This window comes from Amphibalanus amphitrite, unplaced genomic scaffold (assembly GCF_019059575.1).
Source record: "Amphibalanus amphitrite isolate SeventyFive unplaced genomic scaffold, NRLGWU_Aamphi_draft 001559F_arrow, whole genome shotgun sequence".
NCBI lineage: Eukaryota > Metazoa > Arthropoda > Thecostraca > Balanomorpha > Balanidae > Amphibalanus > Amphibalanus amphitrite.
Window position 1 is genome coordinate 76,938 of NW_024883052.1, and position 62,310 is coordinate 139,247.

General features: G+C 46.1%; 4 protein-coding genes across 4 annotated transcripts in view; all 4 read left to right on the forward strand.

Annotated features, from left to right (window-relative positions):
* LOC122373835 (thioredoxin reductase 1, cytoplasmic-like) overlaps positions 1 to 1,159 on the forward strand; it is an 8,960-nt gene extending 7,801 nt beyond the window's left edge. The window contains exon 2 of the mRNA XM_043352211.1: positions 1 to 1,159. This exon is cut by the window's left edge and continues 1,191 nt beyond it. Coding sequence (XP_043208146.1) covers positions 1 to 313 — 313 coding nt within the window. The 3' untranslated portion in view covers positions 314 to 1,159.
* Positions 1,160 to 10,810: 9,651 nt separating this feature from the next.
* LOC122373836 (toll-like receptor 2 type-2) lies at positions 10,811 to 46,616 on the forward strand. The gene is made up of 7 exons (XM_043352212.1): positions 10,811 to 11,355; positions 38,679 to 39,423; positions 39,835 to 41,629; positions 43,069 to 43,239; positions 44,196 to 44,266; positions 44,505 to 44,725; positions 45,505 to 46,616. Exons 2-7 carry the CDS (start codon positions 38,680 to 38,682, stop codon positions 45,791 to 45,793), a joined length of 3,291 nt encoding a protein of 1,096 aa, XP_043208147.1. The 5' UTR covers positions 10,811 to 11,355; position 38,679; the 3' UTR covers positions 45,794 to 46,616.
* A 2,693-nt stretch (positions 46,617 to 49,309) lies between these two features.
* On the forward strand, positions 49,310 to 51,198 carry LOC122373833 (pupal cuticle protein-like). The gene is made up of 2 exons (XM_043352209.1): positions 49,310 to 49,659; positions 50,573 to 51,198. The coding sequence occupies exons 1-2, from the start codon at positions 49,651 to 49,653 to the stop codon at positions 50,891 to 50,893; spliced, it is 330 nt and encodes a 109-aa protein (XP_043208144.1). The 5' UTR covers positions 49,310 to 49,650; the 3' UTR covers positions 50,894 to 51,198.
* Positions 51,199 to 58,192: 6,994 nt separating this feature from the next.
* LOC122373832 (cuticle protein CP14.6-like) lies at positions 58,193 to 60,021 on the forward strand. The gene is made up of 2 exons (XM_043352207.1): positions 58,193 to 58,832; positions 59,520 to 60,021. The coding sequence occupies exons 1-2, from the start codon at positions 58,824 to 58,826 to the stop codon at positions 59,868 to 59,870; spliced, it is 360 nt and encodes a 119-aa protein (XP_043208142.1). The 5' UTR covers positions 58,193 to 58,823; the 3' UTR covers positions 59,871 to 60,021.
* Positions 60,022 to 62,310: the final 2,289 nt, after the last annotated feature.

Here is a 62,310-nt window from a genome sequence, read left to right on the forward strand (position 1 = left end):
CGGAGAGGACGACATCGAGGTGTACCACCAGTACTTCACGGCACTGGAGCACACGGTGGCGCAGCGGGACGAGAACGGCTCCTACGCCAAACTGGTCTGCTGCATCAGCCAGGAGTACAAGGTGGTCGGGTTCCACATCGTGGCGCCCAACGCCGGGGAGATCACCCAGGGCTACGCCGTGGCCATGAAGCTGGGCGCTCGCAAGTGGGACTTTGACGCCACCATCGGCATCCACCCGACCGTGTCAGAGAACTTCACAACGATGAACGTCACCAAGAAGTCTGGCGCCGAGAGCAAGTCCTCCGGCTGCTGAGGTTAAGCTGGCTACTGGGCCGGCGGCCGGTGCGCCTGTGCGCCGCTGCCGGCCCAGTAGCTGATTGGGCGGTGACGGAGCGTCTGCCGTGTGTCCAGCCGTGCGCGGCGGGACGCCGTATGACGGCGCGGCCCCAGCCCTGTCTCAGGAGGGCCGCGCCCGAGGAGAGCAGCGCCCTCACCGCCCCCCCCCCTACCGACACCGCCCGGCGCGCGTGTCCCCCGCTCCCCGCGCTCAGGGCCGCCGGCTACCGGCGGAGCGTGGCTCTGCGGCGCGCCCGCCTGTTACACAGAGCCCGACTTCTGGCCGGAGCCGTCCACTGTTACGATTGGTCGTTGGATTCCGCTCGTGTTGTCCGGGTCTGATTGCAGTGAGCTCGTCGCACCGAGTGTCTCAGTTGTGATTGTGATTGGCGGCGCGGGTCTGTGCGCCCGGCGCCGTTCAGGCGGGCCGCTGCCGGCGGGTACCGGGGCCGGCCCTCCGCTGTGCCGAGGACAGGCGCCCGGCCCGACTCCGGCCCGCGGTCTGCCCCCGAGTAATTCTGTAGGTTGATTTATCAGATCGCCGCCGGTACCTCCCAGTGACACATAATAATGTGAGCGCGTTTGCGTGTGTCCATCGATTCACTATGCCGAAAGTTGAGATGCGCTGTGTAGTTCACCGTCATCTGGGAATTTGAACAGAATGCCGCCTTTTCGAGAACCGGTGTGACTTGTCTGGCCTAGCTGGCCCGGTTCTGTTCACGAACTGTAGCCTCTGCTCTCAGTCTGTCCTCTGAGCATTGACGCTCTGTTATATTGGTACTGTCAATAAAATTGCATAGGATATTTAAAAAAAAAAAAAAAAGTTCGATCGAGGGATAGCCGCTAAGATTGAGTGTCACCGAACCACTTGGCCTGGGGTGGGGATGGGGATGTCCGGGAAGGGCTTCAGCTGTACATTCTTGGAGGAGGCTGTACTCTAAGCCTTCGCTCTTTGTTTCGGTGGATTGAGAAATGATGATCATCGTGTTACTATCACATAAACATGTCCAATGATATCCAAAGATTTTTGCCAATCGCCGTTAAAGACCAACTTTAAATTTTGACATCAAGGTATACAAATGCAAAATCTTAAGAAGTCAGAAGAAAGGTAAGTTATTGGTGCATGAGATAACAAACGGTCAACACCAGTCAATATCAGACATCGGTATAATTATCAGCTATTTAGCATAAAACAAAACAAAAAGGTTCAATTAATACCCTTCATACAGAGCCTTAATTTTCGTCAATGATGCTATATGCCTTCCGATTCAGCAGCTTCTTCAGCCGCTAAGATATTGATCCGGATCTCACTAGACCCCAGGAGCTTCTCTTTTCTTTGACTCCTCCCTAAGTTTACTTAAAATCGTTTGCTGAAGGTGCATTTGGTTGCTAGGGACGCTTGGTTGCTAGGGATGGCGTCATCAGTAGCAAAATGACGATGCCATTTGAAGATTTGGTGGGGGCTGCCTTGAACCACATGGCTTAGCTTTGAAAAGTGTGGCACAGTGCACGTGCCGTTTAAATGCCTGGATGTTTCGATTTAATCATACAATGTAGCAGGTATGGAAAAAATAAAAACATGCAGGTACGTCATGGTGTTGTTTGCTGTTTTTACTTTCGGAGAACACCGGACGATAACGGTATCATAACGAGGCAGCATCGCGGACGGTTGTTGACAGTAGCTGTTTGGAGCGCTGCAGATGTTATACCCTTTGACCTTCAGATGCGGTCTGTGGAAACGACATACACACACACTGCACGGCTCTGCAGCCCGGGAGGCCAGGGGGCGTTTCCTGGCATGTCATGTGGTGCAGAATTTGAAACCGTGGCCTCGTTTCATAAAGCGAGTCCGTAACTTACGTCGGTTTTTGGTCTTGAATTGCAAGTGCATGTGAAGCGATGACGATAGTTTGAATCGTTGAATATGTTCATCTTCTAACAAGAACAGAAGGGAAAGGGGGATATAACTTTATCGCTTCACATGCACTTGCAATACAAGACCAAAGATCGGCGTAAGTTACGGACTCGCTTTATGAAACGAGGCCCGTATCGATATGTTTAGAATGAAGGGCTATACATGGGACTCCCCACGAGAGTGAACCCGATACTGTTCATGAGGCGCTGATGCTGTGAGTATGCTGATAGCCTTACAGCCTATGTAGCTTTTTATATAACATATTTCCCATACTTCCTGGTCCTGAATCTCCTTGAAATCTTGGGCTTTTGAATGGGCAGAATTCACATTCCAGCTATGCGCAACTTGTAACGTTGATAGTGATCTGTGCAGACCATTCGGAATTTCGGAGACCTTTGGGTGGCGGCCCAGCACAGCCGAGCCCGGCCCCTCCCGCTTCGCTCGTGAACCGCAGTTGGCCTGAAACGCGACGACTGCATACGACTGCAGAATGACGCTCTACGGTGCACACAACAGTGTAGTCCAGCGGAAGGTAGCGAGAGCTTTAATCAGGCGCGCGGTACATGTCAATCGGGTACCAGCCTTCTTGGGACACCAATAACAAACCGATGCACACTTCATTTTGAACTAAATCTTCGGAACACCTCGCTGATTAGGTATTTCAATGCTAATGTTTATGAAATTGTGCTTTTTTCTTAACCCTCGCCGGGACCGGATCACGAATAACATGTTAGTTTTGATCACAGATGATGTCTTCATGCATTTAGTCCAGGTCGGGTCAGGTCAGGTCAGGTCAACCAGTAGGGGTCCTGCCGGGTATTCCTAGTAGGTGTCAACCGCCTCTAACAGCTTCGTAACATGTTACGAAGGAACCAAAACTACTTCGTAAATGTTCATATGGTTGCTAAATTCAAATTCAGCTCCAAAAACTGGCCTAGAAACATGTAAAACTCGAAAAAATGAACCGAGGTCATCAAAGGTCAATGACCTGACCCAGGGGTGTCGTTTTCCGAAAATGATTGGTAGTGCCCAAAGGCGGCGGCTGGCCATATATGACGGGGCTTACAAGGTAGGGTACCCCCAAATCTGCCTTTCTCATCGGATTTCGGCCACTTATTTTTCGCCCTGGTCATTGACAAGACTAACCGAAATCTAAAAAAAAACACAAAAAAAAAACTTTGGAAATCTGGGTCCACACCGGACGCCATGCACAAAACTGTCGGAGGAATGCACGCCATTCTGAAAGAGGCCCACATCGACTTAAAAGGACGGCTGTGCTGAAAGGGGACAGGAACAGCTTTGAGGGCCCAAGCCGTCTAAAAAAGACGGCTGCGGGGCCAGGAACAGTTTTGAAGACCCACGCCAATTGAAGGGTTCGACAACTAACGAGGACTGGAAACACAACGATAGTTAGAAAGACCTGCTTGCCAAAATAAAAGGATGACAGTACGAGGGGCGTTCAGAAAGCTACGGGCCCGACCATGAAGGAGCAGAGAGATACAGCATCGACTCATTAGACCAAAAAGTTCATTTATTCAAATTAACACCGTTAAGACAAACACATTTCGCGCAGCGCTTCGCGAGAGCCCTCAAGGCCTCCATAACCAAGTGGGTTTTGGACCCATCCTGCACGTCCAAGACGGCTGATTTCGTCTCCCTGCTGTTAGCGAGGTTGCCGCTGCTAATTTTCTTATGTTGGGGAAGAGGTGGCAACCACTAACCAGAGTGTGCAAGGTTCGGAGAGAAAAAAGTGGATGCGACAACAACTCGAAGCTCATCGCTTCACTGTTCGTCATCCCGCCCATGTACGCAGGTGCGTGGTCGCGGATCAGGTGCACACTTTACGTCAGCTTCCCTATAGCCTCTCCTCGATGTTTATCGAATGGACGCACATCATCAATTGTGTGCCCCTGTTTTGGAAAGTTGACGAGCGGAGGGGGGTCGCATCGACCCCTCCCCCTGCCAGGCCGTGTTATGAAAAATGCCCAGGGCGAGGGTTAACGCTTGGTGCCTTTTCTCATGCACTAACTACTATGAAACGAATCACTGCTCTCTTCTGGGCGTCACCCATCCTATCCGAAATGGCGAACTATGCTACGAATAGAAGCCCGAATCAATCACAGAAGAGACTTAATTAATGGCCACTTACTTAATTTGCGTAAGTGGACATCCCAATAACACATCATTTAACACACCGCCTTGCAGGCCAAAATTCCAACTCCTTCATTGTTCGGCCCGAAACTTTTTGAATGCCCCTCGTAGTTACGAGCTTCAGTTTTCGGGGTCTGATGCGGTAATGACCTGGCGTTGAACCCTGGGGAATCAGGCTGCATCACCCACTCAAATCAATATACCTATGGCCTATTCTGGAGCACCGCGGCACCTTCCGAAGTCGGTGTAGGGCCTCCAGCGGCTGGTGTGGAGACGGATCGGGGTCTATTAGGGGCGGTCGCGTGGTATGCGGGACTCAGAGGCAGTTATGGACCTCTATAACCAATTGCGTTTTCGAGCCTTTTAAAATCCATTAAAGGAAATAGTTCACTTTCACGAAATTATTTTTTTGCAATGGATTTGTGATTTTTTATGTTCAAAATGATCAGCAAAGAAAATAAAACCTTTTTACAACAAAAGATTATTTTCTATATTTTTGATATAGGAAGAACTGCTCAGTTTCTGTAAGGCACACGCGATCCAGTATGAAAAGAGCATGGGTCCCGAAAATTCATCAAAACTAGAGAAATTATCGCGGCCACCGGCATTTGGGCGATCTGCTCGTGCTATGTTACTGGAGCGCCTCACTGGAGCGAATTTCTCTAGAGTTCTCGTAGATAATTTCTCTAGTTTCTGAAGAATTTTAGGGACCCATGCTCGTTTCATACTGGATGCGAATATATGCAAGGCACACATCCTCAACGCAAGACACATTTTTCGGGACGAGAAATAGAATATCTTTGCCTAGGGTGATCGTTGGGCTGTAAAAGCTCCTGATTTATGCTCGTCTCAGCCCAAGCTACGGAACTGCTATTCCAGTTCAAAACCCATGTTAAAATGTGAACTATTTCCTTTAAGGACCGGAGTCCTAGACACGTGAAACCTCATTGTCAGCTACATGCACCTACTGTGGCTAGAACCTTATTTATGTACTTGCATATGTGCTTATTTAATATTTGCTTATCTGTTTATTTTGATTTTTTATCAACTGATAAGTGACAAAAGATTGGTAGGGCTCAGCGAACATTGGTAGGGCCCAAATAAACATTGGTAAGGCTCGGGCCCTACCAGGCCTATACAAAACGACGCCCCTGACTATTGTGAAACTTGGTAGGTAGGTAGGTAGGTAGGTACCACATAACTTGAAATTACTTGACGTAATGACATGATGTGGAAAGTGAAAATGATACCTAGGTATTGATGGAAATTTATGGACTTAGGTACGCTACAAGAAGATTGAATTGGTCAACCAATTCAAATTCAATCTACTTGTGGAGTAAGTCTATAGATTTTCATCAATAGTTACCACTTACCATTGAAGTTACTTGCTATCATGTTGATTTTATACATAAGAACCTCATTCATTTTATTTGTATGACATGTTTGAATGCAATTTTCTCAATAAGTGAAGAAAAATGTTGGTAGTGCTCAACAACACATTGGTAGTGCTCAGCTGAACATTGGTAGTGCTCGGGCACTCCCAGGCCTATACAAAACGACGCCCCTGACCTGACCTGACCTTCAGGTGACCTTGACACCCACCCTAATGCATGGGGGCAAGATAATATCACATGTTTGAACGCTTGAAACCACGAAAAGTCCGCAAACGCGCGGCTAATGCGAGCCGACATACACCGAATCGCGATTTCGGCCAAACATTGTCTGGAAAAGTAGGTCATAGGTCAAAGGTCATTTGGGTCAGGGTCATGAAAGTTTTAGAGTAGGTGTAAAATTGATTAACGCGAGAGTACTGAAAGTTTCGTCGCGATCGGCCGCTTTTACGCGAGTTATTCGCGAAAAACCATGGGGGGGGGGTCCGTTCGACCCCCCAATATGGGCGAGGGTTAAACAGCACATAATTGGATGCTCTAAATTTATTCAAAGTTTCTCCAAACAGTCAAATGGGCAGTACATATTTGATAGTACCTAGGTATTCTGCGGGTTTGGTCGGTATTTGGTTTGGTAAGATGTTTCGCAATAAATTGTAATTGTCATCAATAGCACTCATATTTGGGTAGTCCAGGCGACCTTGGCCTTCCTACTGGTATACTGGAGCCACATGGACGTCTTTTGGAAGGTCTCATGGATGGATTGCAAACAAATATCGCGATGGAATGACAGCAAGATGCCAGCGTGCAGGGCCTATACAAGATTTGATACGCCAGACAGCGACATCTACAGAATGGTTGTAGCGTCCTCTATGTCTGATTATTTATGCTGTTTTGTTGTCCATATTATACCACTTCGGCGAGTGTTAGATGTCTCTTCGTGTTGTGCATTGTTCCACGCAGACGTGCATAGGTCAGCGTGTTTGATCTGTATTCTGTGATCTCATCGAATCTCATTACTATTGGCAGGTCGGAATATATGATCGCTGTACCCTGGACTCTGGAGTCTGAATTACTCGTATCTCTGAAATGATCTGGATATGAACCACATGTAGATCGATATTATAAGGTCCATAGGTATGTGACATTGGCCCAGCAGACATGGCCAAAGTCGTTGCGCGACAATTGTCAATGAATAGGCTACTTATGGCTGCATATTATCTATAAAATTGTCACCACCTAACATTATTGTCGCTGCTGGTTAATTTGAAATGTCAACAAAGCAGCTTTACTGCTCTGTCACCGGTGAAAAATTTAGCTGAGCTGTCCACACTCCCGCCTCCTTTACCTATTCGATCTGACTCCAAATAAATCACATTTGACTTTAAATGTGTCAAGCATAGTTCCAAGAACCCATCATCCTTTCAAATTGCTTTTACCATATCCTTATATTTCAACATACCCTTGCTTTGAACATTCTAAAAATTCATCACGCCTTGTCGCTGAGGAAAACATGTCATCTTCGCTCGTCACACCACTCAGAGGGGACATCCGACAAAATAGACGGATAAAATCAGATAGGCCGGCTGACACTGTAAAATGCGCTGAAGATGATGGTCTAGGACATTGGCCGTGAGTTAGACTAATCTCCGTGAGGAGGCAAACTCGCTCAAAATCACGGCATAGTTGACCTAGTTACGGAGCGAGCGAAGCGAGCGTAGTCTTTCCTTAGATTAACGGAAATTTCTGAGTATGAGCGGCCGGCCGGCCGGCCGTGGTCACGCTTTTGCGAGGCTTATATCTCAGCAACCACTTGACCGATTTACACGCGGTAATTTTTGCAGGGTAGCTTCATTCCTTCTACCAAGTATTGGACTATTCCCGATGCATATGGGTGACCCCTTATGCACGTGCCACGTGCAAAACGAAGAGGTGTCAGTTTTGTAATTGTTGCAATATCTCGGTAACTACTTGGCCGATTGCGCTGAAAGTTGGCATGAAGGTAGGCACCCACTAGGCACTGCATATCCATGTGCCAGAGTTGGGGTGCTGCTGCACGTGCGCACGTGCAGGGGTCGTTTCCAGATCTCGAGAACGGCTGGACCGATGGCGCTCAAATTTGGTACACGGTTAGGGACCAGTTAGTAGGGTGCCGTGCACAAGTCAGTTGGGACCCATTTTGCATGTGCGCACGTGCAGGGTGCCGCTCCCAGATCTCGAGAACGGCTGGGCCGATTGTGCTCAAATTTGGCACATCGCTAGAAACCGGTCAGTAGGGTGCCGTGCACAAGTCAGTTGGAGGTACCCCCTCGAAATTTCGCACGTGCAAGACTCACCCCCTCGCTCGCTCCGTTAGTCGCCCCAAAAGGCGCTATACTGGTAATCTTGAGTTGACCTGCGGATTTACGATATATTGCGCTTGACGTTGCGGTATATGATATGACATTATGGTGGTGTTGGAAAGATGCTTTCGGTGAAGCGGGCTCCACGCATGTGCCTCATGTGTTATGTAGGCACACAATCACGATGCTATGGCGTTGCAAGCAGTTGTGTTCAATTCGTTGGAGCTAGCATGAGAAGCGCCTTTTCACCGAAAATAGCTGAGAAACAAATTATTGCATTACCTGCAAAGCGTTGCTTGCCTAACTTCTTAGCCTTTTCGCCTAGCAGTGTGAGAGAGAGGGAGGAGAGAGAGAGAGGGGAGAGAGAGAGAAAGAGAAAGAGAGGGATGGAGAGAGAGAGAGAGAGAGAGAGAGAGAGAGAGAGAGAGAGAGAGAGAGAGAGAGAGAGAGAGAGAGAGAGAGAGAGAGAGAGAGAGAGAGAGAGAGAGAGAGAGAGAGAGAGAGAGAGAGAGAGAGAGAGAGAGAGAGAGAGAGAGAGAGAGAGAGAGAGAGAGAGAGAGAGAGAGAGAGAGAGAGAGAGAGAGAGAGAGAGAGAGAGAGAGAGACTGATAAAGATTAGTCATCTGAATTAGTTTTCTTGTTCGCCTTCTTTCCCAGATAGACAACAATGACCGACGTAATCTCCATGGGGCGAGTCGGCAAACTCAATAAAGGAGTCGCCCTCTCTTCCGCACACAGCGTGACGCAAACACAGAGCATTCATCACTAAATGGCTGTTGTTCTCTGCCTGTCGTTCCTTCTATCTGACCGTAAGATGGAGAGAGAGAAGAAATGTCAGAATTTAGCTGAAAAGCGACCATCAAAAGCGGATAGATTACGTGCAAGTCTTGACTTACTCGCGCTCAGCTATTTTGTCAACTTTTCCACTAAGAGATTTTAGAGAGAATAAATAACATTACGCCAGAAAACGACGGTCGTCGACACTCGATAACGATCACTTTTTGTGACCGAATTGTGGACAGACATGAATTGATAAGACAGACAGAAAACTACATCGGAAAAGATAAATAGGGTGGCGTGTGGACTCACTTCTTTCCTCGAAGTGATCCAATCGGACGACTGCCACAGAGTGAACTAAGCAGTTCTAAAAGTATTTATTATCCTATAACATATGTTACAACCGAAGAAGGTGAAATGTGTAGAAAAGATAAGGAATGCAATAATAAATCATCAATGTCAGTTAGCACTACACCAGAACATAAAGTGTGGTCAATTGAATAGTAGAAATGCAATGCAACATCACTAACACTTGAAATTAAAGAAGAATACAAGGCAAACGAAACAAGCGTGTGCTAGATAATACCGGTATTAATTCGCGGGTGAATAACATCTACCCAGCTCCACATAATTTATGCAGCAGACGGCTCCTGGCCGAGCCGCTGCAACAGGCACTCCCACTCGAGGATGAGTCCGACTTTTATACTGTCTGGTTGTTGATAGTGACACTTGACATACTGATAGACGACCTTGAGTTGACATGGCTGATTGCTGTAACATCTGTACAGGTTTTCTATGAGTAGCCAAACAGCAAATGGGCGCGAATAAAAGTTTCTGAGTGAAAAACGATAGCGATTATGATTGTTGCAGATATTAACGCACAAGACAGAACTCGCAACGTTGCAAGTAATCAAGTTTTTCACCGAATTGAAACCGTTTGACCAGTCGTATCCAAATGCATGAAAACAATTTCGAGTAGTAATTTACAGGGGAAGTTTCGGGAAGATGAAACTTGAAGATATAATCTTTATTATCCATCGAACAATACTGCGATGTGCTGACATGTTATAATCGCAACCAGATATCACATAACAATAAATTTTCTAAAACTTTTTCAGTACCTATTTTACAAGAAAGAACAAAAGGCAGACGTAATTAAAAAACTGGCATGTGCACAAGCATCACGTGTGTATTTGCTGTGACCTTGGAGAGCTATCGGATGACGCATTTGGCGGTAATCTGGCGAACCTCTCGACTGACTGTAGCGATGGGACAGGTAGTGAAGCACCGCAGACCACTGACCGTCTGAGAACTGACATGAGCGATCATCCCACGCACCTGACCTGTCGCAAGTCGTCTGGCTCTCTAATACAGTGGAGTCATCTTTCATTGCAACAATTTCTGGTTGAATTTAGGAAGTCGGTAAGGACCATGATGGCTAGGGAAGAATCGAAGAAGACCGGCTGTCATTGGAGCCTGCAAAATTGAAATCACCCTAACACAACCTCTGACCCGAAGTGCATACCCACGTTGAGAGTTTACAACTCTCCGATCAAAGTCCGAAAGTCATGGGCCTGCCCTGTCCGGACTTTGGACATTGTTCGACATTTTATTGCCACCATAACCCTCGACCATCCGCGATAACATTCACAGACAACCAAACAGAAATTCAGACGATCCCTTTTCTTCCTTCTACAACCTACCAACCTAGCAAAACGGAGCCGGGTGACTACTCCTCATCCGTCTGTAGTCCGTTGCGCCATCGTCGACTCTGATTCGGTCACCCATCGAGCTGGTGGCCTCTGACGCACCTGAGGCCACGCTCGCGCTTTATCGGTCCACTGCGATAGCTCTCCATGAGAGATCGATGCCGTCCGTGTCCGGAGTATGATAAGAGCGTCAGTGTCGCTGCGGGTGTCGCCGTGACCTGTTATAGCGTGAGCGCTCCCTTCAGAGACCGACGTCCAGGGCTGTGACGTAGCCTGTGACGTCACTGACACGGGTGACCCGGCCGGGGTCAAATGGAGGCGGAGCCTGAGCCGAGAGCCGCGCGTGGCACGTGATTGGTGATTGGAGAGTTTTTGGTGACGCGAGAGACTGCCACGTGGCTACGGTACGTGCATGCACGTGCGCCACGTGCACGAAGGGTGATTCCAAGACCGACAAGAGAGGTGTTGATTTATGGTCGCCTCTTTTTTGTAGACTGTGCTAGTGAAAAAGAACAGTGAAAAAAGCTGGAGGGGTGAACGCAGGCAGTTGCAGCAGCGTGCAAAGTGATCTTAGCAGATTTGGTGCAAAACCTGTACAACGGTGGTCATTTGTTCAGCGCAGAACTTCTTATCACTCGGGCTCAAGGTGTGCTCAAGACATTTTAACGAGGAAGATCGAACATCGGTGGTGTCTGGCAAAAGGAACGTCGCTTAACATCTTCGTAGCCTTATGACAGGTAAACGCACGGCTAACTGATGTTCTCATTCATTCATTCACTCATTTATTCATTCATTGTTAATCAGTTATTGGGTCATGTCATTTAGGTGTCATCAAACACACTGCAGAAGAATAGAACAAACATACTCTCAACAAGGACACTGTTAAATGGAGTTGTTGACTCATTATGTCTAACGTGCTCTAAAGTTTGAATTAATGCAGCACAGCTGGGACCCGGTTCGGTATTTAGACCCAGTTGTTAAACGCGCTGGTGGCTCTAATGGAAAATCAGCGCTGCGTGTGAGCAAAAGCTAGCACTCCAGCTGTCTGACGTGTACATATTACCTTATGATATTCCTTGTATCATTTTTGCAACTGAAATCAACAAATTAGTGAGGAATTCGAATTAAGAGGCACAATGCACCCTCAAAAGACATGTCTCGTGTCATTGAATGATTGCTAGGTGAATGGGTCCTACTGGATCATCTCTCATTTTGAGTGAGCCATCACAGAAAACAAGGGCAGACAACATACAATAATAGGTACATCCATTTCAAGCTTTGCTAATATAAACTCATATTTCTGGATTTTACCTTCTTTTTATCTGTCACGCTGCGTAAGGATTGTTATGCATTGTTTAACAGCATGATTCCTAATCGTTAGGACGCTATTGCTCCGTGGCATGACCTGACCCGATTTATTTTCATTCACGTGCAGTGAGGAAGGAGAGCGAGAGCGAGAGAGAGAGAGAGAGAGAGAGAGAGAGAGAGAGAGAGAGAGAGAGAGAGAGAGAGAGAGAGAGAGAGAGAGAGAGAGAGAGAGAGAGAGAGAGAGAGAGAGAGAGAGAGAGAGAGAGAGAGAGAGAGAGAGAGAGAGAGAGAGAGAGAGAGAGAGAGTTTGACAGTTTGACAGTTCGACAGTTCGGCCGCCGCACCGCCTCGAAGGCAGTGCCGACAGGACTCTATAGCCAAAAGTGGCATGAAGCGACAGATAGTATGTGACGCACAAAACAATGCGCTATCAGTGCCGCAGATAAGTCTGTACCGTCTGACCCCGACTGTGGGTGACCTCTGCTGGCCCCACAGTGGCGAGAGAGGCATCACAAGGCAGAAAGCACTGACAAGAACATGATAAATCAGATACATCGGCTACATCTTGGGATACATTACACAGCTTGCAAGGGAGGGTTTTAGCAAACCAACTACCGAACTTCCAACTACTTGTATGATCTTTTGCTGGGCACGAGAAGTTCTTAAAAGTTCTCGCTATCGGCGCTTTCCTAACGTGCGCAACTAATGCGTCAAACCAACAATACAAAAAAGGTGAAATAAAAGCACTATCTTCACACGAACATGACACGTCATCACAGCGCACAATGGGGCATTCCACGATAGATCGACCAAAAATGAATAAAATTTACACCCTCATATTTTATTTTTTGCTTAAAATTGGTCTAATAGGTTGTGATGGGCGGGGAACCCAGCTGTGGCAAGGATTTTTTTCTTCGAACAACGGTTTCCGAGATATAGCCTCGGGCAGTTCCTGGAGGTCACACTGCAACCCTATGTTTGGCGGCTTATAACTCAGAAACTATTGGTTTTCTATGGTAAAAACTTTATATGGTTCAACTCGCAATCAACCAACAAACGTTTTGGCTATCTCGGATTTTCGATTTTTGAAAATTTTGATCACGTGACATCTTGACCTTTTTTTCGAAGAGTGACCTTGATATTATCCCAACTGAAAGTCGCAATTTTGTCTGATGACGATTAAAGCCTTATCAATTGTCATTCATATGCGATAATAAAAAAGTGGCTTTCGGCCTGCGTTGACCTCAGGTCAGGTCATTTTTATGACCTTCCCATTATTACGAGCGGGAGCGACAGCGAGATCTCGAGCACAAAGCAAGATAGCGACAAGTGGTAAACGGCACAAAGTACACATGGATAAGGTCTACAATTTTTACTCAGGTCATTTTCAGGTCAGGTCAAAGATGACGTCACAGGGGTAAAAAGAAAGTCTAAATGGCGGCACTACATATATATGAAGTTTTTCTCGAATAACTTTTAAAGTATTCCAGCTAGGAACAAGCTAATAGCACCATCGTGATCCTCTCGTCGATCCGCATCGAAACATGTGTATGTTGACCTTGAAAGGTCAAAGTCAAAAGTTGACCTTAGGTCACGTGACCTTAAGGTCATCATATATATCATTCGATGGGTCTTGACGAGCTGAACACAATGAGCCTATCCGCGCGGCTGTATCTCAAACCTGTAGGGAGTTATTAGCAAAAAAACTTTTGGTGACCTTTAATGACGTCACATGGCCCAAGAGCAACGTCACAGTTGACCAAGAGCAAAAAAGGTCTCAAGGTAGTCAAAGTTAGTCGTATATGAAGTCACTCATGGTATATTAGGCAATTCCGACGCGTTTTAGTGTAAAAACAAGGGAGCTGATTTTTCCCCAATTGACTTATAATGGGGTGGTCAAGAAATTGACCTGATCTTAGGTCATCGGTATTGAAATTCAAAACGAACTGGCGCTAGGCGAAAGCAAACACAATGGTGCCTGTTCCACGTCTCTTTCTTTATTAGATCAAAAGGTACAGCCAAAACTATTTTGACTTCCTTTTTACCCCTGTGACGTCATCTTTGACCTGACCTGAAAATGACCTCCGTAAAAATTGTAGACCTTATCCGTGTGAATCCTGTACCGTTTACCGCTTGTCGCTATCTTGCTTTATTCTCGAGATCTCGCGTCGCTCCCGCTCGTAATAATGGACAGGTCATAAAAATGACCTAACCTGAGGTCAACGCAGGCCGAAAGCCACTATTTTTATTTGCGCATATGAATGACGATTGATAAGGCTTTAATCGTCATCAGACATAATTGCGACTTTCAGTTGGGAAAATATCAAGGTCACTCTTCGAAAAAAAGGTCAAGATGTCACGTGATCAAAATTTTCAAAAATCGAAAATCCGAGATAGCCAAAACGTTTGTTGGTTGATTGCGAGTTGAACCATATAAAGTTGTTACCATAGAAAACCAATAGATTCTGAGTTATAACCCTCCAAACATAGGGTTGCAGCGTGACCTCCAGGGATTGCCTGAGGCTATATCTCGGAAACCGTTGTTCGAAGAAAAAAATCCTTGCCACAGCTGGGTTCCCCGCCCATCACAACCCATTAGACCAATTTTAAGCAAAAAATAAAATATGAGGGTGTACGGCTTTGGTCGATCTATCGTGGAATGCCCCACCTCTAGCTACACACTCCGTCTCACACTAAAAACCAGCGACTCTGGTAAAATCCTCAACTCTTTCTCAGTCGCACGCCTCGGCAGCCGTGCGGACCTTGTGCAGTGAACGGTTTCACTTTCATACGCCGGGTAATGTGGCCGGTAAGGCTGGATTGGGTGGTTTTAATCCCTTCTCATTGCTAGCCTTGAAGGCTCTGCACCGAGAGACGAGCCGGTGACGACATCGACCACGGGTCGAGACGAGGTTATATCGAGAAGCGAGGGTGAGTTTAGGCGGACCCCACCATGGTAAATTATCGAAATTATTGGACAGATATCGCGTTAGGAGCACCTAGTAGAATTTAGATTCTTGTTTCACGATAGGCGTTATCACAAGTGTATTCGCGGCCATTGGGGCGACGTAAGAAAAGAAGAAAACAACTGGCCCCAAGAACTTTAAATTATCAGTTAGCATGCACCTTTTCCTTGATATGTAGATAATTTACCATTCATTGTTAGAGAAAATTGCATTTAAAATCTTCCATTTATGTTTTTTTCATCGTTTGCACAGTATGTTCTTTTACTAAGCTAGAAACACTAATTAGAAATAGTTCCCGCATCATCAAGAACAATAGGGAAGGCTTGAAGTGAATACAATAATCTAAACGGTTTTGTAATCCATGTGAAGACACTTCTAAAATTGCCTGTAGAAATATTAAAGGCAAAAGTTCAACTTTTTCACAAGACGGATGGCTATAAACATGGGCGGCGCCACCGGGGGGGACGGGGGGGACAGGTCCCCCGCTATCGAAAGTTAGGGGGGTACAGTACCCCCCTATCGGCGATGCCCGTTCAATAGTTGATAATAATGCATTATAAAGCTATCCGTCGCATTTAATGCATCGTTGGTTAATCAAGGCAGGTTCTGAATAAAGATTGCTGTTGGGATGCACCGCAGGGGGTCCTGGCCATCTGCAAAAGGTGTGGAGCTGTGATGCCTGTAGTTATAAGGTGATCGGCAGGGCCTCGGGGATCGTGCCCCCTTTTTGGGGCGCCAGGCAGGGTTATTACTTATTACCTCCCCACCCCACTGCCAGACCCCATTGCCGATAAAGCCAAGTTCACTGAAATTCCATAGATATCCGTTACTATATGAAAATTTTCCATTCCTAATTAGTCAAATTCAAGCATGGCAGTTATACCAAAGGAACCATTTGAAATCTATGCCATTTAACCCCAGCACTTGTGGGGAGAAGTGTTCGGATAGATCACAGGCAGGACCAAAAAAGCACGCAGTAGCCCAGGACCTTATAATTGGATATAGCATCGGCTCCCTCTCGTCAAGGGGTTCGATAGCACTCGTTTTTTTTCTGCAAAACTAAGTTCGGTCGGCGGCCGAACGGCTGGGGGTCTAATCGAGCCCCCCATCCCTCCCCTTCTTACGTCAGCGGCTGTGAAAATGCCATTACCAGCTGTTGAAACATGGCAGTTGCTTTTGCATGAGTGCACGAAAGGGTTTTAGGTCCGTGATACGTGAAAGGTTCTACATGAAAATTGAGATACACCAGCTTATCAAATTGTGCTCACTGTGGTGCGCTCGGTTTTACCTGGACTAGTCTTTGAATTCTGGGGTGAAACAGACCAGTCAAGAAACCTGTTCCATAAGGAGAGCCACTAAATGCTAAAGAGATGTGGGATGAGGTTTCCAGAGACCTTCATTACCTCCCAAAGGGGGTGCCCCGCCATTTGCCAATCCCTGCTGTAGTTGTTACGATTGGAGGGTGAATATGAGAACGATGCAGGTCGTGCCAGCTCGATCATGACGAACACAATGGTGCCGACATCACAGCTCTACTGCCATTTTTGACGAAGTGAATCAACAAGCACCGGAATCCTACCCTGGGGCATTTCACCTGCAGAGGTCGCCGGACCTGAGACCCTTTCACTCATTTTTTTTTTCAACGGTGCATGCGCTCGTTTTTCCCGCGAAGCTCTTGGCAAGAAATCGATCAGAAAGTGTGGTCAAATAACGGCTGGGGACCTTCCATGACCTAGCCTTTTGAGTGACCACCGATGACATGACCACTGACGGCTAGCCATTAGCTGCACCCTGCCCGTTGCATATGGATCAGGTGGTGTCATGATTCTGAAATTATATTGCAGTTTTGGCGCACTTGTCAGAGCAGAAGACATTCCCACTTTTCCTCCATTACTATATGATGGTGAAGCCCTGAAGCTGACCAGACGTAAGATCGAAAATTTGAAAGTATGAAACGTAAGAATAGCTGGCACTGCTACTCATACCTAAGCAATTCGCAGCTTGTAGGAAACCAGCTTTGAGTTGGCAAGACTGCAAATTTTGATTTAGAGGCAAGGATGCTTGAAAAGGTGATCGATCTTAGGTGTCCTAGGATAAGTTTGGAAACGGGATGCACCATTCGATGTGTTTTGGGCCTTGCCAAGTTTCGCGGCGTTACGTGCCTCGTTTTTTTGCATACACGATCAGTATCTACTTTTTGGATTTTCGATTTTCGGTCCCCGTCCCCCCCTATCGAAAACCCGTGGCGCCGCCCCTGGCTATAAACCTATTCAATGTGTGACAACTCAGCCGGTATTTCGTCGCCTACAGCCCAGCTTTCCCTAGTGACCGATAGAGGCGCTGCTATCGATGTCCGCCCGTGCCGCCTAACGACTTTGTGAAGCAATCACAATACGCACAGCGCTCGGCATTCGCCTACTGAATTTCAATCCTTTCCGACAGCAACATATTCCAATAATATGTTATCGTCATCAGTCATATCAGTCCTGAATACAGATCAGGCAATTCGCCAACCGGATGACACAAAAAATCGACGTTCCTAACTTACATACAGCTTTTTCGGTCTTTGATTTCTCGTTTGGGCTAGACACCTTCGGTCCAATAAGATCCTTTCAGGGTCATGAGTCCATGATATGAGATGATAGGTATAGACTAGTGGTGTCAATCGGTTACCGAAAAAATCGGTTACCGAAAAGATATGCTGACCGATTCGGTAATCGGTCGGTCAGGCCCCCCAAAAATCGGACACTTTCGGTCACCCTGTCAGTGAAACCATTTTCAAAAAGAGAAAGTATTCCATTTTTGCCTAGTTAAAATGAAAGTTATTGGGATGTTAATGATAAAGTTGCAAAATTTCCCCCAAATACTACAAGGGATGCCATGTTTTGGCAACTTCAGTAGCCATCCCACTCAGCAGGCAGCAGCCACCAATTGTCCAACCACAACCACAAGCAGGCTGATTTTGACTCAGTTGGCCCCACAAATACACACCATTGTGAAACTCAATTCCAGTCTTTAACTGTAAGTAACTTCTACCACAAAATGTATTTTGCAGTGGCTAAGAATTGACTGAACTTGGACTGAAATGCCATTTCCCATTAGTTTCCATCAGAATTTACCAAATAATTCAATTTTGGGGTAGAGTAATAGCAAATAGAATTTCGGTCAAATTTCGGTCAAATTTTGGCTTGGGATGTTATCGGTCGGTATTCGGTCGGAAATTTTTCCCAAATTTCGGTTTCGGTCGGTATCGGTCAGACATTTTTTGGAAAATGACACCACTAGTATAGACATTAGACTAACTCTTCATTAGGCGGCACGGGCGGACATCGATAGCAGCGCCTCTGTCGGTCACTAGGAAAAGCTGGGCTGTAGGCGACGAAATACCGGTTGAGTTGTCACACGTTGAATAGGTTTATAGCCATCCGTCTTGTGAAAAAGTTAAACTTTTGCCTTTAATATTTCTACAAGCAATTTTAGAAGTGTCTTCACATGGATTACAAAACCGTTTAGATTATTGTATTCACTTCAAGCCCTTCCTATTGTTCTTGATGATGCGGGAACTATTTATAATTAGTGTTTCTAGCTTAGTAAAAGAACATACTGTGCAAACGATGAAAAAAGGCATAAATGGAAGATTTTAATGCAATTTTCTCTAACAATTAATGGTTAAATTATCTACATATCAAGGAAAAGGTGCATGCTAACTGATAATTTAAAGTTCTTGGGGCCAGTTGTTTTCTTCTTTTCTTACGTCCCCCCAATGGCCGCGAATACACTTGTGATAACGCCTATCGTTGTCTTAAGGATGCGCCGTTGTGGTCAGGCCCATCCTACTCGACGGGGTTGTACCGTTGGGACAAGCCACCCGGTCGCTCAGTTACCCCGCGAAGGGTTGCACTCGATCCCCCCAGGGCTTTCGATCCCCCCCCCATTTTTTTAGCTACATCCTTACTCGCCTCCTCATAGAGAAACTTTGAAACGTGCCCTTCATGCTAAACTGTCACTTCTCAAAGCTCTTAGATTCTGGAATTTACGAGTCAGAATTATGATACGGTAGCATTCTTATCTCTTATATGGAGTTACTACCTTCTATCCTCCTTCAAAACCATTCTGAAATCTCCAATTTGACATGTCCCCATCTCTTCCACTATGGTCACCGGCCCTGGTCCCGCATGTCAACGAGCAGCGGTGGAGAGCGGGGAGGGTCAGCCGGGGATGGGGGGTAGCCGGGGGGGGGGGGCGGGTGCTATCTACTCCCGGAGCACTGTGGTGACGGTGTGTCACAAGTGCAGAGCACACAGAGACACAAAGTGCGGCACACACAGACACACAAAGTATGACACACATGGGCCGCGGCTGGCGCTGAGTGACCGGCGACCCCCGCGACACACGTCAGAGGGGAGTCGTGAAGGTCATCGAGTCACTGTCACTGTTCAGTGTTCACTGTCTACTGTATACCGTCCAGTTTCCACTGTAAATGGATACTGTCACTGTCCAATGTCCTTTGTCCACTGTCAATGGACATTGTCCACCGTCTACTGTCCACTGTCACTTGCTCGACACTGTCCACTGTCCATTGTTACTGTCCACTGTCCACTTCCACCGCCACTGTCATCTGTCTACTGTCACTGTCACTGTTTACTGTCCAATGTTCACTGTTCACTGTTCACTGTCCACTGTCACTACCCACTGTCCACTATCCACTATCCAAGGTCCACTGTCCACCGTGTCACTGCCCACTGTCCAGTGTATACTGACCGCTGGTCAGTGTCCAGTGTCTACTGTCCATTGTCCTTCATCCACTGTCCACCGTTTACGGTCTACTGTCATTTTCTCACTGTCCACTGTCCAAGGTCCTGACACTGACCACTGTCCACTATTATTGTCACTAGACACGCTTACATAGGGTTTGTTGCAAGCTTATATCTCCGTCCGTGATGTTGCAAAAGATGCCAATGGTGCTTAACAATTTACAAAATGATCCCCTCTAAATATTTGAAGACCACTGCAACGAAATTATCGCCAAATTAACGAGCTAGAACCTCGTCAAATATGCTATGTAAACCGGGTTACTTCCACTGTCGACTGTCGACTGTCCACTATCAAATGATCAATGTCACTGTTACTCTCACTGTAGCCGCCTTAGCGCCATTAACTGCCCTATCGAAAGCAGTAGCCGAGTCTAATGCTGAGAAACAACTAAGCATTGCTCATCTTAGATAAGGTAATTAGCAAACGATGCATGGTATGAACCCTTTTGCTGGTGACGAGGACAAACCTATCAAACAAAAAGTGATCTAGCCATAGCCAAAATTAAGACCGCTCAGTCAATGTGCATTCACTGACCATGCATTGTGATTGTGAAATGCGCACTGCCTTCTGAATTCGCAGAAGACGATTCAAGAAGAGGTTAACCATACTGATAAGCCAGGCAGATAGGTGCACGTCCGCATTTAAGGAACACTGTATGTAACGCAATCCCATGTAACTGTCGAACCTCTCAACACAGCCTATCTAGACTTTCAGGACATACAGTGCAGATAAGCCAATCATGACTCATTCTGTGTATATTGCTTCATACCTATATGACGTAAATGTGGTACCGATTTCTCAGCATTCATAGTTCCAACTATGGCCTTGGTTCCAACCAGTTCCAACATCCCGGACGAAGTATTATTGTTTGCACTGCGTGCCGTTTTCAAGCACCAATCACGTGACACTTTCTATAGAGATCCGTAAAGCGGGGAGCATCTGATTCATCCGTCTGAGATATTAGACCGCTCAATTCCACTTAGCAGAACCCGTATCCCGTACAAATCCGTTGAGACACCTTAAAAGCCTCTTAACGTGCCTCGACTAATGCTAGCTTAATCATCAGTCAGTGCCCTTTCTCGGAGTGGAACGCCGTTAATCGATGGGAGGTCGGGTATTGCAACTTTCAGACTGGGTGCGCTAGTTTAAAAGGTCATCCAAACACACACGCACACAAACACACACTCATGCAAGCATGTAAGCAAGCAGACATTGGACGTTGAAATAGCGAGCATTTTATGATCGATCACACTCTCACAAGCGCTTACGCAAGCGAGCACAATGACATTGATGTAGACAACCGTTTGTGATCGGCTATACGATTTAACTCTTGCAAAAACTCTAAAAAGCTCTCTAAAATCTTGCGAAAACATTTTCAGTTTGACTGTATCATAAAGTGTCTCAAAACATATTTCCAAAAAATGCTTACATAGGCTTTTCCAGAGCAACTCGCGTCATGTTATGAAGATAAGAACACTCCTTTCATTTCGGCTTAGCGCGGACTTTGACCCGTAATTCCGTCCCTTATTTACTTGGACGATACAGCGTACAGTTACCTACCTACACACTTACACAGCTTACAAGCGTCGCCACTGCATCACTTAAAAGCGATGCCAGGATAATTTGCCATCTGCATCGTGATGTACTGATAACTAAATGGCCTACTGCTATCGAGCAGAAGCGTGCTACTACCATGTCATTGGGTCGCCGGTAGTCTGTGACTGCCATCTCGAAGTGTATCTCCGTCGTACTGCGAAACAGATCAGATCTAGCATGCTTGTTCACACATGTTTATTTGTAGTTAGTGTCATGTTATATCATTTAACATCTTCAGCTTCAGCTACAACTGCAAAATTGAGATTTTGCAGCAGTCTGGGTAACACCAGACAACAACAAAATATGAAGAAGAAAATAGTTGCTCATCCAGTTGCACCGCTTTGTAAAGTAAGCCATTCCTTGTCAAATTTTGAAAGTACCTATCAGAAAAATCAAATGCATGGAACTAGCTTCAATAAATACCAAAGAAATGTCACCATAATGAGCGCAACCGTCGTCAAAATGACAATTGATTTTGGCGGTCCTCTGTGCCGCTACAATGCCCTCTCTTTCAGCTCCCCTGATGCACCGTTTGCACCAGCAAAGTTACCCCTCCCCGCTACCCCTGGTTTAGTTCATCCCACCTTCATTCCTCGTTCCCCTCGCCACAAAAATAATAATGCAAGCGGTCATCATCTCACTTTTGCCTCCGCACCCTCCCGCTCCCCCGAATGCCACCACCGTTACCGTCGTCGCCTTGCACATCTGTGTGGTCACCATTCTCTTCTTTAGAAGATTTGATGAATCCGATAACATGACGAAGTTGGGGAGGTGGTCAGCCAAGTTTTGTCATAAAACTGACAAATCATCTGGCAACTATTCTGATCTGCTTAGTGCTTAGTCTTACTCACAGTATAAGGGATGGATTTGTTACTGAAATGTCTTCTAATCAGACACATGGACACTTGATCTTTGAAGGGCATGAAGATTCACCAATGTTGCACACCGGACTTTAGAAGCGAGCTGATTGAATATCTTCATGATAACTGATAAGTCAAGAGATCTTGTTCGCTCTTGAAATGATTATCACCGGCTCAAGATTTAATATCTAAGCGATGTACGCACAAAGCAGCACTCAGGCTAGTGCGATCAGAGTGCGATACGGATGGTATCATCCCATGGTACGGCCCTTATACAGGTATTGAGTGGTTGGTTGTCAACTTCACAACATGCGATCCATGTGCTGGTGAATACGTTTAAAGGGAGATAATGACCTTTTTCCACAAAATCTGAGTTAGGATCATTTTCTGACAAAACACAACAAGTTATAATGTAAATTAAAACCATTTTGCTCAATGCGGTACCTTGCCGCAAATATCTCAACTTGAAGTCACGTTAGCGGGGAGCGCTGAAAATGACCGTTGAATAAGTACTTACATCACTTTTTGGTACTTGCATGTAATTTTGTAAAATGAGCGTATTCCTTACATTTGATCTTCATCACATCTAGTTAGTTAATGGTCGTCTATAGTGCCTTCAAAAGATATTCATGGTTTGGGGGTGGTTTATGTCTAAATTTACGCAACTATTTTTCCTGTTCATCATCTGAGGCCATATGCTGCTATTTTAGTAGCAACGACTCAATTTTGAATCGGTCCCGCCGACTGCACAATAAAAGAAGATAGATACAACACTTTTGCGGCATCACTGAAAAACTTATGCAGAGGCCAGTTTTACCAAAAAATACCAGCCGGCCGCCGAAATAAAATATCCAGCCGAAAAAATAGACGCCACGCAGCCACGAGTTTCACCAACAAAAAATTCCAGCCGACTTCGGACGGAAATTATTTGTCGCCGGTAGTCAGCTGATATTCTGTTACGATATCAAATTACGATATGTCAAGGAGGTTAATAAATCATTTAAAGCATGTTTTCAATCAAATTCAAGCGTGATTTCTAATGCAAATGCTATATATATTTCGAAATATTATTATCGTAAATTATTACATTATTTTCAAGAGTAATAACAACAAAGTAGAGCATTATAAACTTTCATATCTATATTAACATTCTGGTGCCCAGCAAAAGCCAATCAATACAAAACTACCAAATTGTAAACGTAGGTACGTCATTCATAAAGGTGACGAAGGAAGCTTGCATTTAAGGCAAATTTAAGATGGATCTTTTTTCCTGTCAGCCTATTATATTTATTTTTACAATACCTTCAACTTGCTATGTACCTTTTTGTCTGTTTTTAGTCGCACCTTGTAGAAAATCATCGTGTAGACCGAGAACGCAATGTGTGGACCTCCAGCTATGAGGTGGGGACTAGATGAGACCCACTCCAGTGGCAGCGGAACACCTTCAATTAAGGGGGCACTGCCGACTTTTGGTCCCATTCTTTCCATGCAACGCCCATAGGGCTAATATTAAAATGTCAAAATCAAAGGGGGCACGGTGCCCCGGTGCCCTACCCGTTCCGCCGCCTATGAGTCCCGCTCCCGACAGATCCGGGAGCCGCACCTCTTTCCTAGCTTTCAAAAGAGCGGCAAATAAGCGGTCAGCATTGCTCCCAGAGACGCCACCTGAAGCTGGACGGACGACGGACAGTTCCGCTGCCGAGCGATTGAAGTTGAACTGCGGTGCTACGAGGCGGCTTCGCGTGCACTGCATTAGCACCTTCTAGCGGGAGTAAGAGGGCTAACGAACTCGCCAAGGCCTATATATGTAAAGCATTGTGCAAAGGCGAGTGTCTTACCTTAGGAAAATACCTACCCAGATTAACTGCTGCACCGCGGTCATTGCAGGGCTGAGGGTACGTCGTTCGCTCCGCTTCGGCGAGGTGGAGGTCAGACTGCCCGGCTAGGTGGTTTTAGCCGATATGCAGGCCCCGTTTGGCGGGCCCGGTCGAGCAGAAGGAACGCCACACAGCAAAGAATATTTGCTCCAGGCCCGCTACACTGGTCCGGCTCGAAAGTCGTAACAAATTAACAATACCTGCGCTAGCCGCTAGCGTCGTCGACCGTCGTTCGACTGCGCCCAGTACCGCTCAGTGGAGAGTCCTGCCGAACTCCTCTGCGTGTGCCCAGATCATTCGTTGCGCGCGGACACAATCGTCCGACGGCGACCGCTGTGCATTATGATCGGGTGGTCACCACCTTGGTCGCCGACTTTCACACCCAGCCGAGCCGTCTGGCTACGCCCCAAATGATCGTCTAAGCCTTTCGATTGGTTTGTAACTCGGGTCTAATATCGAAATGTTTGGGAGTTAGGACATGTTAAATCCGTGTTCATGAACAAACATACATTATGCAACTAAAACGCTTTACTTACTTTAACTTTTCTAGGCTGATGACAAGGCATACATCTATTTCATTGCAATATTTCTAAAATGTAAATAAATCATGAGCAATGAGCATAAAAAACAACAGCGATCCACTAGAAGCTAGTGTGGAAATCCACTGACGTAGGTCGCCTCGTACTGGCGCAGCTCGTAGTTCGTCCAGCAGCGCCAGCGTCTCCAGCACCCGGCCGCCCGCCTGCACCATCAGCCGCTGGAAATTGCTGCGCTGCCGCTCCAACATTAGCTTGACCGCCTGGCCGGCCCGGCGGATGCGCGCCGTCCGACGCACGCAGTGTACGTCTTCAACCGCGCCGGGATGTCGTACGACGCGACCGCGTCCACGGCGTCCACGTCAATACCGCGCGCTATAGCCTCGAGCACACCAGCGCGGCCATCTCAGCTAGCGCGCGCCGCCGCCGGCACGCCGGCACTACCCCACAGAACTCAGTCACGCGCGCGCCCAGCACAGACAGCGGTAGCTCCAGCTGGTGCGCCACCTCGTTCCAGTTGACCAACACGAGCGAGCGTCGCCAGTCGGGCTGTCGGAGCAAATGGTGCATCAGCAGCGGCTTCAGCGGCTGCGGCGCCACCACGTTGAACGACTCGCTCAGCTCGGCCGGCGTGGTGAACCTGCCGACGAACTGACCGGGCAGTGCGACGGCGGCGGCCGCCGTGCCGACCACCAGCAGTCGCGGCTGGAACAGCGACATTCGCTCCAGCTTCTCCGGCCTCCGGGTTCTGTGACAGGGTGGCCAAGAATGGCAGCTTCTGAAGCGGCAGGTGAGGCGCGCAGACGGCGGCGGCCGTCAGCCGGCCGGCGATGCAGGGCGGCGGGCCGTGGCCGCCGCCACCCGCTCCACCGCTTTCAGCCAGCCCGTCTCGGCCATCTCGATCACCCGGTCGGCTTCGTCGATCACCAGGTAGCGCAGGTGCGGTAGCGAGAAGCCCTCGGCGCTGGTTATGTGATCCATCAGCCAGCCGGGAGTGCTCACCACGATCAGCCAGGGAGGCCGGGCCGCGCGGCCCCACCGCCACCAGTTGGCGCCCCCTCGTGCCACTGTGTCTCCACCCAGCAGCTGGACGCAGAGCGGCGTGTCGGCGTCGTACTGGCGGAACACGGCGGGCACCGAGCGGCCGGCCGGCGCCGAGACTCAGAGGTCGGCCGGTGGCAGTGGCGACTCTGCGGCCGCCAGCAGCTCGGGCAGCACGGTCACCTGCACCAGGAACACCTGTTCGATGCCCTCGGCGGCCAGCCGGGCGCGCAGCTCGGGGCAGAGCGCCGGCAGATTGGCCGGCGCCGGCCGCCGGTCGCCAATCGACTGCAGGTGCGCCAGCCAGTCGGGCAGCGCACGCGGTGCACGGTCTGTCGGCTCGAGCGCTCCACCTCGTCCAGCACGGTGAAGTCGTCAGCGGCGGCGTCTCCGTCCGACTCGGAGGTGTCCTCACTGTCGTTATTGGCGACGGCGGCTGCCGCTGTGCGCTCAGTCAGGTCGGCCATCACAGCAACACTCGCCGATGATTGGCGTCATCGAAACCGTCGGACGATGGTGGATTCATCACCGTTTTTGCAGCAGAGACTGGAAAAAAACCTCAGCAAAAAACAAGGAAAACCTTACAACATGCCACAGCCTGCAATTGTGCATATTGTTATTATATTTCTCACATGACAGAAAATATTGGCTGCTTTATTCTAGGAACTGGCATGAAAAACATAAGCTAAAATCAAGCTAAGTGAATTATTATTGTATTTCAACATGAGACTGGGAAAAAATCCTTGTCACTGTCAACATGACCAGTGTAACGGATGGGCTGCATGAACATTTCGGCGCATGATCTGAAAACTCTGTGAGCAGAAATTTCAGCGCTGAGGTGAACAAATAACATTTCGGCCGCAATTTGCCTGGTGCCTCCACAATTTTGCAAAACTAACTCACAATACTTACAGCCAGTTTTAACATGATCCCTGCATGACTCATGCATGCAAGATACACATGCATTCAATATCAGCACAGTGCACACACAACAGTTATGGATTCATTTACATTTTACAACATTACTATTATTTTCTTTTCCTTCAATATTGGCAGCATGACTTGCTGAGCTCAGTGGCACAATCTCATGACAGCAAGTTTGTTCGGGTTCGCAACCATGCAAACTTTGCACGTTTGGCTTCAAAAACAAGCCTTTATACATTTCTTTCATGCTATTAAATTTCTTTTTTTAAATTTACTGTCATTGATCTTGAAAATCTTGCCATTTTGGTCTTAGCCATGTCAATTGCACCTTCCCTATTCCGCACAGCTCAAGTAAGTTCCACCCAAAAGTAGTAGTGGTATCAGTAGTTGGTGCCCTGCATTGTCAAATGTAGCTGAATATGTGAAAACAGTGACATATTTATTTAAAATCTTGAGTCCAATAAGCCTACCCTCTCTGCCTCTCCTTCCAGCATTTGTTCAAGCACCTTCAATTTTCGAAAATGATCTTCCATCATTATTTTCCACTTCCGTGCGACTCGCACGAGCAATGAACTTGTAAGCTGACCACTAGTTAATAATGTGCTATCATCTTGCTGTTGGGTGCTTGTAGCAAAAAGATAATATAAACGAAAAAACTAACACCACAACACCAAACACCAGTCTTGTTGGTTCCTTTTGGTCCTGCCTGGTGACAAAGGCTCTTTCTTTACGCAATATCATCAGTATTCCTCTTCTAATCTTGAAGCCCAGATGCTTTACAAATTGGCCATGAATAATACTAAATTATTATATCAACTGGGAAGCGCAAATCACGATAATTAGTAACAAATGAGGCCAATTGTTCCAACACGACATCAAAAAAAATAGACGGGGTCCCCCGTCTATTTTTTGGGCTGTTTTTCTACAAATAATGGCGCAAAATAACACTCCATTAATGCCGCATTTGCTGTTGGTGAAACTCGTTGGCTATTTTTCTGGCTGATATTTTTTCACGCCGGCGGATATTTTTTCGCCTGGTTGGTGAAACTCGTCGGCTGGTTTTTGACAGAAAAATTGCGCCGGGCTGCTATTTTTCTGTTGGTAAAACTGGCCTCAGTACTGTTATCAAAATTCTCATAACACCGTTCGACAAACCTGAAGTCTTTTTGAAATAAATATGCTTGTATTTTTCGCTTCAGGCTCTGAGGCCAAAATAATGAATTTCGTAGTCGCAATCGCAAGATTTGGCTGCGTTTCTGGCGCATGCCGTTCATTTGTGGCGCAAAATAATACTTGGAAACAAAGAAGAGTAGGCACTATGTACGAATCTAATTAATTCTAAACCGAATTAACTCTAATTCAAATTAGAATCCTTACAACCAAGCAACGACAAGGCGATAACATAAACAAAAACCCAAGCGTCGCTGTTTGAAACAAAAGCGCCATATACTGCGACTTTTTTATAGAGAAGGACAAGAAGGACAACGCATTTCGGTGGGTGTTACAAGTACTGCAAGTACTGCTTCTTTTTTGCAAAAATAAAAACCTTTTTCACATACGAAAATGTGCTAGGTAATTTTCATATTTTATAGAAACTACAGTAGAAATAGTATAGATGTCGAGTAATTTTTATTAAAGAAAAAAGAAAGCTCATTATCTCCCTTTAATGGGGTTCGAAAACCGTTGCCGAAGTGTCTGCACGAACACTCTTCTCATTTCTATTATGTCATTTTACTGAAGTGGCTCTGTCATTTGAAGTTATAATACCAAAAACACATCGGCTAACCAACCACTCTGGAGGGGCGTAAGTGCATGATGGGATCATTCTATATGTATAACTACCAAGATGTCCGAGGTCTGATGTTCACTTTTGATGAAGGCTCGATGAGATCTGGTAAAGCTCACTGTCAAATGAACGCCACAAACGGATCTTTCCTCCCGCATAAAAATCGCATGCATTGATTTAGGCTTAAAAAAAGATGGCTCTTGATTGGCTGTTTTGTGTTGTCTTTAAGTGTTATTTGGCCAGCAGAAAATGGCAGCAATAAGAAACAAGTGCTCAGAATAGCACAAATTATAGACTACTTTTTATCAGTGATGCACTGATCGATGCACAAAGATATATAGACAATGCACGGTAACGGCGCACTACAAACCGAAATACATTCTAACTTGAGCAATGTTTTTTTTTTCACAGATGTGCATTTGCAAAGAAAAAAATGCGGTAATGAAAAGAGCAATAATATTTGCTTCTGTTACTATCTATGGCGACAAGAGTTACACGCTATAGCAAACGCAGATCATATTGTTTGTTAGTACTTTATTCAAGCACCTCACTAATGCTTACAAACGTAATTTTATCATCACCAATACGGGAACTTGGTGTTAAAGCCCAGCAGCAGAGGATCAGTTACAGGTTTGTCTCAGTGTCAATAAGGTAAGGTAGGTTTGTCTCATGTGCCTTATCCTCCCCGCATTTGAACACACAACGACAAGGGATTGCCGAGTCACGATTGGTCCTCTGCAATAAGTAGATTGCTGAACTAGTTCCTCTGTGCCGTCGGGTGAAAGTCAGAGCGACTCAGTTCATCTTTGCTAATTTCCCATGGGTGCTGAGGGTTGATGTGGTGTAGAGAGTTAGACAATTAAGCATACAGCGCAACAGTCACAGAGCTCTGAAGTGCAGTCAGAGCTGTCACTTACTACGAACGGAGCATTAGGTACTAGATTCATCCAGATATGCATTCTCAAATTTAATTTACTCCTCACGTTTTGTACCATAATTTCATAGAACTTACTACATATGTTAAAATGCAAAGCCCAGATGAGATTTTTTTTTTTTTTTATAAATTTAGCTCGAATGTTTGAATGGACGGATTGACAGAGTCGGAGCCCACACTAAGCAGAGCTTGTTGCGTAGACCCCGACCCCTACCGTCCGATCGCGCAATTCCGGGTAACGGGAGAATTTAGATGCCAAAGTTTAACGTGCCCTTCAAAGCCGGACACGGCCTGTCCCACTCAACTGACTTCAACTGGCTGCGGCTGCTCCCACCAACCGCAGACCATCCCCGTCAGGAGTTTCAAATATCGAGCGCCGGAGCGTCTCGAACCCGGGCTCTTACTACCGGGAGTCCGATGCTCTACCAACTGAGCTACGGGACAGGCAATGACAGGACAGGAGATATTCTCAACGTTACGCTTTAGCCTATTCCCCGGAAATATTCGGGCTTCCGGAACTCCAAAACGCTTGTCAATCAACTAACTTTTGAATTCGAGCCCCTATTTTCGAATGATTTAGTAGTTTTACGATATTTCGCCAGAAACACTGGCTTGCTCTCAGTAGTTACTTGCGCGTGAACAAATCGCCGGCTGCTCAATAAAACCGAATATTTTACCCCAGAGACACAGACGAGTGCATTGACCTGGTGGATCGCTCTCGAAAAAGATCAAGATAAGCGGGAGAGCCTATGTCTCTGGGCCGGGAGAGAGGTGAATACGTGGGCCCTCGTAATCAAGGGGCACAAAAAACTATCTGATGATGTCTCTAGATTGTGGATTCTGTCACAAAAGCGTTACACGGCGATTCGCTTAGTTGATATAGACTTTGCTGACATCTGCTGACAAAAGTGAGATTGTAATGATACGTTGTATAAAATACATAAATAAAAAGTGCATGTCTAAAGAAAGCACTTTTGAACCAAACAGTTACTGAACAGCATGCATGGTGCTTGAACCATGGAACTGTGTCCAGAATTACGATAAACACATGTCAAGTTTTGCCCGGTGCTGTGAAGTGTTTGTTTGTGAAGTCGAACTCGCAAAAAGAGGCTTCGGATCGTTTCAGCTAGGCTGATTAATACACATGCAGCACAAACAATGATCAAGTCGACACTCGACATCACTAAAATGTCGGCCCAATCACCAAACGCACAAAGCCTGCACATTGTGGTATGCCTGATGCACAAATGTATGCATTGTTTATACAGCACATACTGTAAGAATAGCTTGCAATGGGATGATAATGTTTACCGTTTGGTGAGTCGGAAGTTAGCCACTGGGTCGCGCGGGAATGTCTTTGTTGGTATTTTCGTCGTTACCTAGCCAGACGCTGTTCATTGCACGGTGCTTCTAAGAAAATTAACAGATCCGGTCTGAAGTGCCTGAAACTACGGAACAAGCCAAATTGAGACCTTTGCAACAAGTTATCATAATCATGAAGGAGGTCACGAATCACGATCACGGAAAAGCATCCCAAAGTTTCCCTTGGGCAATAGAATGCCACTGCATCTGTAGTTAATACCAGGAATTTTCAGAAGAGCAGCACGATTTAATTCACTGACGCTCGCTTTCAATCAACTTTGGGTAGAAGTTGAGAGCGAGCTTCGAGCTTCTCTTCACATAAGTTATCAGTCTAAATTACCCGTGGCAATATACAGCGCTCACTGGACTTGGAGGCTTAGGATGGAAACGTGCAGTTGAAGTTAACTGCTGTTCCCTCAATAAACAGCAACGTGCTCTCTTGGGAAAAAGCATAAAAGGTGCTGAAGGTTTTCAGGATCCATTCGCCACTATTTTCGTTTTTATTCGGTTGCGCGAAACATCACGCACTCGGTAATCATTGTGGGCACTGCAGCTGTCAGGTCTCTGTCAGGCATCATTCATGTGTCTGCCAACTGCCAGACATGTATTGCTGTGCATTGTTGCACTGTTGGGTATCGCTGCCATTGCGCAATGAAATGCAAAAGAAGACCCACTGCAATTGCAAGCACCCGCCCGTATTTCACCCCCACCTCGCAAAAAGCCACTTTGTTACAATGGGGCTAAGCTCACGTGACTGCGAGTCTCGTACTCCTCTGCAGTGATCGATCACTAGCTGTGTATGGGATTTATTCTCTGCTGCCGTCACCGTAGTCTGCAGCGTACGACAGACCACACACAGGTCACGTGATCATGTCCCCTCCCCCGTCCCTCCTGGTCCGGTCCATGCCGCAAGTGACCTTGAACCGGCAGCTTTTCAATCCGGATTTAGTTTGGGGCTTATGACGTCATGCGCGATCGCAACGTGGCAGAGTTGGAAGAGGTGCAAATTTCCTTTTAATTGTTAGTCACATTTCGAGAGTGCGTCTTTGAATTTTCATATTTGACTCGGACATGCCTATGTACGTGTTTCAAAATCCTGACCTTCGAATAGCCCGTGAATAAGTGCCTCAAACAAAAAACATCTAGCCAAAAAAATAATGAAACTAAAAATAAAAGAAAATAAATCAATTAATAAACAAATACATGAAAACAATGCAGATTGCAGACCATAGGTCTTTGCTCAAAAAAGGCTATGCCCACTGTCCAGGTAAAGAGCGATTTTCGATAGGCGTTATCACAAGTGTATTCGCGGCCATTGGGGCGACGTAAGAAAAGAAGAAAACAACTGGCCCCAAGAACTTTAAATTATCAAATAGCATGCACCTTTTCCTTGATATGTAGAGAATTTACCATTAATTGTTAGAGAAAATTGCATTTAAAATCTTCCATTTATGCTTTTTTCATCGTTTGCACAGTATGTTCTTTTACTAAGCTAGAAACACTAATTAGAAATAGTTCCCGCATCATCAAGAACAATAGGGAAGGCTTGAAGTGAATACAATAATCTAAACGGTTTTGTAATCCATGAGAAGACACTTCTAAAATTGCCAGTAGAAATATTAAAGGCAAAAGTTCAACTTTTTCACAAGACGGATGGCTATTAACCTATTCAACGTGTGACAACTCAGCCGGTATATCGTCGCCTACAGCCCAGCTTTCCCTAGTGACCGGCGCTGCTCTCGATGTCCGCCCGTGCCGCCTAACGTACATTAATTATATGGCTCAAGATGATCTCCAGAAAAAGCTCATAAGCCAACGGTCATTACGGGTCCAGAGGCCAGTTTTACCAACAGAAAAATAGCCGCCTGCCGGAATTTTTTGCCTAAAGATCGTTTCACATATGGAGCGTAAACGGCAAAGCCCTATCCGCTTACGTGCCCATCGCGTTTACGCTCCGCATGTGAAGCGGTCTTGAGGCAAAAATTCCGGCAGGCGGCTATTTTTCTGTTGGTAAAACTGGTCTCAGGTCATGATATTTTCCGGTAGCTTTTTCTGCTGACAATTATGCACCCGTCAGCCTTGCTCTCTTTCATTGGGGTTGAAATATGCAAACATCGATTGGCATTTACAAATTCCTTTTAATTCGAACGGCTATTCGAAATTTGATATGGAGATACCTTGAATTATTCATTCAGCTGTTTCTTTGGCCATACGTGACACCATTCAAAAACACGAGATCCGGCTCTTTGCATCCTACACCACTTCTCCGAATTCGTCACTTTTATTCTCCATCGCTAACTGGATTTGTCAGTGGGACCCACGCTAAACTGTATCCGCAACATTGTCTGTAATGTTCATGCATTATTCATGCCTTTTAATTCCATGAGCCAATGCCATGTTTTATAGGTGGAGACAATAATGCTGATCAGTGGCTTCTTGCGGTGACAGTTTTCGGAAGGAAAAACACCTTTTTTTTAGAAAGTCTCTGTAGTCTGTATCCTTATAAATGAGTTATGCTTGCAGCTGCTCACAGAAAAGTATGCAGCATGCTAAATTTATCATAATTTCTTTTTAAACGGAGCATTTTCACTAAATGCTTATCTTTTGCTTTGTCGAACAATATACGAAGTGCCTCGTAGCTCGATATGCATCCATAAAAAGTCGTCACCCAAGCTTTGACGAGGACTGAAAAAGCGTTGTTTTCAGGTTGAGGATACAAAAATGCGCGTTACCTACAGCCAGAGCCGCACTATCCAAGCTCAGTCTTCCATATATTTTTTTTCTGTTGCACAATGCACACCGCTATTCCCGCGCGTTTTCGTCCTGTAATCGATCTTGCATGACAATCTAAGTTTGGAAGGTTGAGAGTTTGAGATAAAGGCAGTCTGTGGTTTGTTGAGGTTTAGAAAGGCGTGTCTGTCACTAACGAGTCTCTGGTTCAGGCGGAGTCTGCTGAGGGTGTGTGTGGGGTCAGGGGGGGGGGGGGGGCAGACAGATTACCCAAGACCGGCTCTAGCAGTTGCCACTCCTTCCATTCCCTTGGAGGGATAAGCGAGCGAGGCATCGTTGCCGAGATTACGGCCCATAAATCCTCCGGCGGTGGTGAGCCGGCCAGGTCTGAAGGCTCGCTCGGCGAACACCGGAGGAATCCTATTTTGGTGCTTTGGGACAAAACCACTCAGCCCGAGACAGCGATTAGGTCTGGAAAGTTATCCTGTTGCGATTGGGGGCCCGTGGTATTGCTTTGTAGACTACGCGAATTATATGTTTACCTATGGTGTACCACCATTACCAACCAAGAGGAAGCCCCTGGTAAAATGATACCGTGCTTTTCGCTACTGGATACCACTAAAGCAAGCGGTTCGATGCATGATGCGAACGATATGGAGCATGACTTCATTGTTAGAGGGACTGTGGTGAGAAATGAGTAAAATGCCATAAAAAGTGACCTTCGAATAGCAGTAGTCATGGTTTAGGAATGCTATTCCCTACAGCTTCAACGTTATGGACTATGGAGCGCTCATACACTAAGTCGCACACTACGTATAGTCAAACGGACTACGGAGCATTCCGAAATATAAGCACACTTGAGATTCGAAGGCCGCTGGCAATCCTTGCAAATATCGGCAGGTTTCTCGTTATTGTGGAGACGAAACCAAACAAAAATTGAGTCGCTGACAGCCAACAAACCACAGCCGATTGCTGCACAGGCAAAACTCGTAGCTATCCAAAAACAAAGACAAAAGTATTGCAGCGTACCTCAGGATTCATTCCAGACCACCAAATATCTACAGTTAGTAGTCAAGGAAATCGTGATAGTTAAATATATCTAACATATCTAACCTCAGATAAACCATGCGAAGAAAAATTAATGCTATAAAAGTTGTAATTGTTTTCGGAAGATTCTCTGGCAGGATAATGTTGCAGAGTGACCCATGCAGGCTACAGGGGCGCGGGAACTACTCTCAGACTGGGGGTGGGAGGCACACCATTATAGAGATCAACCCAGGGTACCCCCAAATCTAGTTTTCTAACCGGTTTTAGGCCACTTATTTTTCATCCCTTGACTTTTTCAACAAACAAAGAAAACATTTGCATAAAAACTAAAAAGTATGGTATTCCGTCTCAAAGTTGTGGGGGCACCGCTTCCACGGTCCCAGAGTTGTGGGGGGGGGGGGAGAGCACAAGCTGCCCCCACTGCCCGCCCCCCCCCCCCCCCGGTTCCCGCGCCTATGGCAGACTATCCGCGCTTGACGTTATTGTGGAAAAGGTACATGAAATCATTTTGAATAAAAAATGCTATATAGTCGAAAACTTATTTTTGTACCACTAAGTTTACCTAGCATTCAAGAAAGCAAAATCAACAGATATCAACCCTTGACCGTCTTCTTCTGCCAGTGATGGTTAGCCTTATACTTTCTTCAGCTATATTGCAACGAATTGGCTTGACAAGGCTTTTAGTATCTGATTTGGTCCGGTAGCTGGTTTACAAATGCTGGGTTCTTCTCGTTTATTACGGAGCGAGCGAAGCGAGCGGAGTCTTTCCTTAGATTAACGGAAATTTCTGAGTATGAGCGGCCGGCCGGCCGGCCGGCCGGCCGTGGTCACGCTTTTGCGACGCTTATATCTCAGCAACCACTTGACCGATTTACACGCGGTAATTTTTGTAGGGTAGCTTCATTCCTTCTACCAAGTATTGGACTATTCCCGATGCATGTAGGTGACCCCTGATGCACGTGCCACGTGCAAAACGAAGAGGTGTCACTTTTGTAATTGTTGCAATAGCTCGGTAACTACTTGGCCGATTGCGCTGAAAGTTGGCATGTAGGTAGTCACCCACTAGGCAATGCATATCCATGTGCCAGAGTTGGGGTGCTGCTGCACGTGCGCACGTGCAGGGGTCGATTCCAGATCTCGAGAACGGCTGGACCGATTGCGCTCAAATTTGGTACACGGTTACGGAGCAGTTAGTAGGGTGCCGTGCACAAGTCAGTTGGAACCCATTTTGCACGTGCGCACGTGCAGGGTGCCGCTTTCAGATCTCGAGAACGGCTGGGCCGATTGTGCTCAAATTCGGCACATCGCTAGAGACCGGTTAGTAGGGTGCCGTGCACAAGTCAGTTGGAGGTACCCCCTCGCAATTTCGCACGTGCAAGGCCCACCCTCTCGCTCGCTCCGTTAGTCGCCCCATAAGGCGCTATACTGGTTACGTAATCGATAGTCATGTTACCAGTGCTTCAATGTCATTGGCGCTTCTGCCGCGGAAACATTGTAAGATTATGAACGAACGGTGGTGTCTTACGCAAGAAACAAGCTAATAACTGCATGCATGATGGAATGCGAATCAGGTTTTTCATAGAATGGCGGACACTGGATCCCTCGGCTGCCCGCCGGGAGCGATTCTGAAAGAAGGGAACCCCCGACATAGAAAGCGACTTGGGCAGCTGGCTCAAACACGATGGTCTATCAGTCATTGTGGCATTCAAATCGTTCTTTATTCAAAATTCAAAAGAGAAATATGAAGAGTGGTAAGACAGCTTTATAAATTATCAAATATATGTCGCATCTACATTTCCCACTTTAATTTAGTTAATAAAAAAGCAAGCGGTACTCAACCAGTTGCTACCTGCCAGCATCGCCAGATGTGCCTTGCTGTGAATATGTTTCCATCATAAACCGATAATCATGTTTTTCCACGGAACTAACCGTGGAAAAACATGCGTTCATAGAGGTACTTTGTACCTTGCATCTCACTATCTGAATCTCGCTTACAAATCAAGTATTTTAACGGCTAAGTCAGCTTGCATGTATTTATGTCCTTACCAAATTTGGGCATTTCTAAAAAAAAAACACGAAACACAAAGCTGTTCTACAACTTGGAGATGCTCTTTTCAAATACACTGAATTGGCATCTCTCTTATGTATCAGTAATATCTCTTATGTATGTTTTAAGAAAAAATCTAAGAAACCCAAAGGACGTTACATTGCGTTTTCACACACCACCCAACAAACTCGCGGCCGCGCGGAGGCCTTGCTCGATCTATATCCAGTATCTGGGAGTTCTCTGTAGCGGATGTAGGTGCACTGCGTATGTCGTGCAAATGACATTAGAAAAGGAGGGCTATCATCGTTCCAGTCTATACAAAAGCGGGTCGTTGCCCGACAAACATCTCTGCGATAGACATTTGCGTTTGTGGAGGGAAACTATTTTGGACGAGTAGTGTATGAGATCCGGGAAGCGGTCAACAAATCAGAGTCTTATACGATTGGCAATAGTTTCCAATCATTGCAAAATGAAAGTGCGTTAAGTGTACAACAAGTTTTTAAGTCGATATAGCTGAGCTGTTTAGTCCGTTTCAGTTATTGATCGCGGGATGAACATCAAATACATGGTTTTTCGATGCTTCAAGGTACGGTGAACCAACTGTAATGTCAATCACCGATATTGGCTGAATGCCAGACGGCTTCGGGCCGGATTTTGCCTGCCTCTGCTCTAGTTCGACGTTCGGCTTTTCTTGTTTACTAATCCTGGCATGTGAGCAATGGCGTTTTTAGGACGATAACATCACTTCCGAGCGAAATAAAACGGTAAAATATCGCTTTGTATGAGCCACCATAATTAGCCATAATACGTTCCAGTAAGAGGCAACTGATAGGTAAGGAATACTCGGATTCAGAAAGGTGCTAGCTTGCAAATAACAAGAACAGCTTCATAGTCGCTTTCCTTGTGTTTGTGGGATTGAACTATTTCAAAGGCGTTCTAATCCTTCTGAAAAGCGGCTAGAGAAGATGAACATAAGTTGAAGAGAGGTGACTGCGAAGGCGCAAACAATTTATATTTTAAGTAATGAGACGCACATGGTGGACCGCCCAATTCACAACATTACGTAACACGCGATTGATAACAAAAAGATGAAAAAATCAGATAGCTGACGTAACGAGCACAAAATTACGTAATGTGGGCGATATCAGACAGGTGAAATGAACAGATAGCTGACATAATACTCAGAAGGAGATGAACTGCTACCAACCCAATCCAGGTGATCGAAAGTGAAACTTAAATATTCCTAGAAGTTTTTTTTTTGTGTGTGTGATATTGAACAACAAAAAGCCAAAGGACACTCTCGCGCTGAAATATGTCATTATTATAAAAGCCACACGTTGACGTATTTATCAAGCGGAAGAAAATGTAACAAAAGACCAGGATCTGATGTGGGTTCAGTGCTCTTTACATCGATTGCCCTATTCACGTTTCCTCAATAATGAATAACTATAATAGGTATTGAGTTTTCCAGTTCTACTCGCTAGCTAAAATAGCAACTCTAATGAGCGCAGTGTGCCCTAGTTGGGCTTCGTTCCCTAAGCTAATCAACAAATCTTCCGAACAATGTTTAAAATGACGAATAACCAGCAACAAATTATTCCTGAAAACAACATCCTATTCCGGTCGCCTACACTTAGTCGCAGTTTTCCATTTTCAAGGAATTTTATCCAAATAAGGCCGGCTTCAGAAGTGATTGTGGACAAACCTGCCCGTGGAAAACTCCCATGTTGGCATTTCTCCTAGCTGTTGGCATGTCAATGTCACATTGTTGTAGCCCGCACGACTGGTGAAATGCTTATGGTTCTTAGCAGAAAACCAGCTTAGGAGAGCATGTAATTATGCAGGAAGCCACCACCTATTGGCAGACAGGAGTCACCAAACATAGCTTCATGGAGTGATAGGTCATATGGCAAGAACTCCATATTCCAAGAACACATCATCTATCAGATTCAAAGAATTTCATTACTTTGGCTTTCATGTGCTGCGCCAGTACCATACCGCGAAACGCATGGATCACATTGTTACTCGGGCACAGATGGTTAACTAGCGCACAGTTGCAATTTTTACGAGACAAACGTCACTTCTGAGACAGCGAAATAACTTAAAATGATGTTTCACTTCTGTACCGGCGTTTGGCCTCCAGCCTTTGCGTCTGACCTCTGGCCTATGTGTCTGTCTGACCTCTGACCTTTGTGTCTGACCACTGACCTTTTCTCCTTTTGCTTTCACAGGATGCTGGTGAAGCTGCTGGCGGTTGCTGCACTTGCATTGTTCCTCTGCAGTCAGCGTTCGGCCGAGTCGCCTTCGACGGCGCGGCCACCTCTCATCACGGGTACCACTGATCCTCTCCGAAGTTACATCAACAGAGAACAGAACAGAACCCCAGCGGAAAACAGAAAATCTCAGCCAGACGAGATCGAGGGCTCGAGCGGGCGCGGAACTGCTGAGGAACTGGACAGAAGCACAGAGCTCAGACCCGAGTTAGATGTGGAAGTCAAGCTACCCCAGAAGACGGCGGCGAGTGTCAATCCAGTGTTCATCAGTTCCCCAAACAAACGGGTGCCCCATGTCAGTCACAGAGAATCCCTTGGACACTTGCTGGACACAATCAGCTACGATGGCAATGTTCCGCAACTTGGCGTCAACCACAAACCTTTCCACGTTCTTGAATTTGCCGACGTGAACGACGGCCCCCCACCCGATGTCGACGATGTCCTGGATGCGCCAGAAAGTGCGTTGGGTGCTCGGCCCCCAGAGACTGGCCTGGTCGAGCTGCTCAGACTTACCGATCGGCGATTTCTTCCCCTGATGCTGATGGGAGATCCCGAGCCCGTCGGCAGGTATCACTGCACCTACGACAAACCGCAGCCAATCGTGCAATCATACGTGGACGCCTTCGATGACAACGGTTGTGCGTCCTGCGAACTGGATGATGAAGGACGTCCGATCAAGGAATACTCGGAGGATATCACTGAGGTAAAAGGCCATCGGTATTTTCTTGTAACATTTTTAATTTGTTTTAATTTTAATTTGTAGCAGGTATTTTAGCCAGGCTTGTAATGGGACAAATCTAAATATAAGATTCTTGTTGCCAGGACCATAAACAAAAAGGCGATTGAGATGAATCTTTAGCAGAAGCAATCAGAAGAGCTGATTTACTACCACTTACCGCATTGTGCATGATGCATCATATGTTTTTTCCCCATATTTGTGGTTTTCCCGACCTTTCTCAAAACAGGGTGCCTCAGGATCATGGCTGCAACTTCCACTTGCGTGAATGCAGCTTAGCACGCGTATTCACGTATGATGTAGGTAATTTGTATCTTATTCTTGACTAAGTGCTCCAGCATCACATGTCATAACCGCTTCCTCTGTCTGTTTCGGCAGTTCCTACCGTCGGGTTTCAGACCTGAAGCCAGCGAGGAGCGCCTGCGGGAGCTCTTCCAGGCAGGTCTCCTGGACAAAGACACGTTCAGTGCCGAGGACCGACCCAGAGGTGCGCTACGCCGCTCCAGTCCGACGAGCACCAACTGCACGTGCAGTGTGGGTGACCAGGAGACGATCTGCAGCAGTGGAGGCGCCGGACTGTTCTGTGACCAGCTGCCGTATACCACCGTCCCATCCGGCATCCTGGAGGTGTCTCACACCAACATCTCCGAGCTGGACGTGGGCAGTCTCGAGTTTGTTGCCAACGTCTCGGTGCTACGACTGGCATGGAACGAGGTTGCACGCGTCCAGCCAGGCGTGTTCGCCAACATGTCCCTACTGAAGAACCTCAGTCTGGCGCACAACCGGCTGGAGATGCTGGATGTCAAGGCGTTCTCGGGTGCCACCGCACTACAGGAGGTGGTGTTGTCATACAACATGTTCACAGAACTGACGCATGCAACGCAAGCGCTCAATGTGAAAACGACACCCAGGCTGGTGCATCTGAACATTGGTGGAAATAATTTCAGCCAGATCGGTCCACAGGATTTTGAATCGTTGAGTCAGCTTCCAATTGAAGACCTTCAGCTGCACGAAAATAACATTGAGCATATTGATCCAACGACATTCATGGAACTGAAACATCTACGTAGACTGAGATTGCGAAATAACTTCTTACCCATTGAAGAGGTTGCCGCTCTTGTGAATGAGATGAACAACACCACTTTGGAGGTTATCGACCTTTCCATGATTGGAAAGTACAGCATCAGTGAACTCAACCCTGTCCTGAGCGCGGTAGCTGATAGCAACATCACTAGCCTGATGCTCAACGACTACTGCTTTCCCAGCATCTACGGCGTTTGGTTTCCCGGCTTTCCTGGACTCAAGGAGCTAAGTATGCGCTCGTGCGGCATCTCGTATATCTACGCCAACTCCTTCAACCAATTCACGGCTCTTGAGTCACTCGACCTAAGGGACAACTACTTCACATACGTCCCGGCGGCAGTGCTTCTTTCCTCTCTTGTCTCCCTGGATCTTTCTCGACCGGAGCTGAGAAAATACACGGGAGCGCAGAAGCCATCTTTCTCCGTGTCCCAATACCGCTTCCGCGAAATGACGAGCCTTAAGTATCTGGACCTTTCGTATAACAACATCACAGTCCTGGAGCGCGGAGCGTTCGTCGGTCTGGAGAACCTTACCGTGCTCCTGCTGAAGGAAACTGAACTAGAGCACATTGCCAACTTCAGCTTCAGCATGCTGGAAAACCTCTCTGAGCTTCACCTCACTGGCAACTACCTCGGCGCGCAGCCGTTCGAACACCTCTGGCAGGGCCTTACTTGCCTCACTGTGCTCTTTCTGGATCACTGCCGCATCAACACCAGTCAACTCTACTTGAGCGAAATGCCACGCACCGAGATCCTCAACCTCTCCGGCAACGCGCTCCGTACCCTCACTCCCAACACCTTCCACGGTCTCTCCTACCTCAACACCATCGACCTCTCCGACAACATCATCGAGTCATGGGAAGAGAGCATTTTCCGCGACTCCCGGGCGCTGGAGCGGGTATATCTCCGAAGCAACGGTATCACCTGGATCTCGTCTGCAATGGCTGAGGACTTCATGCTTCTGAACCTGAGGGTGTTGATGCTTGGACACAACCCGTACCACTGCTCCTGTCACCTTCACGACTGGCTTGATGGACAAGATGATGGAGCAGACATTGGAACTGTGAGGACAGACTGGCTGCTCTCAAAAGGTATGATTATATTTCATGTTGTGTCAATTCATGCTTTGGTAGCTCTCAAAGGTAGAAAGTGTACCCAATAGTTCATCGTTGTAATATATCGCAAAGCAAATATCATGAATAACCAGGGCCTCCAATAAAGGAGTGCAACGTTTGTTTGTTTGTTGGTCATTTTGGGTCATGGAAAGCAATGCTAAGGTTCAATGAGTGACTTTAAAATAATGAAGGACGAGTTCAAATTGAGCTTAGGTTACCTTTGGGTCGTATTAGATTAACCCTATTCCTGGCGGGGGGGGGGGGCCTCAGGAGCCCCCCCCCCTGAGTTTTTTGGTTATATCTCCCAAACGCGTTGAGCTAGGAAGCTCAAATTTTCTGACTTTTCCTAAAAGGCTTCTACGCAACATGTCTGAAAATTTTGAGTTGATCTGACCTCAGGTCAGGTCACCAGAGGCGGTTTGGTGACGCTACCTCAGAAAAGTTTGCAATCACGCCAGAGCTAGAGTTTTTGACCGATCAATTTCTTCTCTTCAAGGTTTAGTTAGGGTACCAGTATGTGCAATTTGTATATCTCGGAATTTTGATATCGGTGACCTAAGGTCAGGTCAATTTCGCGACCTCCCCATTATAAGTCAATGGGGGAAAAATCAACTCCCTGTTTTTACCACTAAAACGGGTCGGAATGGCCCCATATACCATACATGACTTCATATACGATCAACCTTCACTACCTTGAGGTCTGTTTTGCTGTTGGGCAGCTGTGAGGTCATGTGACGTCATCAAAGGTCACCAAAGGTTTTTGGCCAATAACTCCGTACAGGAACAAGATACAGACGCGTGGATGGTCTCATTGTGTTCAGCTCGTCAAGACGCATCGAATGATATACATGATGACCTCGAGGTCACGTGACCTGAGGTCAACCTTTGACCTTGACCTTTTGAGGTCAACATATATATCATTCGATGCGGATCGACGAGAGGATCACGATGATGCCCTTAGTTTGTTCCTATCTTGACTAATTCGAAAGTTATTCGAGAAAAACTCTCTCCATATCTAGTGCCGCCATTTTGACTTTTTCGACCCCTGTGACGTCATCTTTGACCTGACCTGAAAATGACCTTAGTAAAAATTGTAGATCTTGGCCGTGCGTATCCGACGCCGTTTACCGCTTGTCGCTATCTTGCTTCGTTCTCGAGATCTCAGGGGGGGGGCCGAATCGGCCCCCCCCCCCCCGCCAGTTTCTTGTCCCGGCTGAGCCCGCCAGGAATAGGGTTAAGCTTTACATCAATTTTCACTTAGGACAAAATGAGTGGTCATCTAAATTAGTTTGTCTCAAGAGCGCTAGCTCAAGTTTCTTCTCGCTTTTCTTGTACTTACTCGTTTGTCCATAACTCCCGGAAATTGCATTTGTCCACGTCTTCAACGACAACAACCTTCCCTCTCGTCTCTTCAGACAAAAACGGTGGCTACATCACCAACGATATCGACGACTGCTACTGCAGCTCTCCGCTCAAGTTCAGCAACGAGACTGTGCTCGAGTTCTTTCTGCATGCCGACCTCTTGCCGTGCGCAGAGCCCTCACGGACACGCATCCTGCTCACCATGCTTCCCGTCTTCGTCAGCGGTATGTGGCAGTGTGGGGAAGGGGAAGATGATGATGAAAAGCTGGGGAAGGGATGATGTTGGGGATGGTGCTAAATGGACTGGATAGAATTATTTTATGGGTACGTGATTACGAACGTTTTTACATTTTTTTATACCGCTGTTGATATCGAGTGCTTTCATTCTTTTTGTTTCTTCTTTCTGTAGAAATATTTTATCTAACAGGTGCATAATTTGCTTTTGCTCTACTACACCTGACCTTTACCCACGCAACTTAGGTACATGTTACTCTAGATCATCATTCTCCATTACTCTTTGTGCTGTCGTGAGTTGCCACTAATGCTGCCTTGTGTTGGGATGACAAATTACGGTTGCAGACAAACAAATTTGCTGGTTCGTATACTTCACAGCATTTTTTATATAAGGCAATGGTAGGGTAGCCATCCTACGGATATTGCCATTCTTAGTTTTCTCGAAGAACTGGCAAGAACACTGAACCTTATGTTGTCAACTTCTTAAATTTGATTTTATTACAGTCCAAAGCGAACTGAATAGAAATGTAATCGCATTACGCTGAGGTCGCTCAGCGGAAATCTCTAGTAAGGAAAAGTTACCCAAGCAGAGTAAAGTTTTGCCGGGCATTTCTTCTGAAACTACTGAAATTAATATATCGTCGAGCTTTTACAACGCAGCTTTGATCTCATGCAGGTGTGTACCTAATGCGTATAAATGCACCGTGCTGCTGAATATAATGTTTTTTAAATTTGCCAAGGAACACTGAGAGGAGAGCGGGTGATAGAGAGAGAGAGAGAGAGAGAGAGAGAGAGAGAGAGAGAGAGAGAGAGAGAGAGAGAGAGAGAGAGAGAGAGAGAGAGAGAGAGAGAGAGAGAGAGAGAGAGAGAGAGAGAGAGAGAGAGAGAGTCTAGGAGCATGAAGTGTTTTTCGCCAATATGTTTACGCAATACTGTGTTGTTGCAGGTATGGTGGTGGCACTGCTTATTCGCCTTGTTTACAAGAATAGGTGGTACCTGAGGTACTGGTGTTTCAAGGTAAGGGAACTTTTAGCTCCTTATCTACGATTGATACAATGAAATGCGCAATGGCGCGGCATCGAAGCAGACTATCAATACACTTAGATATTTGACTGATCTGCCTTCTATCTGCCTTCTAACCAAACAAGGAGTCTTACCTTAATCGGCACCCGACACCGAAGCGCTTTTCTAATAAAAATGACTTTTGATGTGCAGCTAATTCCTAAGACATTCTCCATGACTCCGTCTCTGACAGCTCACATCAAAGCGCTGGCTGAAGCGTCTGAGGAAAAGCAACGAGGGATTTCTGTACGACGCCTTCGTCAGCTACTCGTCTGAGGACGCCAGCTTCGTCAGCGAGATGATAGAGCAGCTAGAGAAGACGCCGCCCTTCTACCGTCTCTGTGTCTACGAGAGAGACTTTGAGATCGGCAATGTTATCAGCGAGTGCATCCTGGAGAGCATCAACACCTCTAGGTGAGACATTACGTAGATCGTCTGCTTTGTATTTCATCAATGCTTTATTGTTTTGTTTGTAAGTTTATTTGCGGAGTAAATTGTGGATTATGAGAAAAGAACATAGAGCTTGGCGTCTTGAAATAAAAAACAGTGAAATAGCATGACAAACTTGATGTTATTCAGACGAAATGAATGTAAAAGTCAGCAATAAAAGGATTTAAACGAATTCACTCTAAAAAACGTGTGTAGCACGCGTTAAGTTGATAAAATTCTGACTATCTCTAACCACCACCTTGACCGGTCCACACTACTTCCAAAAAGTATCTCTCACCTCCCTGTCTTGCGACTTGCACCGCTCGCGCTAAAATCAATCTAGCTGCTCCCGGCAGTCTGACTCTGCCCGCCGCCCCGGGCTGCGCTGCCGTCGACAATGAGCTGGCATCATAGAAACGTGCATACTGTTTACCCGTACTATTATTAGATTTTTGTGCTGTTTAATGTTTTCTTTAAGTTAAAGTTGGCTTTCTCATTGCCGCCAATGCGTGGCGCCATCTGGAACCATGCTGGAGACGAGCGGCGCCATCTGCCGCCACTCCACTGCTCATTACTTGTGGCGCTGCCTGACTGGTGATGTGTGTTGTTTGTTTCTTTCCTAGTGTGTCGTTTATTTGTTTTGAATCGTAAAGATATGAAATAAATAAAGATATGAAAAAAAATCAATCTATCACCATCCTGCATTTGTCCTCCCTTCAGAAAATCAACCTCTTGCCAATCTGACTGCCTCACTCTGTTCGCAGGAAGTCGATCCTGGTGCTGACGGACCACTTTGCCAAATCACACTGGTGCCGCTGGGAGATGAACCTCGTCCAGTGTCGCCTCTTCGAGCAGACTCGCGACGACCTAATCCTGGTCAAACTGGGGAAGATCCGGTCCCGTCACCTGACACCCACCATACGCTACCTCATGAGGACGCGCATCTATATCGAGTGGGGTCCGAGTGCCCAGCAACAGCTGCTCTTCTGGGAGAGATTGCGAGCAGCGCTCAAAAAGCCCGGAGGCACACCAGAGCTGCCTAGGACTGTGTGAGGGACGTGGGAAGCGTGGGAAGGGACGGGGAGGGACGAGAGAGGAAGTTGATAGTGTGGGGGACGTAGAAAGGGGTGAAGAGGGACTCGGGAAGGCTAGGAATGGTGACAGGGATTTAGAAAGTGTGATGCCAGAGCCAGCGACGACTATGAGGAAAGGTTGTAAATGTGATGTGAAAAGGGGCGTAAGGGAATGAGGTGGGGGGTGGAGAGTGACAAAAACTGGGGAGAGAGAAATGAGAAGAAAGTGGGCAAGAGTGAAGTGGTGGATGTGAGAAATGGGTAGCGATAGCGCCTCCCATATGATGAAAGGAAAGCCTATAGCGATGTCATAGATTTGGGGGAAGTTAACTCGATGGGATAAATGCAGTGCAGTGAAGAAGGTCAGAATGAAGAGCGAGTGTTGAGTGCTAGCAAAGTGATGTGAAGTGAACATGCATGTTATCATGTTAGTTGTTGAAGCAAAGCGACGTCCGCAGATGAGAAGAAATAGTAGAGCGACCTTAAGTGCAGTTTATGCCAGTTGATGTTTATCTTTCCTTGCACAAATAATTTGCAGGAAACATCCACCAGTTGTCAGGCGAAGATGACACTGCGGTGGGCGGCGGGTGCATTAACTTTGTGTGAGCCTTCATGTGCAAGTGAGGGTATACCTGACACGTGGGAATTAGAGAAAGGCGCAAGTGAAGGCCATTGTGAGAGTTAACCCGCGCCCCGCTGGGGGGGGGGGCAGAATCTGCCCCCCCTCCCGTTTTTCGCCAATAACTTCTAAACGCGTTACGCCAGCGACGTCAAACTTTTAGTACCTTATCATACATCAATTTGACACGTTCCCTGAAAATTTGAGCGAAATCTGTCGGAAAATTTTTGAGAAATTGACGTTTTAGTGACGTCATGTTCGCCATTTTTGCCTAAAAAACGGCAAAATTTCAAACGCCGCTAACATCTTCATTTTTAAAGGAATTAAGACGTAACAAAAAAGGTTATACGTGTTTCCACTTTGTCTATCAAATGGCTATCTCGGTTTTTTGAAAATTTTGGATTTTGGCCAAAATTTTTCCAAAAAACTGACTTTTTTGGGAAAATATTTATAAAATCCAAAATTTTGAGTTTATCGAAAAAACCGGAATATATGTCAAAGAAGTGGTCTATGTGCACCTACATACCAATTTTTAGAAGAATCGGTTCAAAAATGTGGGAGTTATTCAAAATTTTATGACGTCACGACACAATTTTTTTTTGAAAAATGATTTTTTTGGAAGTTCTAGACCTCGTACGGAAACAAAAATAGCACCATTCGATTCGCCGTGAAAAACTGCATAGGATAGACACCTTTTTAGGCCTTAACAACCAACTTCAAAATTTGACCTCACTTGACCTGACCTTGACCTGACCTCGACCTGCAATTCATCCAGAGGTGGTCCATATCACTTATTGAGTGTGCCTATTGAATTCCATGAGTAAAATGACCCATAAAACATGTGTCGCACATGCCCTTTTCTATATTTTGTTTTTGGTGACCTGACCTGACCTGACCTGACCTTGACCTTGACCTTTGAATGACATTGTGTGCAACGAATATTGTCTTGGTAGTCTAAGAACACGTTTTGGGCAATCAGTCTCAGTCCATTCTTCGGCAACTACGGTGCAAGGCCGATACTGTAGAAACTTGCATTTTGTACCCTTGACCTGACCTTGACCTGACCTCTGACCTACTTAAGCAAAAAAAATTGGGCTCTTAAGATCCGCCTTGTTGAGAGCTTTCGATTGCCGTTTTCCCCGTCTTTCTACGACCATCGGTTCGGAAGTTAGACAGGGGGGGGGGGCAGAATCTGCCCCCCCCCCCAGCAGGGCGCGTATGGCTGAATAGCCCAGCGGGGCGCGGGTTAAGGAGAGCTCTTGTTTGTTTGTAGTTCTTGCTATAGTCATGAATAGCGTAAGTGCTGCGCACTGCGCTGTTACGTCACTTATTTTTGTTGTTTTGCCGGCGAGGAAACCATGTATAATGATGTGCTTAGCATTCAACAGACAAGCAGAACGTTGGTACTGAGTATTGAGTAAGGTAGTTTGGAACGCCTGGTAAAATCTATGACAGGTGTGGTAGGTGTTCCAAAAAATGTGCAATTAAGGGCAAGATGCGTGAGGGTAAAGGGTATCATACTGACACAATGAATGTAAATATGCCATTATTGTTATTGATATGTTTGCAGTGAAAAACATAGGGAAATGTTGTGCTGTTACGTCTATTTGTAATGTTGTTCGCTATGACAGGGAAGTGCATTTGTGTTAGCACCCATTCCATAGTTAGTTCATACTAGTGTAGTTTTAAAACCATCCAATTTTCCGAAACAGAACAAGAAAATGACGACGGAATTCGTTACTTGGCGTCACTCTTCTACTGCTTCTTTGCGTTTTTAGTTTTACGCATTCATAGTTTCATTCATTTGTATAGCACCCATGGTTTCAACACACAAACTTGTAGTACAATCCAACAGTCTTGCCACTCATGAATTTTTGTAGAGCGGACAAAATAACATCACACCTTGCAGACCAAGCTCTGTTCGTCATATGCTGGGCACAGTAAGGATTTAATTTTGCGGCTCATCTACATATTTGCCGTGGTTTTGTTTTGTTCTACCACAGACTGTTACAGACTTTGACATAGTTTCCGGTAGTGTACATTATGAATTGTGGTACCCAATGCCTAATTAATTTCACATCGCATCATCTCGTATGGGATGGGTCAGTCACAAACTAAGATGTATCACATTAACTATAGTCTGTCCCATAAGTTATGCGTAAATCCAGAAAGAATGGAACTCGAAGGTATCTGAATTATCAATCGTTGGTTTGGCATTGTACGTGCTACCTGGCAGGAATCAGCAATGTGTCAAGGGGTCCACGGATTCATATTCAAGTGGTCCTGAGTCATTTGAAATAAAGAGAAGGGGCCATGTGCCCATCAGATTCTACGGAGCACTTACTTGTTTGCTGTAAAAGTGTATTGTGTACTACAATTCTGCAGTGACGAGGTGAGCTCACCTAAAATATAATTATGTATGACATTGCATCAACAAACTTTATTGGCACCGTCAGTCCACAGAACCAGCCTATAATAGGCTACAGAGATTTGAGATCCACATACACTATTTTGGATATTAGAAAATGGTTCTAAGATACAGGCCTCACTTATACCTATGGCGTACTTATACCTCACCTTGCCAATGGCGTAACCATTAGACAAGGTGGTTACGCCAATTTTAAGATTTAGATAGTTTTTACGATCCCAGCAAATTATCCCCCTTTTACTTTTACTTTCTCCTGGGTGTTCTCTCTCTCTCTCTCTCTCTCTCTCTCTCTCTCTCTCTCTCTCTCTCTCTCTCTCTCTCTCTCTCTCTCTCTCTCTCTCTCTCTCTCTCTCTCTCTCTCTCTCTCTCTCTCTCTCTCTCTCCCCCACCCCTCAATCGTCCTGTCCTATCAATTCCTCACTTCGTACCCATTTCTGCGCTCTTTCCAGACACACAGTGACTCACCGGTCCACGACCACTCAGCGTCCTCTAGGCTCTAACTACCTCTCCTGCGCCTCCCAGCCACCAGTCATCCTTGCGACAGCATTCCAGTCGAGGTAATCGTGTCAATGATCAAGATTAGCGTGCAGCCGCTATCCAACGCACCGTGGTGGGATTTCGACCTGGTAAAACGGGAGAAGAACATGAAACTGACGCCAGGTGACCGGTAAACCAGTCCGATTATGGCGGAGAGCCGGTATAAAAGCAGAACAGGCGTGTGTCAGAGCACAGTGCAGCACTTTCGAGCATCTCTGTCGCTTGCTTTCCTCGGACCTCCGACCAACCCAACATGAAACTGGTGAGTGGTGCAGTGAAACGCGGTGAAACAGTGACTGAAACAAAGATGAATTAAAGGTCTATCAATGCAAGGTGAAACAGAGTGAAATAGACGTCAAAGGTTAAAATCACAATTTGTGTAAAAATTTTCCCCTAAAAAAGAAAGCATATGTTTAGTGGAACTTGAAAGCATGAAATACGAAGTGCATTTATCCCGGATTTTTTTTTTCTTCTAACGCCTGGTATTGACCGATGTGCTCTTCAATATACCAAACTCTATATTCTGGCTCCTTGTAAAAAAGTAGTCGCGAACAATGACCCACAGATGGATCATCAAAACTGTTTTATCCGCCGGCGAGAAGTTTGACACCTAACTTCTACACGGCGAAAACTTTTGACAGGTTATTAATGACCAAAACGCTCGCAGAAAAAAACTGATCGGCCTAATCGCTCCACAGCAATAGTGAATGAGTCCCCAAATCCTGAGAAGTACTGGTTTTTACTGGAATTAGCCAGGCACGAGGCCAATTTTCTTTCGTCCGTTCGCTTGTAAACTCTATTTCCGGTCCTCAGTCAGTCAGCATAGACTATAAGGTATATTGTGCATACGTTTTGTGTCTGGATAGTTGACATTTGACTTGGCCAATAGTTCTGCTCTTCACCAACAGTATGCACTTTTTTCATAAGAAACCACAGCAAATTTACGCATGAATTTCATGCATAAATCTGCACAGGACTTTCATATCTTTTTGTATGCATGCTTGCTGTTCAGACGTCCAACATAATTTCGAAGTGCTAAAGTCGCAAAAAGTAATTTTGTTTGTGAAAACGTGCTGAATGTGATAAGCTGTAATAAAAGGCCCTTGATTTTCTGTGTTTACCTCAATTTTCTTCAAGCCATTTATGTTCATTCACTTATCATCTCTCTTTTTCAGTTCGTTCTGTTCGCCCTGGTGGCCGTGGCTGCCTGCCAGTACGTGCCTGGCAGCGACAAGGAGGCCCAGATCCTGAAAAACGAATTCGAGCAGGCCATCGACAACAGCTACCGCAGTGACGTCGAAACCACCAACGGCATCGTCCAACAGGCGGCTGGCGAGAGCATCCCGGGCCCCGAGCCGGAGACGGGCACCTCTCGCCAGAAGGGCAGCTACCAGTACGTCACCCCCGAGGGCCAGACGATCCGCGTCGACTGGGAGGCCGACGAATTCGGCTACCGCGCCGTCTCCGACGCCATCCCCAAGGCGCCGCTTCTGTAGAAGAAAAGAACCCACCAATTGCCGACTTTTTGAAGATGAAGTGTTTCACCGTGCCTCAGACTTGTGAAGTGAAATTTGCCGACGCGCGTGCGTATTCGTGAGTCATAAAAGATCGTTCAGCTATCGACAAACAAACGATAATGGAACGGTTGATGAACGCGAATTAAACGGCGCACGTGCTGCGATCCATCAGGGACCTTACGATCTGCGCAGACTGGATGCACAGTGGATGCTTTGTGGATAACAAAATGGACAATATCATCATTGTGCTGCACTGTCTGACAAATACACATACTTGTTCCTAACATTTTTACCTGCTCAAAGGCTGTGAAACGGCCTGTAAAAGATCTTAAATTTGCCGACAAACTTTCCCGACAGTTACCCTTTTGAATTTTGCCAACAGCTAAGACGCAGCTAAGAGAGGGGACAAAAAAGCTCTCACGGGCCTTTATGAGGCCAATCAAATCATGGTGCGGCTAAGGTTTGGTCATCAAGTCGCGTTTAGTTACTATATCAGAAATCATATTGAGTCAAAAGTTATTACAGTAAAATATTTTTTCGTGAAAACGGCTATTTTTCGAAATTTTGCCCTCTGGTGGGTGGCGGCTAAATCGTTGGTCCTAGGTCAAATCTGAGGGACAACACTCGAGAAGGAGCGCTAAAAGGGCTATCGAATACGCTTTTCCGCGGCGCTGTAGCTCTATTGGTTCCCGAGTTATGTGCCGGAATTTCGAAAAATGTTAACCCGCCCCGGGCCGGGGGTGTTTGAACCCCCCCTACGGTTTTCGCAGATATCTCAAAAACGGCGGCGCTCCGCGCCGCCGTTTTTTGCAAACCTGTTTGTGCATCTGTTCCGCACATGTTGTGAAAATTTCAGACCCAGGTCACCTTAGGTCAGGTCACCAGGATACGCCAAGTGACCTCACTTCAGAAAAAATAAGAATGCTCGTCATAGCTACACCGACTAAATGATTGCCTTGAAACTTTCAGCCATTGATTAGAGCAACACTATCTATAAGATGCTTATCTCGGAATTTGGATATCGGTGACCTAAGGTCAGGTCAATTTTGCGGCCTCTCCATTATAAGTCAATGGGAGAAAATTGAAAAGCGTCTGTTTTGCACGAACGCTATTCTAGAAACTCTCAAACATCGAGATGTAGGTAAAATTGACACACTGAACCAGAAAATGGCAACTGTGACCCCTCGTTATGTCCCCGAGGTCATCTCAGGTCACGAACAGAATCTAACAGTTTTTCGCTAATAACTTCTGATAGAGGCGTGCTAGAGCGCTGAAAACGCCTTAGATGTGTCCGGCTCGACGTTGCGGATCGACTGATATGCAACATGACCTTTTCCGGTCAGGTCATGACCTTGACCTGAGGTCAAATTTTCAAGTTGACCTTTCAAGGTCAAATTATAATTCATTCGACGCGCCTCGACGAGAGGAACACGATGCTGGCAAAAGTAATGTCATGGCTCTTTTGAGTCAAAAGTTATTGCCGAAAAAACGCTTTTCGTAAAATCGGCTATTTTTGGAGTTTTTGCCCTCTGGAGGCTAAACCGTTGACCTGAGGTCAAATCTGAGAACATTACTCAGAAAGGTCTGTAAAAGGGCTATCGAATGCGCGTTTCTGCAGCGCTGTAGCTCTATCGGTTCCCGAGATAGCCGTCGGCAGTTTTCAAAATGTTGAAATAGTCAACAATTTACCTTTGGTGACCTCTGGTGACCTGACCTTTGACCTAACCCCAAAAATAACCCTAGTGTTTTCGTCCTTATTTTAGACGTTCTTTCGATTGCCACTTACCGCGTGTCGCTACGTGGCCCAGGAGCCGAGTTAGAAGGGGGGGGGTTCAGACACCCCCGGCCCGGCGCGAAATCAATTACGATATTTTAGGGTTCTGATTTCAAATTTTGCATTCGTATTTAAAACCTCGCTGGCCGAAGGGGGCGGGTGCCGCCCCTTAGGTTTTTTCGCGATTCTCTGAAGTCGATGGAGCCAGAAATTTGATATGGCAGAACTCTGATTCAAGGCGCCAGATCTTTGTCACCAATCGCATTTTCGGGTCGGGTCAGATCACTGAACTATGGTGCCACAAGTGAACCTCTACAAGATCCTAAAGCGTCGCAACTTTCCTGAGGTCAAGTCAGTCAAATGACCTCACCATAATGATTCAACAGAGGAAATATGGCAATTGTTATTTTGGCGCCGGAAATGATCTCAAACTACCTCAAGCACATGTGATCATAATTTATTGCACTCATTGCAGGGTTCAATGCTTCTTTCCCTTTGCGTCGTTGAACTCAAGTGACGTCTTTTATGACGTCACGTGAGACGTCATTTATGACGTCACCAGGGTCAAAGGAGCTTTTTGTGACACTAGGGTCATAGGAATTTTTCGTCAATAGCTCCCGATTAAACTGAGCTAGCGAATCGGGAAAGCCATCAATGAACTCTGCTACACCTGCCTGAATTGAACAACATGCAATATGACCTCTTTCGGCCAACTTCGTGACCTAAGTGGCTCTGCCTCTAACCTGACCTTGTCAACACCTTAAGCTGACCTCAATGAAATAAAAAAGTATCAATCTACGCTCCTCTGCATGGAGGCCACGATGATGCCAAAATAAGCGGCGTTGCAACTGTTTTTGGTTCAGCTATTTATCAAAAACCGAACCCGTATTTTGGTGCTTTTGACCTGACCTCAGAGTTCACCGGTTAACCCGAGACCTAGAAAAGGGGTACCAGTAGCTGCGTCTCGTAACAGCGCACGGGCTCGTTTTTTTTCTGAGAGACCATAGCTCAATAAGAAGCAAAACGGTGAGGGGTCGTACCGACCCCTCCACCCTAGGCCGGGACATACGTAGAAAGCCAAAAGCTCCGGCGAATGTAAAAATGATGTGATGTTGCATTTGAGGTAGGTCGGGTTGGTCGCATACGGTGAGACATGAAACGTCCCACTGATTGTTCTTGGCATATGTCTAAATACACGGATAGGTAACTTTGCCACGTGCTGTTCAGTTAAAAAACTACATGGTTTTCAAATGTTCAAATGAATGCAGAAAAAATCAACAAATCAAATCGCCATTTTGGCCTGTCATGTCGAGAAATAACAGGTCTTTAAGGTGAAAAAGAGATCAAAGGTCATTTATGTCATTGCACCAAATGATTTTTCCGAGTTATCTGCAAAGGGGATTTTCACGAGTCCATAGAAAAGTTCATCGCCACCCTCCGCTTGTTATCAGCGTTACAGATGAAATATCGAGGGTTCCATCCGACCATTTTTTTCTAACCCGGCAGTTGCTGGGGTATTTCGCCACCCACCGTTTGCTGGGGGGGGGGGGGGCGTTAAACGCCCCCAGCCGATAACTCGAGAACCAATAGGCGCAGCGAAACGCGCGAGACGGCAAACGAAAGAACGCGACGAGACGCTTCAGATGAGTACTTTTAAGTTGAACTTTGAGGTCACAGGTCGGGTCAAGGTCAGGTCAAAAATCTGAAATCGGGCTTTCAGTAGCATGGATTTCAGGACTTCGCAATGGGCGCCTCTCGTCATAAACTCTGTCAAAACGGTGCACAGGTGCACAATCCATCATATAAGGCTTACAAGAGTGTCAGCGCCATGTAGGGGTCAATCAAGCATAGGTCAGGGTCAAGGTCAGGTCAACCGGGTAGGCACATATCCCCGAAAATCAAAACTGATATTCGTAGCCTGTGACACATGTTATATGGGTAATTTGGGGCGTAGAACACGATGATGACATTCATTTTATCATATGTGTACGTATTTGGCTCAAAAAGTTCAATTTAAGAAATGCATGTATCATGGTCGTGAAGTAGTCACGAGAAATTGTCAAGATTCAGTTCAAGATTTTGGAAAATGCGAAATGATAATCAATAATCGAAGATAGCCATTTGATTGTTCATGGTTTTGGCAGTCTAATGGCGTCTTTGGCATGTCTGTATGTCTATTTTGTGATTTTATATGATTTTTTGAACATATGCCGTTTTTGGTCGAAAACTCAGAAATCATGACGTCACAGAAACCTCGATATCTCAAAAATTTTTCGACCGATTTTTTTGAAACTTTGTCACAATACACTTCAATCAATTCCCTACAGGTACCCAAAATTTGGCGCGCCTGCGGTGCGCCGTTTTTATGCTATGGCCCCGCGAAAAAAGTGGGGGCGTTTAACGCCCCCCCAGCAACTCGCGGGTTAAAGGGTGCGAACTGCGGGGTTACCTTTCCATCTCAAATGTGTATCACGTACGTACTCAAATGTGTTCCACGACAAATCGACAAGTGCCCTGCACCCTCATATTTTATTTTTTGCTTAAAATTGGTCTAATGGGTTGTGATGGGCGGGGAAGCCAGCTGTGGCGAGGATTTTTTTCTTCGAACAACGGTTTCCGAGATATAGCCTCGGGCAATTCCTGGAGGTCACGCTGCAACCTTATGTTTGGCGGCTTATAACTCAGAAACTATTGGTTTTCTATGATAAAAACTTTATATGGTTCAACTCACAATCACCAACAAACATTTTGGCTATCTCGGATTTTCAATTTTTGAAAATTTTGATCACGTGACCTTTTGACTTATTTTTCGGACCTTGATATTTTCCCCACTGAAAGTTGCAATTTTGTATGATGACGATTAAAGCCTTATCAATTATCATTCATATGCGATAATAAAAAAGTGGTTATCGCCCTGCGTTGACCTCAGGTCAGGTCATTTTTATGACTTGTCCATTATTACGAGCGGGAGCGTCAGCGAGATCTCGAGAACAAAGCAAGATAGCGACAAGCGGTAAACGGTACAGGGTACACACGGATAAGATCTATAATTTTTACAGAGGTCATTTTCAGGTCAGGTCAAAGATGACGTCACAGGAGCAAAAAGGAAGTCAAAATAGCGGCACTACATACATATATGAAGTTTTTCTCGAATAACTTTCAAGGTATCCCAGCTAGGAACAAACTAATAGCACCATCGTGATCCTCTCGTTGATCCGCATCGAAACATATGTATGTTGACCTCGAAAGGTCGAAAGGTCAAAAGTTGACCTTAGGTCACGTGACCTCTCAACTTTTGTGGTCAACTTTTGACCTTTCGACCTTTCGAGGTCAACATACATATGTATGTTTCGATGCGGATCGACGAGAGGATCACGATGGTGCTATTAGTTTGTTCCTAGCTGGGATACCTTGAAAGTTATTCGAGAAAAACTTCATATATGTATGTAGTGCCGCTATTTTGACTTCCTTTTTGCTCCTGTGACGTCATCTTTGACCTGACCTGAAAATGACCCCTGTAAAAATTATAGATCTTATCCGTGTGTACCCTGTACCGTTTACCGCTTGTCGCTATCTTGCTTTGTTCTCGAGATCTCGCTGACGCTCCCGCTCGTAATAATGGACAGGTCATAAAAATGACCTGACCTGAGGTCAACGCAGGGCGATAACCACATTTTTTATTATCGCATATGAATGACAATTGATAAGGCTTTAATCGTCATCAGACAAAATTGCAACTTTCAGTGGGGACAATATCAAGGTCACTCATCAAAAAATAGGTCAAAAGGTCACGTGATCAAAATTTTCAAAAATTGAAAATCCGAGATAGCCAAAATGTTTGTTGGTTGATTGTGAGTTGAACCATATACAATTTTTATCAGAGAAAACCAATAGTTTCTGAGTTATAAGCCGCCAAACATAGGGTTGCAGCGTGACCTCCAGGAATTGCCCGAGGCTATATCTCGGAAACCGTTGTTCGAAGAAAAAAATCCTTGCCACAGCTGGCTTCCCCGCCCATCACAACCCTTTTCACCAGTTTTCAACGAAGAATAAAATATGCGGGTGCAAATTTAATTTTTTATTTGTCGATTTGTCGTGGAACGCCCCTTTAAAGGTAAATAACCATCTACCTATGACCCCCATCTGGTGAAACATTTTGCCATTACCAAAACTTTGAATAACCCGCGCCCCACTGAGCTATTCAGCCATACGCGCCCTGCTGGAGGGGGGGGGGGGGCAGATTCTGCCCCCGTCTAACTTCCGAACCGATGGTCGTAGAAAGACGGGGGAAAAGGCAATCGAAAGCTCTCAACAAGGCGGATCTTAAGAACCGATTGTTTTTGCTTAAGTAGGTCAGAGGTCAAGGTCAAGGTCAGGTCAAGGGTACAAAATGCAAGTTTCTACAGTATCGGCCTTGCAGCGTAGTTGCCGAAGAATGGACTGAGACTGATTGCCCAAAACGTGTTTTAGGCTACCAAGACAATATTCGTTGCATACAATATCATGCAAAGGTTAAGGTCAAGGTCAGGTCAGGTCACCAAAAACGAAATATAGAAAAGGGCATGTGCGACACATGTTTTATGAGTCATTTTATTCATAGAATTCAACAGGCACACTCCATAAGTGATATGGACCACATCTGGATGAATTTTAGGCCGAGCTCAGGTCAAGGTCAGGTCAAGTGAGGTTAAATTTTGAAGTTGGTTGCTAAGACCTGAAAAGGTGTCTATCTGATGCAGTTTTTCACGACTAATCGAATGGTGCTATTTTTATTTCCGTCCAAGATCTAGAACTTCCAACAAATTCTTTTTTTCAAAATTTTTGTGTGTCCGGACGTCATAAAAATTTAAATAACTCTCATATTTTTTAACCAGTTCTTTTAAAAATTGGTATGTAGGTGACCTCAGAGTTCATTGACGACTTCTCTGGCATATACATATTCGTTTTTTATACACTCAAAATTTTGGATTTCATAATCATTTTTCCCCAAAACTCAGTTTTTGAAAAAAATGGGCCACAATTTTCAACAAACCGAGATAGCCAATTGATAGACAAAGTAGAATCACGTATACCCTTTTTGTTACGTCTTGATTCCTTTAAAAATGAAGATGTTAGCGGCGTTTGAAGTTTTGCCGTTTTTGAGGCGAAAATGGCGTGACATGACGTCACTTAAACGTCATTTGATCAAATATTGTCCGAAAGATTTCGCTCAAATTTTCAGGGAACGTGTTAAATTAGTGTATTATAGGGTACTGAAAGTTTGACGTTATTGGCATAACGCATTTAGAAGTTATTGGCGAAAAATGGGAGTCGGGGCAGATTCTGCCCCCCCCCCCCCCCCCCAGCGGGGCGCGGGACAAAGTCGAGCAGCATGACAAGAAAATAAGACAAAAAAAAAAGAAACGAGGAAGTGAAAAAACACGGAACAAATAGTGCATGTTTTGCACTATTTATTCCGTGTTTTTCTACTCGTCTCTATCAATATACAAACGAGGAAGCCTGTCAGTTGAGGTTGCTGTCAGATCACGGCCATGACGAGGGAGCAATCAGCCATAACGCTTCGTTCAAGTATTTGAGCTTCGTCATTTGAGTGGATCGAAGCAGCTAATGCACATGTCATTATCGGTTGCCACTTGCCAGATCTGTTTTAAGCAATGATCAAGGTAATGCACCGTGTATCCGGTTCATTTAATGGGCCGCTGTTCCAATATTGTCAGGCCTGTCAGTTAAAGTGCTCCCGTCCGACAACAACCATCTAATCGTCTGTCATACCGCCCGACAACTGCTAGCCATCTGTCATCCCACTCGACATCCTTCTAATCATTCGTCATACAGCCCGACAACATCTTTCCAGACGTCAGTCGTCCCGCCTGGCTTCCACTCTCCACTGCCGGACCCGTGCACCGCACGGCAGCCTCCGCCGATTAGCGGCTCCGGCACTGATGATTAGTGTGACGAGGCCCCTGGTGATTGGTGACGACACCCCCCCCCCACCCCACCCCCTCCCGACCGTCCGGCCCCCCGGTCACGGATAACTGCGGTCAGCCGGGCGTCGGGTATATAAGAGAAGACGTGCACAGTGGCTCACACTCACACTTCTCACGGGTCCGGCAGCCAATCAACGTCACCGTCGTCATGAAGCTGGTGAGAACAAACGCGAGATCGTATATATTTTATTCGTTTTAAAGGAGCCCGTGATAACGTTTTATGGTATTGAGTTATGATTTTCTTTGGAATCTTGGATGCACTTCAAACTTCGATCAGCAAAGCTGTGAACCTTCCTGCATCTCACTTTTGAGGTGGCATGTTTAGGTGTAAGGGTTTTGTAAGTGGCGTATTGATTGCTCAATTAATTTGGACGCAAAAATATATGCTATTACTCGATTGATATCTATTGAATAAATTGTGCACGCAATTTTGAACCGTATGAATTTTGGACTGTAAAAAACGATTGGGATCTGTACTCTGTAGGTAGAAAAGGAAGGGCTGTTTGTAAAAATTTGTCACCGTGCTCGTTACGTTTTTTGAAACTAGCTAAAAATTGTATCAAGTGTCTATGAACTAAGTAAATTTTGCAAATCCCTAGCCTTTTTGGATAGGTGAAAACAGGAAGCAGTTATGGCTTATGAAAAGTCATCAGCAGAGCAAATCATATTGTTGATGCCAAATAATTTTGCAGACGCCTAGTGTCTTGTTCTATTCATGAATGACTGACACATGACAATGGCATGACATTTTCTTTTTTGGCTTTCGATGACTAGCTTTGTGCTTGACTTTATTTCTGTTCTGTGTATCTTGTTTCAATTAATTCACACTTCTTCTCCTTTTCAGTTCGTTCTGTTCGCCCTGGTGGCCGTAGCTGCCTGCCAGTACGTGCCTGGCAGCGACAAGGAGGCCCAGATCGTCAAGAACCTGTACGAGGCGGCCGTGGACAACAGCTTCGTGACCGACGTGGAGACCTCCAACGGCATCCTGGTCAAGGCGTACGGCGAGAGCCTGCCGGGCCCCGAGCCGGAGACGGGCACCTCGCGCCAGAGCGGCAGCTACCAGTACGTCGCGCCCGACGGCCAGACGATCCGCGTCGAATGGGAGGCCGACGAGAGGGGCTACCGCGCCACCTCGGACGTCATTCCCGAGGGAGCCGACGGCCGGGCGGCCGCCACCGGCGAGCAGCAGTTCTAGACGGGCGCCGAGCGACGGGCCGCGTCGGCACCGACAGCCGCCGACGCGCCGGAATTGACATCAAGGAGCGCCCACCTGGACCGGAGATGTCACGTGTGATCCTGTGTAATATAAACGCCAAACGAATCCTATATACACTCATGATATTACATCGAATATTTTTCTTAGCTCAGACGAGTGTCGTCATAGCCCACTAGTAAGACGTAAGACGCCTTTTGGGCGACAAACGAGCGAGCGAGATGGTGTGACCCCTGGACGAACGAAAGTACACTGCGAGCCCCCAACTGACTTGCGCAGGCCACCTATCTAGCCGACCGATAAAGGTGTGGCCACGTGCAATATGACACCCGAACTGGATTATGCAGGTTACCCTAATAATCGTTCCCTGGCATCTAATCGAATTTAAACTGCATTGTCCCAACCCTTCTCGATACATGGAAACGGCCTCCTGAGCGTGCGCACGTGCAAGCAAAACCCAACAGACTTGTGACAGGCACCCTGCCACATGTCTCTAGCGGTGTACCAAATTTTAGCGCAATCGGCAACCGGAACCTGCCGTTCTCGAGATCTGGAAGTGACCCCTGCACGTGCTCACGTGCACTACCCCAACCGTGATTATGAAACTGCGTTCCTCGTGGGGTGCCTAGCCTACCAGTACCGACATGCAAAGTTTCCGTGGCACGTGAAGTGAAGATTACCCACATACATTCGAGAGTAGTTCGATGCTTGGCAAAAGGATAGATCTATCTAGTGCAGAAAGCTGCTTGTTGATCGGTCGAGTGGTTGCCGAGATAAAAGGCTCTCAGAAGCGTCACGGGACCGGGCCGGGCCGGCTCCCTATGCCCCTATGACGGGTCACTATGCTCGCTCAATCGCTAACAACTACTTTTTCTACTTAAAGTCAAATAATAAAAAACATGCAAAGCGTGTGTCATGCTAATCACGATAAAAACAAAACTATGCTTTGAAATTATAATCAACCACAAATCAGCTTAGCTATGCACCTTCCATGAAGAGATCCGGTGATGGTGTCAGCGCGATGACTTGTCTCAAGGTCATCCTGACAAGACCAAGACCATCTTTGATTGGCAAAAATAATCTGCACGGCTTATTTGGTCGAACATCTAACGGTTAAGTTAATAGCGATGCGTCAGAACTATGGACGCCTGATAATCATGCTATTTATTTTATTGAGCTTCTGTGCAGCGCACAATGCACAATGCAACATTTCGGTGCAGCATCATCGCAAAAACAAGTCAGCGATGAACTTTCACCGATGAACGGAGACCCAGGCAGCCAGACGACGCGACAGTAAAAACACGTCTCAATGTATAAATCGTGAGAGAATGTTCCACCTTCTGCCTTTACAACATGAAGCCCATAGTTCAGGCCACGGCTGCCAGGTCCTATTCCGTAGCACCTGCTTTGATCAGAGCTGTCCGAGTGTTCATGACTACTTCGGAAATTAATAGGCTGAGTTGTGGAGCTACGAAATTGGAATTAAGACTGTGGAAAATGAAACAAATCATTGAAAGGTCAGTCTCACCACACCACACATATTCATGTCACCGCAATTCTTTCATTAAATGCTGACAATGGTTTCTGAAAATGAAAATATGACATAAGACAAAAAAGGATTAAGAAATAAAAATGTATCACTTTCGCCGTATGATACCATACCAATGAATAGAGAAATGTAAAAGAATACAAAGACAGTTTCACTTAATGTGATACCACTTACCAGAGAGTGATAGACGAATAGCAATGTGTAAATAAGCCTGTAATTTTTCAGCCTTTCGTCGAATTAAACTAACATCCGTCTTTGTCGATGTTGATGATAAGAAATTCGTGAAAAAGACCCAGGGAAGTCAAGTTGTTGACATGTATTTCATGACTCAATGGCATACAAACATGAAAATGAGAAGGTGGGGCTGTTGTACATAGGCGGTAGGATGGAAAATAGTTTGTCATTAGAAAATAACAGAATGTGATGATCAGATCACCCAGACACGGTGAAGTTTGCAACCATTTCAAGTCGCAAATGTGCCAGAATATTGAAGCCGTTTGGCGTTTATATTACACAGGATCACACGTCACATCTCCGGTCCGGGTGGGCGCTCCTTGGTGTTAATTCCGGCGCGTCGGCGGCTGTCGGTACCGACGCGGCCCGTCGCTCGGCGCCCGTCTAGAACTGCTGCTCGCCGGTGGCGGCCGCCCGGCCGTCGGCTCCCTCGGGAATGACGTCCGAGTGGCGCGGTAGCCCCTCTCGTCGGCCTCCCATTCGACGCGGATCGTCTGGCCGTCGGGCGCGACGTACTGGTAGCTGCCGCTCTGGCGCGAGGTGCCCGTCTCGGCTCGGGGCCCGGCAGGCTCTCGCCGTACGCCTTGACCAGGTGCCGTTGGAGGTCTCCACGCGGTCACGAAGCTGTTGTCCCGGCAG

Bases quoted from the DNA above. Each gene is read 5' to 3' on its own strand.
- LOC122373836 (XM_043352212.1), top strand. From the start codon at position 38,680: ATGCTGGTGAAGCTGCTGGCGGTTGCTGCACTTGCATTGTTCCTCTGC. The intron at 43,240-44,195 runs GTATGTGGCAGT...GTGTTGTTGCAG, and splicing joins GCTTCCCGTCTTCGTCAGCG to GTATGGTGGTGGCACTGCTT. The intron at 44,267-44,504 runs GTAAGGGAACTT...CGTCTCTGACAG, and splicing joins TGAGGTACTGGTGTTTCAAG to CTCACATCAAAGCGCTGGCT.